The sequence below is a fragment of the Homo sapiens genome, chromosome 21, assembly GCF_000001405.40.
Source record: "Homo sapiens chromosome 21, GRCh38.p14 Primary Assembly".
In the NCBI taxonomy this organism is placed as follows: domain Eukaryota; kingdom Metazoa; phylum Chordata; class Mammalia; order Primates; family Hominidae; genus Homo; species Homo sapiens.
The window spans coordinates 14,272,751-14,344,839 of NC_000021.9; the positions used below are offsets into that span (position 1 = coordinate 14,272,751).

At 36.5% G+C, this 72,089-nt stretch overlaps 1 pseudogene across 2 annotated transcripts, besides 1 other annotated feature; it reads left to right on the forward strand.

Moving 5' to 3' along the window:
* Positions 1–1,048: 1,048 nt before the first annotated feature.
* ABCC13 (ATP binding cassette subfamily C member 13 (pseudogene)) lies at positions 1,049–28,636 on the forward strand (annotated as a pseudogene). 2 transcript variants are annotated; one of them, NR_003087.1, is made up of 6 exons: positions 1,049–1,407; positions 6,846–6,907; positions 14,800–14,947; positions 15,654–15,796; positions 18,820–18,997; positions 26,688–28,636. The product of NR_003087.1 is annotated as an ATP binding cassette subfamily C member 13 (pseudogene), transcript variant A (transcript). The 2 variants fall into 2 exon arrangements; NR_003088.1 differs by lacking the exons at positions 18,820–18,997; positions 26,688–28,636 and adding an exon at positions 18,536–18,649.
* Positions 8,392–9,164: an enhancer, noted in NCBI's record as "OCT4-NANOG-H3K27ac hESC enhancer chr21:15653463-15654235 (GRCh37/hg19 assembly coordinates)". NCBI's record gives its function as "activates a minimal SCP1, AML or CMV promoter by ChIP-STARR-seq in naive H9 embryonic stem cells {active_cell/tissue: H9 hESC(naive)}" and the evidence as "EXISTENCE:reporter gene assay evidence [ECO:0000049][PMID:30033119]".
* Positions 28,637–72,089: the final 43,453 nt, after the last annotated feature.

Below are 72,089 nucleotides of genomic sequence, written 5' to 3' on the forward strand. Positions count from 1 at the left end.
CACATTTGTGGAAATGAGACAAAGTTTCTAAGTCCTGAGCTGCACCCTTAATTCTTCACACACATGTTGATTTTTAAAGTTAAACCTACAACTTCCTCCTTGCATAGGGCCAAACAAGCATGGTATTAAGAGAGGAAGACGAATAGTGTTCTAAACATTTCCCAGGACTTCAGTTCCATAAGGTATCATCTGGTCGAATTCTTATGTAGAAGTTGTCTGGTTCCTCAGTTTCACCCATTCTATGGCCAGCCCAGACTTCCCCAGGTAGGATTTATGCCCCTTCTTCCAGAAAGCAGGACTTCTCCTGTCCTAAATCCTTCATTCTCTCCATCTAGCAGTCAAATAAATCCCAGGAAATACACGGAGTGTTCCTTGTCCTGAAGTATAATACCCATCCTTGTAATATACTACATGGCCTTATCTTTATCCTTACATTTAGGAATTTCTAATATTTCTCCCTCTTTTGTTGCTTCAGGTGCCAAATAAAACAAAATGCTTCATCAAACCAATGACATACATCATGTGTCAAGTATCTGCCTCAAAGCAACTTGTTGCATACTCTTTACTTCTATATACACGCTCGCAGTTTCTTAATATTTACTAGAAATCAGAATGCAATTCTTTAATTTTTATGTTCCCCTTTGTACATCATGTGTCACCTTTAATTCTTTGTTCATCTTAGTTACCATGAAGTTTTTCATTTACTTACTTGCTTCGTAGTTACTTTGAAGAGTAAAACGTAGATGAGATGCAGTATACTGTTAAGGTTTTCTAATACCACGGGGAGCGTTTCATTTGTTTTTAAAGTTTAGGCCATTGCAAGAAATTTGCTCCTTAAAATTCTACTGACACTTATTCTTAATTTTTTTAAGAGACAGCTGTAACATTGTTTACAAACGTATAAATACCATCCCAGCGAGAAACTAGCTTTGTGCTTCTGTCATAAAAGAGACACAGGTTTCTAACAGGAAATGGAAAAGGGAGAACTACTGAGTCAAGTGCAAACTCCCAGCCAGGCAGAGAGCAGCTGACTCTGTAGAACCGTCCCTTCCCGTCTCCCTCCACACCTTGCCTCCTCCAGGCCCAACCCCATTCCACCAGCACCCCGCCCCAGGCGCACTGGCTAGGACTGGAAGGCAAGGACTAAGGTGAAAGCTGACTGCCCGCACCGCCCCAGGCGCACTGGGTAGGACTGAAAGGCAGGGACTAAGGTGACAGCTGACTCTGCCGGGGCGGAGTGCGTGTCCTCCCACCGTGCTGGCGCTGAACTGACTGTCCGCTGCCAAGGGAAGTGACAGCCGCAGCCGGGCTCTCAGCCAGCGGCCAGGCGCCCCGCGGACCATGCTCTCCAGTACGCAGAACGCGGGCGGCTCCTATCAGCGGGTCCGCGGGGCGCTTGATACACAGGTAAAGTTCTCTGGTCCTTAGGGGAGAGGAGAGGCGGGTCGTGGGGACCACTGTGGGTGCAGGAGTGGAAGTGGGGAGAGGTGAGTCCTCGAACCCTGAACGTGGACGGACGAGCCCTTGTTTCAGTAGCCAACACACACGGGACAGACAGACCGGCGTACACACTCAATCCTCAGAGCAGAGATCAGAGATCAGGGTAGGTGCAACTTGAACCAGAGGAGCTCAGTCTTGGTAGGGCTGGAGGAGAGGAAGAGGCATCTTTGTTTGAAGAGATAAGTAACTCCCCCATAAGCAGAAAGCGTGGATGGGCCTGTCATCGCTGAAGGAACACAGGTTGGAGCAGAATTCTACTACCATTGAGTGATCCCATTAAAACCGCAGAGCATTGGGGATTAATAACACTCAGTGTGGATTTTGGGACCCAGGTCTGGGGCAAATCCAGAAACTTCAGACACTTAATTGTGCTCTCCTCTGGCGCACTATAACTCATGCTTCTACAATGGGAGTCACGTGCTAAGGCGGTAGTCAGAGAAATGAGCCCTACAGTTGTTGTGTATTAGCAACAATTCCCCTAACAAAAGTTCCATTTGTTTCACTTATCATCACTATACAAGACATGGACTTAGAAACAGCCCTGTTGTCCTAACAAAGAAAAAATATATAATTCCGATTCAGGGGACTTGTTCTAATCCTGGCTTTTTTAGTAACTCTGAGTGTCAAATATATGTGACATCTATTTTGATCACATACAAAATCAAACTATAAATTTATTTAAAATTAAGTTATATGTAAAGTACTTTTATAAAAATCTATAAGATAGAAGGGCTGAATAAGTTCCTTGAAAATGTGAAAAAGCTCCATCACTATAGCATGCCTCTTTTTACTGTACCGTAGAGATGGCAGGCTCAATTGCGCAAACTGGTTTAATATCATTAGTGTAACAGCCAAGGTGATCAAAGGCAGTAAATTATAAACTTGTAGTTGAAAAATTATAAAACTCAATTTTGTCACCCCAAATTTTAGTCGACTCTTCCTTTAGTATTCAAACACCGTTTGTTTCCTTGATTATTATTCAACTTTGATAGCCTTCATAGATCAGGAATCCACTTAAACAAGGTTGAAAATATTCATTTTAATTTCATTCTCTATTTGTTATTTCTATGATGGCAATTTTTAAAAAAAGTTGGTGGTAGCCAGGCACAGTGGCTCACGCCTGTAATCCCAGCACTCTGGGAGGCCAGGCATGGAGGCGTGCTCATGCAGTCCCAGCTACTTGGTGGGGGGCTGAGGTGGAAGGATTACTTGAGCTTGAGAGATTGAGGCTGCAGTGAGCCATGTTCGCTCCACTTCACTGAAGCCTGAGCAACACAGTGAGACACTATCTCAAAAAAAAATTGATGGCTTCAAAATGTATAAAAAAACCTCTGTTTACTTACATATTGACTTCATATTTTTAATACAACAGATCTCAGGTAAAAATCCCTATGTAACTATAAGCTAAGAACATACCTTTTTAATTGAATTTTTATGGCTAACATGGTGACTGTGAATAGATTCTTCTAAATATTTTTTGTTGGTAGTGATTAGCATCCATCCATTCATTCAGTCAGTCATCCGAAACATGTTTATTATGAGCTGGCCCTGGGCCTTGAGAAACTGGAGATTTCTCCAGAAGCTAGCGATACAGAGATAAACCAACTATAGTTTCTGTCTTCCAGCGACACTAAATCTAGTAAGAGAGAAGCACCTTCCAGGAAATAATGAGAGAGTTGGGTAATATGAGGGTAAATTCTGTGAGTGCCAACCTGAAGGAGCCCTTAAGTCCTCCCTGAGGAGTATGTTAAAGTTGCTCTGGTAATACAGAACGTGTTTCAGAGCCTTGGACTGGAGTGAGAGGACAGAAATTACAAAAGACACTGAAACCTGAATAGGATTGAAGCACAAAAGCCAGGAGAAGGGAGGCAGAAGGATGTGGGCAGTAGGAAAGGTCTAAGTAGTGAAAAACAGTGTTGCATGGGTACAGAGTTGAGAGTGTGGATTTAGAACTGGAGTATAGAATAAACTAAGTGGTTTAGATCTTGTTTCCAATACTTGGTTGCAAGATCTTAGGCGAGTTTCTTAAACTCTGGGTGTTAGTTTCCCTTTCTATAAAATAGGGGTGACAGAAATTATTCCACCATAAAGGTATTTTACATTTAGTGAAATAATATACTTAGTACAGAATTTAGCATCTTTTAAGTGATTAAAAAAATGTAAGTTTTATCTGTCTGGGCACCATGGCTCACACCAGTAATCCTAGCAGTTTGAGAGTCCAAGAGGGGTGGATCACCTGAGGTCAGGAGTAAAAGACCAGCTTGGCCAACATGGTGAAACCCTGTCTCTACTAAAAATACAAAAATTAGCAGAGCCTGGTGGCAGATGCCTGTAATTCCAGCTACTTGGGAGGCTGAGGCAGGAGAGTCGCATGAACCTGGGAGGCAGAGGATGCAGTAAGCCAAGATTGCACCACTGCACTCCAGCCTGGGTGACAGAGCAAGACTCCATGTCAAAAAAAAAAAAAAAGTAAGTTTTTTTTTTTTTTTAATTTCCAGAAGTGTTCCCTTCTCCATGAGCATCTACTTTCATTTTCCAGTAACTTCCTCCACTATTCCCAAAATCCCCCTATAAAATCCACATAGGAAGCTTCTGAAATTAGGCATTATGGGATATCAGTAAACACAGCAATCTGTCACACAAACCGTATTGCCATGAGGTCACATCTCAACATTAAACCCAAGGAAGTTTGAAAACAGTACACTTCAGAACCCCAGCTGTGCTATGATCCAGTGGTCTAAATACTTATTGTTTTCTGCCATAAACCAGAAGTAACAGGACCTCCATTCTAGTGAAAATTGCTCTTAAGTCAGCAATGTCAAGGTATGTTTATGGAATGCCTACTATAAGCTCAATAGTAAATAAATACAATAGATAATAAAACAGCTTAAACAAGGTCTGTAGTGGACATGGGGACACACGAAATGAGAAACTCACTTGGGGTCAATTATGTCAGCAGACCAGAATTGCTGTCAGATTGAGAACAAATGAGTTAGAAAGATGATAAATATTTAATGGAGAAGATGGGAGTAAATTAGAACATTCAAAGATACTCAGAATTGTCATGTTCTATTTTTCTACATAGAAATTACTATGTGCAATATATAATCAACTCAATGAGATCCATGATATGAATTCAATAATTATGAATGTATTGAAAAGTCATTTGCACATTCTTGGTGCTTGGTAAGGATTAACTCCCTTCATCAGACTTTTTTTTTTTTTTTTAAACCTGGCTGCTATTCCTTCTGGGAAGTAAAGTATGGTTGGACTTTACTGTGCTTCAGCATAAGATACCTGGTTCACATCTAAGGAGGCTATGTACCAGAAAATATAAAGGGCGTCACATAAGATGCTTTCACATGAAAAAATGGTCCTAGAGGGAATGTTAAACCAAGTACCGAGTTCTTAGTCTGCTAAAGTAGCCATCTGCAGTAGCTTTGCAAGGCTTAGGTGCCTCAAACAACAACCATGCTATTTAGTTAATTATTCTTTGGGTCAGTTGGATTGTGTCCTGGTTTGGGTCAGTTTGACGGATAACTCCTGCGCTCTTTTATGCATAGGATTGTTGCGAGAACTAAATACAATGACAGTAATTCTACAATGATTGTAGAATCAGCTGGCAGATGGGCTGGTAGGCAGATAATCTAGAACCACGTTATTCCTATATCTGGCAGTTTTCAAGCTATTGGCCTGGTAATAGACCATCAGATGAGTGCCTTAGTTCTCCTCCACATGATCTGTCATCCTTCAGCAGCCTAGCTCCAGCTCAGTCACATGGTGCACTCAGTGTCCTAAGCGCAGCAGGAGCCAAAGCATTAAGGCTTCTTGAGGCTTAGAATTTCAATGTCACTCCTGTTGTATTTCTATGACCAAAACAAGACACAATGTCAGCCCAGATACAAGGAATGGGAAATAGATTCCACCTCTTGATGGGAAAAGCTGCAAAGAATTGGTAGCCATTTACAGTTTTCCACAGAAATATATGTGTTTCGGCTATCAATCCGATCCTTTCATTGGTAGCAAATTATCACATTAGCAACTCCCTGTGAAATTTGAACTTATGACATAAAATATGTCCTCCAGGTTAATTAGAGAATTTTTAGAATATTTTTTCCAATAATTTATGTACTTGTTTTTTAAATAATATGTTGGTAACAATAGTGATGACAATTTTATTGTTCATATATTTGAGTCATTGTTTTGGGCTAATGGTGTGATAAGTATTTTATATTTATCATTATATTAGTTCTTGCAACAATCTTATAATGATAAATGCCATTTTGGTAAATTGTGTATATCTTAAATGATTTATACTATATAATTTGTTATAACACAGAGAACACATTTGGCGTCAAATACATTTTCTCATCTCTACTTTGGGCATTTTGTTGTATACGATGAAATTTGGATTTAGTCATTCCTTCTAGCTTCAGAATTTTTTAAATTGGTAAACACTGATTATGGAATCAGAACTGAGTTAGAGAAGATCACTAGGAAATTTCTTAAATGTTGGACAGTTTCTAAAAATCAAAATTAACTTGGTGACCAGTCTTACTTTTTAAAATGCAAAGAGATTGATGCTGACTATAAAAACATAAAATGGTTATTTTTGAGTCCTCTATTTTTAAACCTCTTTTCTCTTGGTTAAACCAACACAGTAAATGGGAAAACTTTATGGAAATGTTAAAACCCACCCCAAGATATCGTGTAATTGTGACAAATATGTAATTGTGTATATAATTTTTAAAATATGTAAACACACACAGAAGTATACCAAATAACTATGATATTCTCTTTTCTATTTTTCAGAAAAAGAAAACTATCTTTAGCAATTTAGATGCTTACATTTATCTTATATATACATATACATATATAATACATATGGGTATAAATTATTCACTTATACTGTCATATAATTGTGTTAATGTAAATAGACAATATGGGCTAAGTTCAAAGAACTGTCCCACTGTATGTGTACATATATATGTATATGTATGTATATTGTATATGTATATATGTATACAAATACATATAATTGTAAATTTACAGTTCTAAAATCTCTCTATGTATGTATATGTACATATACATACAATTTTCCTTCCCAACATGATTTACTGCTACATGCACCATCGTAATATTGAGAGAAATCTTGAAATTCCTCTAGTCCAACCACCATACAAGAATATCTTCACTTAACTATATTTCTTAAGAATTATGATACCAACATATCCGTAACTCTTAGTAGAATAAATCATGTCAGATTTACCCCTGACAAAAAATATTTCAAATATAAATTTAAAATATTTACTTTATACACTACTCTCTATATTTTTTCTTTTCAGAAATGCAGTCCAGAGAAAAGTGCCTCATTTTTCAGTAAAGTGACATATTCCTGGTTTAGCAGGTAGGAATTTTACTAATATATTTGTAGTGTACCACACTGAAAAAGATCCCAAGGGAAATGACACCTGAATTTCCTTTAATCTCAAAGTGAATAGTTGTACAAAGTTGTCTCATATTACTTATTACACAGAAATCACAGGTAAAAACATACTAAATAGTTCCACAGATAACAGTACTAATATTCCTCCAATATGTCTATATCTTTGTCGGGTTTTCATCTCATTACCACTAGGGAAGAACAGAAAAATGAACTTCTTTTTTAGCATCAAGTATATGCTATCCACTTTGTGTTTATTATTTCATTTAATTCTCCTCCAAGTGCTATGAGAAAGGCATTTGCATGAGAAAAATTTAGGCTCAGGAAACGAAAGCACCTGTCCATTGATACCCATGTAGGAGTAAGTATGTGTCTTAAACCAATTTCTGATGAGTTCATGTTTCAAGCTTTATTTTTGCTATGTCAATCTACTTTTTATTAGAAATGCTCTCTTTTATACTAATATATGCTATTATTAAAAAACACACACACACAGCCCTAAGCATTTTATATGACATATATTATGGTTTTTCTCATAGAATAATTCACCCATAACATATGTTGAGGGCTCAGAATTTCTTCAGGAGATACCATTGTGAACTCTGATTTTTAACACAGAAATTAAATGGTATTGAATGGGAAGAGTTGATGTTTTCTTATTTTATAAATTCAGAAGCTTTCTTTAGAAATGTATTTCTTTTTCCCCCATAACAGAAATTCCATAATAATATGAAGTTAAATTTGTGTTTCTAGCTTTATGCCCCTTGCTCTGCAGTTCACAGAAACAAAACTGCTCAATTTTATCTACAGATATGTTCCCAAGAGTGGATTAATCTTTTAAAAAATGATTAGGTACTAGATACCCCAAACTCAAATAGTCTTTAAAAATGCAGAGATAAATGAGTTAGTTTCTGTCTTCTAGGAATTCATAGTAGAATTAAAAAGATTAAAAAGTATACCACCATTACAAAAAAAGGGAAAAGGCAACATAAGCGTAATTGACAAACACAAATTTTCAGTAATATCATCTAATCAAGTTTGCACAATTAGAGACTATTTCACAGATACCAATGCTTTCACTTAACATTTAAAGATGTGTAGGAGTGAGAAACGTGGTATCCCAAATTGAGCAAATACTATGTGAAAACCATACAATAAAAGGTGGGAAAGAACTGGCTGTGAAGTTCAGATGTGGTGAAAAACTGTGGGTTCAGACTGAGAAATTTTTAATTTTTGAGATACTTATTGAAGGGGTGGGTTGCCCCTCCACACCTGCGGATGTTTCTCGTTAGGTGGAACGAGAGACTAGGAAAAGAAAGAGACACAGAGACAAAGTATAGAGAAAGAAAAAGGGGCTCAGGGGACCGGCATTCAGCATACGGAGGATCCACGCCGGCACCAGCCTCTGAATTCCCTTAGTATTTATTGATCATTATCGGGCGTTTCCCGGAGAGGGGGACGTGGCAGGATAATACGATAATAGTGGAGAGAAGGTCAGAAGGTAAACACGTGAACAAATGTCTCTGCATCATAAACAAGGTAAAGAAAAAACTGCTGTGCTTTTGATATGCATATACATAAACATCTCAATGCCTTAAGGAGCAGTATTGCTGCCATCATGTCCCACCTCCAGCCCTAAGGCAGTTTTCCCCTATCTCAGTAGATGGAATATACAATCGGCTTTACACCGAGACATTCCATTGCCCCGGGACGGGCAGGAGACAGAAGCCTTCCTCTTGTCTCAACTGAAAAGAGGCGTTCCTTCCTCTTTTACTAATACTCCTCAGCGCAGACCCTTTACTGGTGTCAGGCTGGGGGACGGTCAGGTCTTTCCCTTCCCACGAGGCCATATTTCAGACTATCACATGGGGAGAAACCTTGGACAATACCTGGCTTTCCTAGGCAGAGGTCCCTGTGGCCTTCTGCAGTATTTTGTGTCGCTGGGTACTTGAGATTAGGGAGTGGTGATGACTCTTAACGAGCATGCTGCCTTCCAGCATTTGTTTAACAAAGCACACCCTGCACAACCCTTAATCCATTTAACCCTGAGTGGACACAGCACATGTTTCAGGGAGCACAGGGTTAGGGGTAGGGTTACAGATTAACAGCATCTCAAGGCAGAAGAATTTTTCTTAGTACAGAACAAAATGGAGTCTCCTATGTCTACTTCTTTCTACACAGACACAGTAACAATCTGATCTGTCTTTCTTTTCCCCACACTTATGAAGCATCACATGTACAGGAGTTTGGATATGTGGCTTCCAGGCTTAGAATAAACCTTTGACTATAGATATGGATTTGGGAGTCACTGACTAGAGGACAGTAGTTGAAACCATGCGTATGAATGAGATTGCCCAGAGGAAGAACCTATTGAATAGGCTGAACAAATGGAACATTGGTAATCCTCAGTATTTAAATGGCAAGAGAAAGAGGAGTCTACAAAAAAAGCTAAGTAAAGGTGTTCAGAATATATTATAAGAGAAGTATCTGATGAAATAGTATGAGTGACAGGTAAGAAAAGAGAAACTGTCAAGAAAGGAGAAAAATAAAGTGGTCAATAGGGCCAAATACTGCAAAGGGGTGAATTAAAATAATAACTAAATATTCTCCATTAAATTTGGCAACATGAAGATCACTGGGGAGTTTTTCAAAGCAATTGAAGTAGAAAATGTATATACTTGTGAGCAAATACTTGGGCAGAAGGGGTTAAATTGTGATAAAATTTCCAAGTTACACAAATCTAAGAATCTCTTAAAGAGGATGGCAAAACTATGTAACATTAAGCAGCACACTAGAAAAGAGAAAGCATAGCTAGAAATGTAAATGTGAGCTATTTACAGTTAATGATTTTAATGCTTCAAATTTGTATAGGTATAGAAATGTTTTCCAAACCTGAATTTTGTTTATGGGGGAGTTGAGAGGAAGAGTGACACCTACCCCAGCTTTAAAAAATTCCAGTCTCGGGCCCGGCGCGGTGGCGCACACCTGTAATCCCAGCACTTTGGGAGGCCTAGGCGGGCGCATCGTGAGGTCAGGAGATGGAGACCATCCTGGCTAACACAGTGAAACCCCGTCTCCCCAAAAAAATATATAAAAAATGAGCTGGGTGTGGTGGCGGGCGCCTGTAGTCCCAGCTACTTGGGAGGCTGAGGCAGGAGAATGGCGTGAACCTGGGAGGCGGAGCTGGCAGTGAGCTGAGATCGCGCCACTGCACTCCAGCCAGGGCGACAGAGCGAGACTCCATCTCAAAAAAAATAAACAAATAAAAATAAAAAATAAAAAATTCTAGTCTCATTTTAAATCCATAGGTATCACAGAATTTAAGTAATGCAAATAAAATTAATTTTAAATAAATGTAGTTTTAAACTTTGATTATCAAACTATAAAAACTATATGCATATGTATTAAATATTGCAAACATTATTTTAGCATTCCTAAAGACGCTGAAATTAAATTTAATAAGCAAGATAAGACATAGCAAATCTTCAAATATGACAACCTAGTATTTTGAAATCCATATCTTAAGTCAATCAAACAAACCATCAAGCTCTGTGAATATCACATTTATTTTCTGTTTAATTTGAATATCTCATAATTAGATACAAAATATTTTCATAGGATGTTGTTATCCAGAACTGTCATTGGCATGGATCTAATCTGATTTCTTATGTGGTGACTAAACAATTGTATTTGAAACCTAACTATTGTTTAAGAGAATGTCCCTTTGAAGACAAAGATTAATTGTATTCTCCTATCTGTTTTTGGAGTTACAGAATAGTGTCAAATTATTTCCTAGAACAAATTCAAGCATCAATAATTGTATGAATAACTCAATTAAAATGTGCTCAGATGACACAATAATTACAAAATTATATACTTATGAGCCTTAATTCCTAAGACAATAGCTATCTAGATCATTCTGATGATCAAATAATTACCAAGCCTTTATTAGCAAATATAATCTGTCACCAGTGTATAATAATCATGGCCAGAGATATACATGGAAAAATCTAGTAAGAGTTTTCATAGGTCACAATAGTGTCATTATTTTAACCAGATACACTATTCAATATGTCCTTTTTCTCACATACTAAAAAAATTTGTACATTAAACAACTTTCTCCCAACCTATAATTTTTGGCCAGATTGATTTCTTTCCTTTTCCCATAACATAATACCTCTTTCCAGAAATGGTTTTTTGTTTTGTTTTGTTTTTGTTTTGAGATGGAGTCTTGCTCAGTCGCCCAGGCTGGAGTGCAGTGGTGCGATCTCGGCTCACTGCAAGCTCCGCCTTCCGGGTTCACGCCATTCTCCTGCCTCGGCCTCCCGAGTAGCTGGGACTACAGGCATCCGCCACTACACCCGGCTAATTTTTTTTTGTATTTTTAGTAGAGACGGGGTTTCACCATGTTAGCCAGGATAGTCTGGATCTCCTGACCTCGTGATCCACCCGCCTTGGCCTCCCTCCAGAAATGTTTTAAAAGGTTATTTATAGCAATAAAATTGATAATGCTACTATATATTTGTACTTTCTAAGTATTCAAATATTACTCATCTATAAAAGTTATATTTCAGCTCATCTTCCTAATAGAATGCCACTGTTTTTCTATTCTGTTCACATGAGTTGGTTGAGATATTTATGCACATTTAATAATTCTAAATATAGTCAAAATTCTCTCTAAGATAATAAAATTTAAGAGTGGAAATTGTATTAGTCAGTTCTCACGTTGCTATGAAGAAATATCCGAGACTGGGTAATTTATAAGGGAAAGAGGTTTAATTGGCTGACAGTTCCACAGGGCTGGGGAGGTCTCAGGAAACTTACAATCATGGCAGAAGAAGCAAACACGTCCTTCTCCACCTGGCAGCAGGAAGAAGTGTCAAACAAAGAGAGAAAAGCCCCTCATAAGACCATCAGATCTCATAAAAACTCGCTCACTATCATGAGAACGGCAGCATGGGGTAACCACCCCTATGATTCAGTTACCTCCCACCAGGTCCCTCCCATGACATGTGGGGATTATGTGAACTGCAATTCAAGATGAGATTTGGGTGGGAACAAAGCCAAACCATATCAGAAGTAATACATTTCACTGTCTGCTTTTTGCTAAGTTAGCCCTGGTTTATTTTACATACAAAACACCATCACCAGTCTCTGAAGTTCTTAATGTTTAACTGCCTGTAAAAATGAGAAATTAATCCTGCTCTGCCAGCTTTGGGGAGTTGTGAGAATCAAATTCATTGATGTGAATGTCCTTTGAAAAGAAACATCATTCTAAAAATATGAGATACATGTGTAAACTGTATTATCGTTTTAGGAATAAAGCCCACAGGTTGATGGGACCTAGTATGTGTTACACATTTCACTTACTGAGAGGGCCAACTCTGGGTCCTCATTGTTTCCCAAAAAGCTGCCTCAACATTTGATTTAAATAAATACCACTTCGTTATCACTTCCTTGCTTATTCTTTTTCCAAACTCTTGTGTGGGAAGGTAAGGCCAGCCATGTGATCAGAGTCTGTTAGAAGAGAGCAAAAGATAGTGGAGGGGAACACACATCTGGGAAAAAAGTCAAGGTAGTTAAACCACTAAGCCATGAGAGTCACAATCAAGTCAGCTTAAGTGTCACTTTTAGATGCTGCATTATTTGGGGACTCAGCATGAAAGCAAGAGGTCACTTTTCCCTGAACCGAAACCTCTGAGTTTTGCACAGTTCTAACTCAAAATGCTGAGGCAGTAAATGTTATTAAAAATGCTTTTCTAAAAGTCAATGCAGTCTTATTTTGAAAATGAATATTTATTTTCTGGAATGAAATAGAACTTAATATGACAAGAAAGTAGTTTATTGCTTAATATGTTTTTAAAAGTGCACTGCAGGAAAATGTCCAGCATATTTGAGCCAACAGAAACATGATTACGGAAAATCCCTTCTTATTACATTTAAACCTTTTTGTTAGATATGAATTGTGGTAAGATATTATGTATTATACTAAAAGTAAAATAAAATCTAGTGGAATCTTTTGTTACCATAGGGTTTAAATTCATCCCAGAGTCAATCAATTGAGATTATTTAGTAACAAGGCCAATGAAAGCAGTCCCAATTTGGAGTAGTTTAAGGCATTGTTACCGCCTCTTCGGCTAATACACTTTATATGGACAGAACTTAGGCCAGTCAGAAGGCCTGGATTTAAATATGGGTTTAATTTCTTATTGAACAAGTCATGTCACCAAAGTCACAAACTATATCTGATTTAAATCACTTCAGAGTGAGTTTAGCTTCAAGTAACAGAATAGCCAGATAATAATAGTTTAAACAAACAAGTATTTATTTTCTTATGTTATTGGAAAGAGGGTGTTACTGGAAATAAGTTGTTGAACTATTGCAGAAATGTTACGAAAGGCCCAGGCTAGGTCGGTCACAGTGGCTCACACCTGCAATCCCAGCACTTTGGGAGGCCAAGGCAGGCTGATTACTTGAGGCCAGGAGTTCAAGCCCAGCCTGGCCAACAGGGCAAAACCCTGTCTCTACTAAAAGTAGAAAAACTAGCCAGGAATGGTGGTGTGTGCCTGTAATCTCAGCTACTCGGGAGGCTGACGCATGAGAATTGCTTGAACCCAGGAGGCAGAGGTTGCAGTGAGCAGAGATTGCTCCACTGCACTCCAGCCTGGGCAACAGAGCAAGAGTCTGTGGGGAAAAAAAAAAAAAAAAGGCTCAGGCTTTTTTAGTCTTTCTGCTTCCCATCCTTATTATTTGGCTTTTTTATCCGTAGTGGCAAAGATGGCTTTTATATCTCAAAGCATCATGGCTTCAAAGGACAAAAGGGAAAGAGAAGGGAGGCAACATGTTTTCTCCTTTTGAAGTTCTGTGCTTTCATTTGAAAAAGAAAGTTCTTCCTAGCAGATATTGGCTTGGGTATTGTTAGCCATAACTCAGTTATATTATTAATCCCAAGCACAGGGTAATGAGAGTACCAGGACTGGTTTAGATCAATTATAATTCATAACTCTGTGGCTAAAATAAGACCTTACCATGAGTTCAAGAGATTTTCAACTGAAGAAATATCAGATCCCTGTTAGCAGAAAGACGGTAGAGCAGAGCTAGAGCTGTGGGTAAGTACAATTCATTCTCTCCCACAGTAACTTCTGTGGTAAAACTACACTATGCATCTTGTTTGCCTCCCAGTTTAGACCCATTGTTCTTGCATAATTATTTGCAGTGTCACCTGGGATAAGCTCATTGAATGGAGAAGGGTGGAAAAACTAAGAGGCTGGTGGAGACTTGCCTTGCTTCTTAAGGCATCAATTCAGAAACTGCACTCTCACATTGGCTCATATTCTGTTGGTCATAAGGCCAAGGCCAGAGCTTGTGGGATAGGGACAAGTACTCCACATCCAGTTGTACAATCTATAAAGTCAAGTGGCAAATTGTACAGAAAGTCCTAGTAGAACAGAAGAAAATTGCAAATGCAGAGGTTGGATTTGTTTTCCCTCCAATAGAAGCCTAAAAGCCAGTTTGGGTACTTGAGTGGTATGGGTGATATTCTACTGGGAAAATTTGCTATATAAATTTTAATGAGCTGAGTGGTACATTTCCCAAATATAAGATGAATAAATGAAGTCAGTGTTTCACTGAATAATTGGATGTCTAAACAGCATTTATAAAAACTATAAATGATTATTGCACATTATTGACCTCCAGGATAAAACTGTATGATTTGTTTAAACACATAATCTAGTCATTGTATTTTAATCAATAAAATAATGCAAAAATCAAAGAAAGTAATAAATGTATGACAATTTATTTTTAACTAGATTATTTGTTTTGCTGTCTTGTTTACCTTACTTTTTCATCTTTAGAGTAATTACTTTAGGCTATAAGAGACCTTTGGAAAGAGAGGATCTTTTTGAACTAAAGGAAAGTGATTCCTTCTGCACTGCGTGTCCCATCTTTGAAAAACAATGGAGAAAGGAAGTTTTAAGGAATCAAGAGAGGCAAAAAGTAAAGGTAATTAATTATGAAGTTCTATAAACTCCTGAAGTGATTACTGCCTGACAACTAGATAAAGCTTTTTTCAAGTATGAGATACTATTATTAATATCGAAATTTGTAAAATGTGTGAAATGACAATCTATTTTTATAAGCATAATTTGTTGCTATTGCAGCCCATTTCTGTCTTCAAACTACTCAACATTCCTTCTCTTTAATGTTCAGGAGCAAATGTGTTGATATGCATGTATATATCTTTGGCTCCTTACCAGTGGTGACAAAGATAGCTTCTGTATCTCAGAGCATCATGTCTATTGGTCAAAGCAAATTATATGGTGGCCAAAATTGAAGTTTATGGGAGCAGGAGCAGACACTCCACCTCTAGCATCATATGCATATATATTATTTTCAGACTTCTCCAAAAGAAAATATAATTTGGAGATAAAAACTGTATTTATGTTAATTAAATAGTTTCAAAACTCACAAAAATAATAAAATGCAACTATTGCACTTGTCCCTTTATGCCATGTGGTATAAGTAACACCACCTACCATCTCAATGATATGGGTCATAATTTCAAGTTTAACTGATTTATTCCTTTCTTATTACCTTATTGTCTTTAGAGCAATATTGTTAATTGTATAAGTAGTTTAGTTATATTTCATTTTATTAATATTAGTTGTGTCCAATTTTCTCATTGTGTCTATTTTCTTTAGTTATGTAGGTATCTTGTTATAAAGAGGCACATATCAAGAAACCATCTCTACTCTATGCATTGTGGAACACCTTTAAATCCATCCTGATTCAAGTTGCCTTATTCAAAGTGTTTGCTGATATTTTGTCCTTCACTAGCCCACTCATAATGAAGTAAGTTAAAGTCTGGTGGGTTTTTTTTCCCTCCTCACAGATAAATGAAAAGTAAGTATTCTAATATAAAAGTTCTAATACAAAAGAGTAGAGAAGGTTCTTATTGCAAATATTATTAGGATGTGGACATGCTATTAGGGTTATCTACAATATAAATGGGAATTAGGATAATATAGTCAATATCTAATAAAGTCAACCCTGTACTAAGCACTGCTCTAAAATCTTATATTAATTTTATTAAGCAAGGGTTCGCCAGAGAAACAGAACCAATAGGATATATAAGCCCAAATAAGAGGGGATTTATTATGGGAATTGGCTCTCGCAATTATGGAGGCCAAGAAGTCCCACAGTCTTGCATTTGCAAGCTAGAGACTCAGGAAAGACAGTGGCATAATGCAGTCTGAGTCCAAAGGCCAGGTAACCTTGAGTTCTGACGTCCACGGGCAGGAGAAGGTGGATATTTCAGCTCCAGGAAAGAGAGCTAATTCACTCTCTCTTTACCTTCTTGTTCTATCCAGGCCCTCAACAAATTGGATGAGGCACTATGCCCTGGGATCATCCTTACTCAGTCTACTGATTCAAATGCTAATCTCTTCCAGAAACAGCCTCACAGACACACCCAGACATCTGGTAGATGGTAAAACATTATTTAAATGTTATTAAACAGAAATAATGTTTTACCATCTCTTCACCAGTCAAGTTGACACGTAAAATTAACCATCACATTGGTAATCTCATTTAATCTTTACTACACTCCTGCAACATAGACAGTATTATTACATTCAGTATTACAATGGCAGAAACAGACAGAAAGGGTGGAGTAATTTGTCCAAGTCCCCACAGCTAGAAAGTGCCAGAGTCGTAATTGAAATCTAGGAAGTCTCGCTTGAATGTATGCGATACATATTTTCACTACGATACTTAGTTGTGGCCTTTTGAGAGTTGAGCTTTAACAGCCATGGCAATTACACACACACACAAACATACACTCACACACACAATTACTATGTATAACATATATGAACATATATTATTATTACCTAATATATGTATATTTCTGTGCATCTCTATATCTAGATATGGACATAGTAAAATGACTTGAAACATTTCTATAATATCTACCTGCAATGGTTTACAGGCAGACAATGAAATTGATCTTTTGACTGTGCCACCTTTTTCAAGGAAACCTTGACTTATACCTAGCTGTCATATGAAGGAAATGCAAAGAAACATATATTTTATTAACTGGTGATTATATTTTTACTATTGAAAAATTTCCAAGTTGTTAGAGTTTTTAATAACCATTTAATTCATGAAAATATCATTAATCCTGCATTACTTAGATCCCATATGATATTCAGGAATATATTCATTCAATATTTATTGAGCACCTATGCATGCCAAAACTGTTCTAGGTCGACTGCGGGGACAGAACAAAAATCAAAACAAAGAACCTGCTCTGATGACACTTAGAGGGGAGAGATGAAAGCCAAACAAATGAATAAACATAAATGATACCATCAGTGCTTAGGAACAAAGTAAAGTAGGGTAAGGGAATGCCAGTCTGAGGAGTTAGAAGTTACCGTTTTATGTAAGGTAATTATGAAAGACATTGGTGATAAGGTGACATTTGGTCACAGTTCTGAAGGAAGTTAGGGAGGAAGCCAAGAAAATATCTATTGTGATTAAAGGTAGCAGGAAGGGCAAAAGTCATGAAGAAGCTCATGCTTGATATCTCTGAGGGCCTGCAAGGAGGCAAAGTGAGGTTGGAGCAGAGAGCTGGAAAGGTAAGACTGAGGTCAGAAAGGTGCAGAGATGAAAAGATTTTGAAGGACCTTATGAAATATGATGGGAATATTGGCTTTTAGTCCACATTAGCAGGGAAGAATTTGGAAGATTTTGAGCAAAAAAACAATGATCTGCTTAGACTTAAGTCTTATAGGAATGACTCTGGCTGCTATGTGGGGAATAAAATCAAGACGTGCAAGAGTGGAAGAAGAAACACCAGTTAGAAGTTTGTTTGCGATAATCCAAGCAAAAGTTAATGGTGGCTTCAACTAGGTAGTAGCAATAAGGGTGATAAGAAGTGGTCAGACTCTGGTTGTGTTTTAAAGGTAGAGTTAACAGAATATACTGGTGGACTGAATGTAGGTTGAGAGAGGAAGCGAGAAGTTAAGGATGCCTTCAAAATTTTTGTTTAGATCATCAGGTAAATGAGTCAGCATATCCTTGTAGTATGTCACAGTATACGCCCAAATTGTTTTCACCATATTGCATGTGCTATATAGCCTTTTAAATTTAACACTATTTTCAGTCGCATTGATGCAGTTTTAAAAAGGTGAAATCATGCTTAAAATATTATTACCAGTGAACATCAGGCACTCTGAGTTTTAGACAATGTTTATAGTTGAGGGACTATCAGCCGAGATACTTGTAATTAGAACCATCCCCACTGTTTTTCTGCTCCCCAGCATTGGCCCTAATCATCCTGATCATGCTGTCACAAACTTAAGAGGAAATAAGGAAAAGGAGAGAAAAAAGAAATTGGTTATGAATAAAAGTGACAATAAAACATGAGATATAAATCAAGCTTAAAAAAAAAAAGCAGCACCTGTGGGCCATACTAAAAGATCCCCTACTTACGTTCTGGTTGTCATGTTTCCCTGTATTTGATAAAACACATAATTTTGAGAAAAATAAAGTTTTAAATGTATCTATGTCTCGACTTTTCTGATGAAGTTATACCAGAAAAGTTAATTATTTGATGGGCCTGCCATGTGAAAACCAGAAAATAACCTCGTACTCACAAGCCAGTGGAAGGGATTCCTGATTTTACTAAAAAAAAAAAAAAAAAAGAGAGGGCGGGGACAAATATCAAATTAAGCAAGTAAAGAAAAAGAACAGGTAAGAGTGTGTGTGTGTGTGTGTGTGTGTAACACTTTGACAATACTAAACTCTCATAAGCATTTAACACTTCAGATGTTTAACATTTCTGCCCCTTTCTCAATTTTTATGACGTGCAGGCAAATTATCATTTTCTGTGAACACAGCTCAGATTTTGGCTGGAATGGCTATGGCTATGCAGTGGCACTTCTTGTTGTAGTCTTTTTGCAAACTCTGATTCTTCAGCAATATCAACGTTTTAACATGCTCACCTCAGCAAAAGTTAAGACAGCTGTAAATGGACTGATCTACAAAAAGGTAAAAATTCCAAGGAATCCCCATTCCTGGGTGGACTACTCCCTTATGTGCTTTAAAATAAGGGGGCTAGAAAAATAGGGGAGTATATCAAAAAGTCCTTAGGAAATCCTTTGTATATACATTTGTTTTGCTTTAAAAGAACTTTGGCTCATCGATACTGGTTGCATTAATTTCTCTTTAGTACATGTTCTCTCTCTCTCTTTCTCTCTCTCTGGTCTTTACAACTTCTAGTCAGCCCTAATCCATTACATTAAAGATAATCTTTGTTTAATCTTATGCCACCTAACTGCTACTCACAAAGTGAGTGGAATTGAATATTTTCATGGTTTTCTATATGTATGCATCAATAAAAGCTCTCCTTTTCACAATATTATTTTCAGTCTTCATATTACCTTTTCCTTTCTCCTCTGGGAACTTCATTTTTATGCAATAAAGTCACTCATTTTTATACTGTCATTCCCCATTTCTCTCTTATTCTAAGTCCTGCCTCCCAAAGTTGGCTGATCTTTATTCCTGGCATAACCCTAAAGTTTAATTAGTCCTTTTTTTAAACACTACCTCTTTACCATGGAGGGTCTTTTATTTACAACATAATTATAAACAGTTAAAGAGCTTCCTCCCGCCCCTAGTTATCAAGTAATTATCCCAGCAACAAGTGTACTTTGTTCCCGCTTTGCACTCTGATTTAAATTGTAGGTTCATCAGGATTTGGAATAGAAATTTATTTAGCTGTTGTATCCATATCATACAAGACAATGACTTTTATACTTTATTAAAGTTGGATTACTGAATGAATGAATGAATGAATGAACAAGTGAGCCCCTGCTTTCCAAATAAATTGAGGGAAGTGTTAGCATACATAACAAACATGTGGAACTAAATGCAGATTTTATAGGAGATCAGATGAACAGAAAATCTACAAGGGGTTGTACATAGTTAAGGAAGTTTTCACATAGGAAGTCTTGAAAAGGTCTTTGAGAGAGCTATTGACTTTGTGTAAGGGGAAGGAAGTGTTATAATTTGGGCTGAGCTGGACATAAAGCATTACAGGCCATTTTGATCTTTGGGCCACAATGGGGGCATGAAGTGGTTTTATGGATCTTGGAAAGCCAAGTACAAATTGAGCAGTAAATGGTAACTGAACTTGCAGCAGAGTTTAGCTCTGTAGAACTCAGTCCACATACAGGATTAGAGGGGCTGTCCCAGTCCTAATTCTAGAGGCAGTATGTGCTGCCTCCAATATGGAATAAAGATACAGAAGAATCTAGAAACTGGTTTGAATGCTAACACTTGTTTTGTTATATAGTCCATATGGAACAGGATTTTATTCCATGATTAGAGCATTGGAGTTTAGACATGAGATGTAGGTGGATTTACAAACATAAAAGACTAAACTGCCATGAAAGAGTGAATGCAGAAGCATAAAATGTGGAGCACGGATCACTTTCAGAGCAATAAACCACTCTGTGTGATAGTATAATCGTGAATGTATGTCATTATACATTTGTACAAACCCACAGAATGTACAACACCAAGAGTGAACCCTAATGCAAACTATAGACTTCGGGTGATAATGATGTGTCAATGTGGTTTCATCGGCTGTGACAAATGTACCCCTCTGTGGAGGATGTTGATAATGGGGGAGGCTATGAACATGCAGGATAAGGAGTATATGAGATTTCTTTGTACCTTTCTCTCAGTTTTGCTGTGAACCTAAAACTGCTCTAAATAAAAGCAGTCCTTTGTAGGGGCAGAAAGGTGTAATACCTCTTTTCATCCATCATAAGAGTTGCAGTGGACATTCCTATAGCAAAAGACAGGTTGAAAAGAGAAAAATAAAACAAGTTAATTTAATTAAAATTTACTTCTTCAGAAGTAAGACCCAATGATCCAGGGAAAACTGTCTATTCTTATGCTTAGGTTCTATAGAGAATAGACAGCAGTGTAGAAATGTGATCAGACAAAAGGGTGTGATCTAATAGTAAGGGACTGAGAGGAGACACCCAGCATGGCCTTTCCATTCAAATTCTTCCTGGCCTCTCTGTATAGTATTCCTTTCCCTGGATATTGGATAGGACCCTTCTGGAATGATGGTCTTCAAGAGAGACGGGAAAAAGTGTTACCTTTCTAAGTTAAATGAGGCTTGTTTGAGAGGGGTTCTAGTTCTGTGACTCACTTTTGGAAAAAGGAAAGAAAGAGGAGTGGGAGACAAAAGGGCTGGAGAGGGTCAGAGAGACTTTGCTTCTGAGGCCTTCCCAATGTTCTTCAGTTCCAAGTGCTCAGCATGCCAAGGTGCCACATTTTGGGGTATCATGTTCTGAGTCCAAACACCTTAAATGTAAAAACAGAATGGACTGAAGTAGAAATTAGAGCAAGCTGTTAGAAATTAAAAAGAGAAACAAGTGTCATCATTGAGTCTTGCAAAGTGGGAATAGTGACTACAGGGGATAGACCTTGTATAGTTCCTTAAAGATTGTTTAAGATTAAGGGACACTGAAGGATCAAAGGAGTATTGCTATCAAGCCTACTCTGTGGACCCTGTAGTGGATATTACAGTGTAACAGGAGACACAAGTCTCTCTCCATGAGGTGAACAGGGATTGTTAAATTTCCCTTCTTCTTTATAGGTTTTAGAATTCCAGATGACTCATACTTCTCTGAAATTGGCCATACTTCATCAGGGACTTGTGACTAGAATAGGGTAAAGTTGGTCTCAGGTCCTTTTCTTGGTGAGGGGTTGTATTAGTCTATGTTCACACTGCTATATAGATACTATCTGATACTGGGTAATTTACAAAGGAAAGAGGTTTAATTGACTCATAGTTCTGCGTGGCTGGGTAGGCCTCAGGAAGCTTACGATCATGGTGGAAGGTGAAGGGGAAGCAAGGCACTTCTTACTTGGCAGCAAGAGAGAGAGGGAGAGCAAACGGGAAAGTGCCACTTTTAAGCCATCAGATCTCATGAGAACTCACTCACTACCATGAGAACAGCACAGGGGAAACTGCCTCCATGATCCAATCACCTCTCACCAGGTCCCTCCCTCGCCACATAGGGTTTATAATTCCAGATGAGATTTGGGTGGGGACACAGAACAAAACTATATCAGGGGTGCAGGTATCAGGATGTGCTTTGTTCCTTATCCATCCACAATTACTAGTGTAAGTTTGGAATAAAGTTCAGGGAATATCATTTTTAGGTTTGCAAGAAAGAACATGGGCCTCCTTCCACTTGATGACTTTAAGATTCTGTGGATCTCAAAACTCAGATTCTGTTACCCCTTAGTTCACAGGTTCAAGCTCCATGAAAATTCTTGGAGACTAAAAAACAAAACATGACTCCAAAGAAATCATTATATCAAAAAGATAACTTCACTTGTTTGTTGATCACAGCACTATTCACAACAGCAAGGATATGAAATCAACCTAAGTGTCCATCAACAGATGATCAGATAAAGAAAATGTGCTGTATATGTCTGTGTACACACACACACATGCACACACACACGCACACACACACACATACACATATATATACACACACACACACCATGGAATACTACTCAGTCATACAAAAGGAATGGAATCATGTCACATTTGCTAGATCATGGATAGAATTGGAGGCCATTATCTTAAGTGAAATAACTCAGAAACAGAAAGTCAGATACCACATGTTCTCATTTATAAGTGGAAGCTAAATAACGTGTACACATGGACGTACAGAGTGAAATAATAGATATTGGAGACTAGGATGGCTGGGAGGGTGGGTAATGGTAAGGGATGAGAAACACCATGACCCAATATAGCCATGTAACAAAACTGCATTTGTACCCCCAAATCTATAAATTAAAAATAAAAAAAAAAGAACTTTTTTTAAAAAGAAGCATCAATTAAACCTGGGTTTAATGTGGGCAGTCTGGGGGAATTCCTCCATTAAGCGTTGTCCAATAGAGTTTTTGTGATTTTTTTTAAAAATGTTCTGTATTTGCACTGTACAGTATGGTAGGCACTAATCACATATGGCTGCTGAGCCCTTGAAATGTAACTAGTACAACTAAAGAAGTCCATTTTTAATTTTAATTAATTTAAATTTTAATATAATAACCACATCTGGCTAGTGGCTACCATATTGGCTAGTATGGTGTCTACACTGTCTCCATTTGTAGTTTAAAGGTGTTATCTTACTTTAATTATGGTAATTATAAAACGCAAAAAAAATGGTAAAAATTTAGTTACATTCTTAAAGTAGAGATACTTAAGTATAGTCAGGAGAAGGAGAGACAGAATCCAAATCCTGCCCTTAGAGTCAGAAAGAGAATCTTGGCATATTTATTGGCACACAAGGGATTGAAGAATGCATTCTTATAAGTGTTATGTGCTGCCACCTTCAGCTTTACCATTTCTCATACTTCTGGTTGAAGATCATTGGGATGTGAATTTTTGGAGCCCTTGCGGCTCTACATTAAATGATGTGTATTACTTGCAGCTAGGATGGTCAGGAAAAGTGTCATGGTTAATATTGCATGATGTGGGTCATGGAATAATGGAAGGATACATTGCATGGGGTAAAGGCTCTGATGTTAGAATAACTTGGGAGAAAAAAAGTACAGAAATGCGTACAAGGCCTGCTCAGAAAATGGTGAGTAGATTAAATCGGCTTGAGACAATGTTTTATGTCCAGAATGGTGGGGAGAGATAGTAAAGGCAGAAGGGATTGCTTAAAAAAAAAAAAAAACTTGAAAGCTATATTTTTAAAATGTACCTGAATTCTATAGGAAATTGGGACCCAGCTGAGCCATAAGATGGATGATCAGGACAAAAGGATTAAAAACAGATGAGATGGGAAAGAAGGAGACCCTTAGAGCTAGTGCAATAATTGAAGAAATAAAGAAATGAAGAACTAGGGTCATGGCATGGAGTCTAGAAAGTAACAAATATATAAGAAGGAGAATGTGAAATTGCAAAACAAATTTCATCGTCAGTTCATAAAATGAAATATTAAGGACTGAACTAGTGATAATCAAGATTGTGGGGCTTGGAACTATATCTGGTTCATGTTGATTTTCTTAGAGCATAATTCAATTAGGGAAATGAATGAAGTTTTAAAAACAGATGAGTCACACAGCTTTATGTGTGTGTGTGAGTGTGTGGGTGTATTAAGATGTGTATGATATGAAAATACTGTAGAAAACAAATCTAAAACTTGGATAGAATTTTAAAGTAACAGCTTCTTAGAAAAGTGATTAGGTAACAAATGACCTGGCTAATTTTCATTTTGATTGAAGAGTACTTAGAAGCTTCCAAACTTTTAACATTGTTTTAAATTTCCTTTCTTTTATTTGTTTATTTACTTATTTTTATTTTTTATTTATTTATTATTTATTTATTTATTTATTCATTCATTTATTTATTTATTTATTTTGAGACGGAGTCTCGCTCTGTCACCCAGGCTGGAGTGCAGCGGCGCGATCTCGGCTCACTGCAAGCTCCGCCTGGGATTACAGGCGTGAGTCACCGCGCCCGGCAGATTTCCTTTCTTTTCACCTGAATCACATTTTTCCTCCTGTAACAGACTAAAGTACTTCCTACCAGACAATTCTAGAAATGTTACACCATCCGCTGTAATTGGCACATATTACAGTATTCTTTCAAGTTGTTTCGTATAACAAAAAGGCAGCTTAGATTGTATAATTTAGCAATAAATGGTAACTAAATTGTCCTTCGTGGCTTGTGAATTTTGTCTCTTTCAGAAATGTAAAGGCTTATTTGGCAGAAAAAAATATTGAAGAAAAAAAACCCAAAAATTTGAAAAAATTCCCCTAGTGTTAGAAATGCCATACAAACAACCTTCAATTATATAATACCTTTCAGTATTTTCTCTAATAGTCTAAAAGCAATTGATTTTTTCTTTTATTATTGTAAAAAAAGTAACATGAAATCTATCATTTTAATACATTTTAAGCTTAAAAAGGATTTATTGCTAACTATAGGTGCAATATATTACAGCAGATCTCTAGAACTTACTCGTCTTGGTTATCTAAAACTTTGTACCTGTTGAGCACTAACTTCCCGGTTTTCCCTTCCCCCCACCACCCTTGGAATCACCATTGCAGTGTCTGATTTTATGAAATTGACCGTTTGAGATACCTCATGTAAGAGAATTCATCCAGTATTTATTTTTCTGTGTCTAGCTTATTTCACTTAGCATAACGGCTTAAGGTCCATCCATGTTGTCTCATATTTCAGAGTTGTCTTCTTTTTTAAGCCTGAATAGTCATTTATCCAAAGAAGACATATAAACGACTAATGACATATACGTGGCTATATGTTCCTGGCTATATGTTCCACTGTGGGCCCAAACTACTATATTCCAGATGGACTTTTCCATTTTTTTTTTTAATTTATTGAATAGATAGATTTAGAGGGACTCCTGTATGTCATTTTCTCTTGCTATCCCCAACTCTCAGTCCTGTCCCTCTTTAAATCAATGCAGTGAAGATTCCATACATTTTTTGATATATAAATGAACCTTTGTCCAGTTTCCAGTAGAAATACAAATCTCCCACTACTTTTACGGTTGTTTATGTATTTCACTGGGAATTTTAAATGGAGGAATAATTAAATAAATAAATTTCTATCCGCATCTTTTGTAAAAAGTTACCAATAATTATGCTTGGGGATATTGGATTCAGTATACATATATTAAGTAGCATGCACTTGTGGAAAGTGAGAAATGGGACTTGGAAGAAAAGATGTATTTGCATCTGCTCTATGACACCTTTTCAGTACTTTCATCTCTAAGTTCCCATGGCCCTTATTAGCTGTTTTTACACTTACAGCAAAACAGAGTATGTGTGTAGATTTACAGATAGATAGTAATCACCTTGAGAAATAAAACTGTGTCCTTTTTTAATTGTCCTGATTCATTTGTGTACTTTGTATTGATAACATTTAGATGGTGTAGCATTATGGGGACAACACCAAATTGAGGAGAGCCTTAATATATCTAGAAGATATATATATATATATATTTTTTTTTGGTAATCAACAAGTTATTGAGGGTTCTTTTTTTTTCTTCAACTTTTATTTTAAGTCCCAGGGTGCATGTGCAGGATATGCAGGTTTGTTACATAGGTAAACATGTACCATGATGGTTTGCTGCACAGATCAACCCATTACCTAGGTATTAAGCCCAGTGTCCTTTAGCTGTTCTTCCTGAGGCTCTCCCTCCCTCTGCCCCCACTCCCCTGACAGGTCCCAGTGTGTGTTGTTCCCCCATGTGTCCATGTGTTCTCATTGTTCAGCTCCCACTTACAAGTGAAAACGTGGTGTTTGGTTTTCTGTTCCTGTGTTAGTTTGCTAAGAATAATGGCTTCCAGTTCCATCCATGTCCCTGCAAAGGACATGATCTCTTTCCTTTTTATGGCTGCATAGTATGCCATAAATTCTTATTGTTTGGAAACCCAAATGTTACTCTCTACCAATAAACATTATTCCAAAAGTATATACTTTAATCACTAATTATATTTCCTCACCTAAAAATCATGTCTCTTCATTTTATAATACCCCAATACATAAATAACCTTGTACACTTTCCTAATTATATTAAACATTGATATTAAAAGTTACCATTGCTTAACTATAAAGATGCCCCATAATCACAGAACTCTAAAATATTTGCTTCTCTCTTTATAGGCCTTACTTTTATCAAATGTTTCTCGACAAAAGTTTTCCACTGGGGAAATTATTAACTTGATGTCAGCAACTCATGGACTTGACAGCAAACCTCAATCTCCTCTGGTCTGCCCCTTTTCAAATCCTAATGGCCGTATATCTCCTTTGGCAAGAGCTGGGTCCAGCAGTGTTAGCAGGGGTGGCAGTCCTTGTGTTTGTTATACCAATAAATGCTTTAGCTGCAACTAAAATAAAAAAGTTAAAGGTAAGAAAATGACTGCCTCATGTTACATGTGTCAAACAGGAGCTGAGTTTTCTGACTTGAGTTAACAATCACCATCTCGCTAATTATATAGAGAGAGTTACAAATGGAAGTCATCGAATTTTATCATTTACTTATTCACTCAACCAGTATTGAACAAGCATGTATCTTATGTCAGCCAGTGTTTCAGGCACAGGAAGTACAGCAGTGAGGGGAAATGACAAGTCCAGCTCTCATGAGGGGTAGTGGAGGAGACAGGCATTAAGCAAGTACATAAATAGAGAGAAAACATTTGTATATGAAAAAGATTTAGTAAAATACAGTGATGAAGAGACAAAGGATGCCATTTTACATTTAGGATCAGGAAAGTCCTCAGAAAGGGAATGGTATATCAACAGGGTGAAGGAGTAATTCAAGTGGACATCTGAGGGAAAGACACACCAAGCAAAGGGAAGAGTATGCATGCAGCCTGGAGGTAGGGGTATGCTTGGTTGTTTGAAAAGTGAAGTACTGCAGCAAGCAGACAGGAAATGCTTCACTAAATTAATGTTGATATTCTTCCTTTATATTCAGTCATTCATCTTACCATCAATATATGTTTTGACATCCCGCCATGTGTTAGACAGTGTGCACTATGCTATACTCTAAGAAATGGAGAAACCACAGAGTTCACTGCATTGAAGGAAATCACACTGCAATGAGATAGATGCTTTCATATGTTAAATTAACAGAGGTGGATGTATTGCTTATGAAAACATTTTATAATTTTAAATGGATCAAAGATTAACAATATATATTGACATGGAAACATGTCAATCATATTTTAAAGCAAAAAGGAGATTAAATATATGCATGTATATCATACATATGTGTAGCTATATCATTGATCCATTATTAAAATGTGAATATACCTATACACATGTGTGTAATGGAGAGGTAAATAGATGAAGATACATAGCTATAAATATATTTGCATAAGCATAGAAGTAATCTAGAGATAAAGCATCAGTCTTTAAAGAATAGTTACCTGTAAAGTAGAATTAGACAGAAGGAGGATAGATTTTTACTTCTGACTTTAATACCCCAAGTGACTAAAAATTGTATAGTATTTTATATTTTTCTTAATTTTTCAAATAAAAGATGACTGGTTTTTAAACATAAAAACTAGAAAATAGCATATATTTATGAAGTAAAGGTACTTAGCATGCTAGTGTTTAGAATAACAGATTTGTTTATAACAAATATTTTTAACTAGTTTTAAAAAATATATTCTGGATTTTAAAAACTGCTATTTAAAGGCACATTATTAAGAATGGAAAAATATTTTTTGAACCTTAATCTAGAGTCCTATAACCTTCAAAGATATTTCAATATTATATCCAAATATACTAAATAAAAAATATGACTTTAGGCCCGGCGCAGTGGCTCATGCCTGTAATCCCAGCACTTTGGGAGGCCGAGGCGGGCAGATGACCTAAGGTCGGGAGTTCGAGACTAAACTGACCAACATGGAGAAACCCCGTCTCTACTAAAATATAAGATTAGCCGGGCATGGTGGCACGTGCCTGTAATCTCAGCTACTCAGGAGGATGAGGCAGGAGAATCACTTGAACCTGTAAGGCGGAGGTTGCAGTGAGCCGAGTTCATGCAATTGCACTCCAGCCTGGGCAACAAGAACAAAACTCCGTCTCAAAAAAAAAAAAAAAAAGAAAAAGAAAAAGAAAAGAAAATATGCCTTTAAATCACACACATAATACTAGTGGTATTAAATTGCACACAGAATATGACGGATTAGCTTGTAATGCATTCTTCATAAGATATACAAATACTTATGACATATAAAGTGCCAATTTAGTGGAGAAAACACTTAAGAAATGATACCCAAACAAGTATAAAATATTATGATAATTGTTAAATATTTGAATAAAAATACAATTGCATAACATTTATAAAAAGAAGAGGAAGGGTATTTGAAAATATACATTTTAATTATTCTAATTCCCAAAGAACAAATAAAATTTATAGAGAGCCTTATTTTTATTCTTGTGACACTTCTAAGTATGTACATAAACAGTTAATGGAGTTTTTAGAAATGTGTTCTATTTTAGTAGGATGTGGGTGTTATTTTATTATTCATTTTAAACAAATTAGGTTTAAATAAATATATTTTCTACTATTCTACTGTTCGCCTGTTGGCTATGCTCAAGTTACCTATTTATAACTATCTTCCAACATTGTCAGTAGAATAATGTATAAATATTGTAAGATGCTTTTCTCCATTAAATCTTAAGTAAAAATAGAGAAAATAGACCATATTTTTAAAATAGCTGTGGACATATCAGTAAAAGTATTACCGATTTTGTCAAATATTCTTTTATCTCCTTTCCATTAAATAGAAAAGCCAAAGAAAGAACAAAGATAAACAGATAAAACTACTCAAAGAAATCCTACATGGAATTAAGGTAGTATGAAAGGGATATGCCTTGGATCTATTTTGAGTATAGTAATACAAATGAAGTTTGTAGTGTTCTCAATATCTCAGAGTGATGATAGATAATAATTGTTGGCAGAAAATTTCAGATTTCAGATATTGTAGGAATTCTTATCACTAAAATAACATTTAAATGCAAAGCCAAATAAAATGCAGCCATTTCTTTTTGTTTCTCACACAAGTAAACACAAATATCCTAAAAGTCACAACATATTACTTATTTTAAGGTATTATGTTGAAAAGATGCGATGAAGCAGGCAAGAGTGGTAATAATACATCCATCAGTGTAAAGGCAGATTTATATAGTGGAAGTGATGAGGTGTCATTTAGGTTATTTTATGTGGGATACAAATGATCACATAAATGCTATTCTATAAATAGTATGTTGCAAATTATTTTTCTCTAGAAAAGCTGGGATAGTTTAAAAGTGAGAGCAGTCAGTATCCTTGGGGTCTGATAACAGGTGTTATAAAGCCTCTCTCTGACAATACTGATAATTGCTACCATTTATTAAATATTTTCTATGCATCAAATGCTGTGCTTATTACTTTATATGTGTTTCCTCATGGAATTCTTATAAACCTCAAGAAGAAGATTTCGCATTTCCATTTTATTAACTAGGAAACAAAGACACTGAGCAGTTAAGGGTCAGGTCTGAATTTACAGAACCAGTGAGAGTGTATTAGAGTTCTCCACAGAAAGAGAATCAATAGATTTCATATAGAGAGATATAGATATAGAGAAATATGAAGAGAGATTTAAGAAACTGGCTCATCTGATTGTGGGGGCAGGCAAGTGTAATATCTGTAGAACAGGTGGGTAAACAGAAAACTCTAGCAGAAGTTGATGCTGCAATCTTGAATCTGAAGGCAATCTGGAAGCAGAATTCCTTCCCCACTGAGGAACCTCAGCCTTTTCTCTTAAGGCTGTCAACTGATTTGATAAGGCCCACTCATATAACAGAGGGCAATCTGTCTAACTCAGAGTTTAACTGATTGAAAAGCTAACAGCATCTAAGAAATACCTTCACAGAAACATCTAGACTCCTGTTTGAACAAATAACTGGGCCCCATAGCCAGTCAAGCAGTCACATAAAATTAAGCATTGTGGCCAGGCGCAGTGGCTCATGCCTGTAATCCCAGCACTTGGGGAGACCAAGGCATGTAGATCACCTGAGATCAGGAGTTCGAGACCAGCCTGGGCAACATGGAGAAACCCCGTCTCTACTAAAAATACAAAAATAGCTGGGCCTGGTGGCTCATGCCTGTAATCCCAGCTACTTGGGAGGCTGAGGTAGGAGAATCGCTTGAACCAGGGAGGTGGAGGTTGCAGTGAGCTGAGATCACGCCATTGCACTCCAGCCTGGGCAACAAGAGCAAAACTCCACCTCAAAAAAAAAAAAAATAAAATAAAATAAAATAAAATAAAATAAAATAAAATAAGCATCGCATAGCGCTGGAATTTGAATGTAAGTCAATTCACTCTAAAGTGTTTGCAATAAGCCAGTGTAAGATCCTATTTCCCCAAATTTTCTGTCTCAGAAAATAGTTTACAATCTTAAAACACTAATCAGCTTCAGAGAATGGCTTGAAGTACCAAAACATCTGTCGTAAAGAAACTAGAAAGGCAGGGAGAAGAGTTTAGCTATAAAGAAAAAGGTAATAGGTAGAAGTGAGAGTTGGTCAGCAGGAAGAGTGACAGAACTGAGCTAGACGGAAACTGTCTATGGAGTTCTATGGAGTTCGTGCCTTACAGCTGGGATGTTGCCAGAGTCTGGCTCAGAAATAAGCTATTGGAGGTGGTGGAGACATAAGACTGGGGAATGGTCATTCCCTCCTTCTGCTCCGCTCCCACCCCCAAAATACCGCAATTTAAGAAAATATTCTGATTCAGTCAAAGTGGAAGCAATTTAGTTTTCTTTATGGTTGTACCATCATTTTTTATCTTCACGATTGTGTGTGTGTGTGTGTGTGTGTGTTGTTTGTTTGTATGTGTGAGTTTTTTTCTTCTATGATATAGATTGGCAGATCATTATCGTGTGACTCATTTACAGATCCTCAAACTTTATGCATGGGAACCCTCCTATAAAAATAAGATTATCAAAATTCGAGATCAGGAATTGGAATTTCAAAAATCAGCTAGGTATCTTACTGTATTTTCCATGTTGACATTAACCTGCATTCCATTCTTGGTGAGTGTATGTCATATTTCCTGTTTTGATTTTCAAATCTGATTTACAGATTTACCTCCAAATTACTTGGAATTAAGATGTATAAAGTTAAATATTATGTATCTGAATTAAAATTGTAAAGAAATACATTCATTAACTTATGTGGATTAGAGAACAAAAGTTACAAAGAAAGGGAAAATACTGTATGTGTTTTCATTGGTCTGTATTTTTTAAACACAATAAGATTTACTTCTCTGTAAATTTCTCAGAGATTTTTCATATATGCCTATATCTCTTAAAAATATAATCTACATTTCAGAGTTTCATTCCAGTTTTAAAGCTTGATATGTATGACTGATTCCTTTTAAGCAGACTCAAAGGGCCTATTATATGGAGATGAGAAGAGAAGCAACATTTATTGAGTTGTTACTGAATGTCAGGGAAGTTACATACATTGCCTTATTTCAATCTCACAATAATAAGGCATTATTTTTCTCATTTCACAAGATGAAATGGAAGTCCAGAGTAGTTGGAAACATCCTCAAAGTTATAAAATTGGTATTTAGAGGCAAATTGACATGAAGTGACATTATTCTCTTTCTATTACACCATAAACATTGGGAATCCCATGCTATTTTAACTAGAATATAAATTGCCTTGGGATATGAAGCCATGGGCAAAAGCCAAAGGAAAAGCAAGCCACATATAACCGGAGCATCAGTTTTAATCAAAGTTGCCACTCTATGTTGATAATTAATTTTTTTGTATTTCAACAAACGTGAGTATTATGGAAGTGAATGCAATATTTACATTTGGAATACATTGGTAAGACCATCCAAGATGTATTTGCTTAAGCCAGTACTATATACATGATAGTAAGTCCATTCTCATGCATGAATGAATTTTTCCTGCCTTTTCTAGATGAAACTTATAAGAACGAATATAAATCTTAGCCATGATTTATTCATATCTTCCTCAGTTAATCTTATGACACAAAGAAAGAATAATTATTATATATAAGTCAGAATGTATGCAACTGGAATATAAGTTTACATAAAACTTCTGAATTTAAAGAAATGATGAACTGGTTTACAATGTAAATGGGAATAATAACTGTGGTAAGAATATAACATGTCTTACAAGAAAAGCGCTGGACCACATGGTCTCAAGGATGTCATTGTCCGAGATACATGAGTTTATGACCCTTACTAAAATATATTTTATGTTCTTCAGCAAGAGTACTAAATTTCAGGAAACAAACACAATTATTTAGATTTTATTTTCTAATTTTGGGGACTGTAACTAATAATGTTATCAGTAGAAATTTGAAGAAAATAACACATCTCTATTTTTTAGGTGTCCCTGGCAACCTTGTGTGTCTATTTCTTACTGGATGAAGGAAACATTTTAACAGCCACTAAAGTGTTCACATCGATGTCTTTGTTTAATATTTTAAGGATTCCTCTGTTTGAGTTACCAACCGTGATCTCAGCTGTGGTCCAGGTACATACAGAATACCTTAAACTAGGAATTATTCCTTTACTGGAGTCTATGGTTTGTGACATTTTATTTCTTTGTCTTTTTAATTTTATTTTATTTCACTTTATGTAGTTGTTTAACACTGCATTCAAAATTAGTTTTCCTGAATTAAGGAATAATAGAGAACATTATAGAATAAAAAGAATCATGTCTTCCTTGCTTGTGCTTTTTTTCCATCAAAGTGACTTTTAAATATTTCAATATGTTATTTTGTTTTCTTGTTAAGTGTTAGATTCTCTACTTAGCATTTTTAAAGCTGGTGTTAGCCACTGTGCCATTACAGGATTCATTTCCTGTTTCCAACGGAAAAGTTATAATTAGGTGCTTTGTATGAAACTAGATCGAATGTTTTCCCAGGGTTCAGCAGCATTTCATCTATACTGAATGAATAAGCAGGGAGACAAGCACATTGATAATATCAGTCAGCCAACAAGCCAAGTGTGAGATGTCTGGGTCAGCCTGCTTTTAGTTGTAATCTCCAGTTCCTGGAGGCTGTTTAGATGCTAGATACAATGAGTAGATGGTTGCTAAAGCCACAGGAAACCCAGAAAAGTTCCTTGATCCTTTTGCCCTGAGATTTATGGTTACATTTTTTGGATGTCAGGTTTGGCCATCCTCCATTCAATTATTTTCCTCAAGTCTGGATTCATAAACAAAGTGAATATTTGCTTATTGGAATCATCCTTTAATCTAAGAACTTTACTCTTTAAAAAAATATTATTTGAATAAGGAGTAACATAATTGAATAGTAAAAACCAATTAAGCTATTTTTGTTACATCTTTTTCATGTTATTTTTCTTAAAATAACCAACAGAGGGCATAGAAGAACCGCTGATGTGATGCTTTTAGCATTTGATTTCATAGCACGCTTCTCATAAAGAAAATGTCAGTTCTTAGAGTAACAGTTTGGTTCTAGTTTTGAAATTAGAATCTAGCTAAAGGTCCGATATCAAAGCCTTTTCCAATTGCTAGCAGTACTCTGCTACCTTCATTTAAGGAGACCATTTTTCCAAAATGGAAAAAAAAGAAAAAGCTAACTGTATGTTCTGATTTGACACACTTGGTAAACAAAACTACAGCCCAATTACATCTTATGTGTTAACGATACAAGTCCCCTAGCACAAAGTAAATAAAAATGTACTAGAAATTGTATGTAAGTCAGTTTTCAGAAAACAATGTAATTTTATTTATCCTAATGTAGCCAAACATTTTATAGCTATTTTACTATATTACTATTTCCTATTTCACTATAATTGAATGTTATTATTATCAACATTATAGTTTTGTTTATCATCAGTAGCAGAATTCACTCACCGATCTTAAAGTTGCTTTTAAAGCCTTATTTTTCTGTATTACAAGAAAATATCACCCTACACCTGTTAGGATGGCTATTATCAAAAAGTCAAAGAATAACAAATGTTGGCAAGGATGTCAAGAGAAGGGAACCCTTGTGTACTGTTGGTGGGAACATAAATTGGTACATCCGTTATGGAAAACAGTATGGAAGTTCCTCAAAAAATTCAAAATAGAACTACCATACGAGATAGAAATCCCACTTATGGGAAAATATCCAAGGGAAATAAAATTACTATGTTGAAAAGATATATGCACTCCCATGTTCATTACAGCATTATCAGGAGCCAAGATATAGAAACAACCTAAGTGGCTATTGGCAGAAAAATTGATAAAGAAAATATACAAACAATATAATATTATTCAACATGGCAGAATATTATACTAAGTGAAATAAACTAGGCACAAAGAGACAAATACTCTGTTATCTCACTTATATGTGAAATCTAAAAAAGTCTAACTTACGGAAGCAGAGTGAAGAAAAGTGCTTATTAAGGCTCAAGGGTGACATTGGGGTGGGGTGAGGTGAATGAGATGTTGATCAAAGATTACAAACTTCCAGTTATAAGATGAATATGTTCTGGAGACCTAATGTACAGCGTGGTGACTATGGCTAATGATAGTGTATTGTATACTTGAAAATTGCTAAGAGAGTAGATGTTAGGTATTCATATACACAGGAAAATAAAGGTGCCTACGGGAGGTGATACATAATCTAATTAGCTTGATTGTGGTAATCATTTCAAAATGTGCATGTATATAAAAAAAGTTGTATACCTTAAATATGTATAATTTTTCTCAATTATACCTCAAAGAAGTTGGGAAAAAATCAATCTTTCTATAATAATTAAGAGTTATTATGGCTTTTCTAGAATAATAAATAAGATTTTCATTTCTTTTTCTTATAACTTTCTGCATAGATGACATTAGCTTTGATCTTTGATTCTTGAAACTGCCCTTTGTCTTTAGAAATGAATGTATTTATAACATTAAATCAATTCAAACTATGCTTGCTATATTTATCTCAATATCTTTAATTTGCGTAAAAATTCTACTTAGCCTGTAAAACGTAGTAAACATTTTTTAGTTTAAATTCTACTTGAACCCCAGATAAATTCCATCTGTGCTTATTTTGATAGACAAAGATATCCCTGGGCCGTTTGGAAGACTTTCTCAACACTGAGGAGCTTCTTCCTCAAAGTATTGAAACGAACTATACAGGAGGTCAGCACTTCCTCTTTTCATTCATTACTTATTTGACTTCTGGGTTGAAGGTAATTGGTTCTAAAATGCATCATTGTATATTTTTTTTCTTCCTTAGATCATGCTATTGGGTTTACAGATGCTTCTTTCTCCTGGGATAAAACAGGAATGCCAGTTCTAAAAGAGTAAGTCGTGGTTTGGTGAATTTTTTTTAATGTTAATATTGGGTTCTAAAATGCTCCATATTTTTATTTCTTAGAGGTTTTTAATAAGATTAATATACTGAAATTAACCTCTCATTTTACCTTTCATTTTCGTGGTGATTTTGCTGTCCTTTTTTCTATTGTTTCTTCTGTCTGCAGCACTTTATTGTTCATTCGTTTGCATTTTGGAAGGGTAGGTGTTTGTAGAAAAAGGTGAAAAGCAACAATTTCAGCGATGACACCAAGTGCTGCATACAGTGACTTATCTAGGAATATATTTTAAAAACAACCACAAAAAGAATTTCCTATGTTGTCTCCCTTTCTTCTCATGCAGCTTGAACGTAAAGATTCCAGAAGGAGCTTTAGTGGCTGTTGTAGGGCAAGTTGGGTCTGGAAAATCATCCATGCTTTCTGCCATTCTAGGGGAAATGGAGAAACTTACCGGAGTAGTTCAAAGAAAGCTAAAATAAAAAATACATTCTTTCAACATCTTCTAATGTAACAAGCTATAGCCAACTTGTCATTAGTGTCAATAAGAATTTATCAAGTTGAATTGAAGATGCAAGCATTTAATGGGCATTTCTAGTTTATAAGAAACATTTCAATTTCCATAGAAATTGATGAATGATGGGTAGATTAATGACAGAATTCTGTTCTCCAAATACTTCAGCAAATCATTTATAAATGCTTATGGTAATTGTTTGATGATATTAACTGAATTGCAACCAATTATAGAGAAAAGAATGTGATTTATATTGTAATTTGATTAGGTTTCTATGTATTATTCAGCAAGGTTCCCTAAGTAATTACAGCCATTTCATTTCTAAGAAGTCTTGCAGCCAGTCTCGGGTAGGATCTTTGACCAAAAAGAAACTTCAGAAAAATAAAGTTATTAATAACTTACATTTAAGATTCAGCATTAGGACCACGAAGAGGTCTACACTTGACTAATTGTTCTATTCTTAAAGGTCAATAAGAATAAGAATTGAACAAGTTCTTAATCAGCTTTCTCTTTTTGAAACAGTAGACTACCCGGTGAGTTTTTCCTTACGTGTAATCAACTCTTAGGTAAAATACTAAGTAGCCCATCTTTTCTTCTTACCTGTGACAAGATGAATAAGCTCTGTGTATCCTGAGATCAGTATCTCTTCACTCTGTTATTTTTTCTTTCCTCTCTGGGAAAAATCAACTCTAACTCCTTTTATTTTTCCTCATATATTTCTTTATACTCTTACATCTTTCCTGATTCCAGTCCTTTAGTGACTAAATTTTTGTTATTCTCTTTTATCTCGGCATGACCGTTACCTAGTCTAGGGCCAAATATGATTCCTATGACTTTTTCTAATAAAATTGCACTTAATGAACACCACTATTTTTAAGCCTTAAATATACTATCTTTGTAGCACTATGCTGTTTGTAGCAATTGCAATTAGCCATTTCTCTGCAGTTCAAGATAGCTGTACCTTTTACTTGGGTGTACATTACAAACATAATGAGTGTCATATTAATTTTATTTTTATTTAGTTTTTTCAGCTATTTTCACTAAGCAGTTACTGAGCCCATGCTATGTACCTAGCACTTTCTGCCAGAGAAGTAAACGTGAATAAGATATGCCCCTCTTCTTTCAAAAGTCATAGTCTAGTGAGGGAAATGCAATAATCAATTATAAAAAGGTCTAAATCAGATATAAAAAATGAATTAAAGCAAAAAAACAACAAATTCTGCTTCGAAGAGTTCGAAAAAGAATCTGAGAGGAGGTCGCTCTTTATCTGATCTTGAAAAATAATTAGAAATTGATAAAGATAAAAATAATGTCAATTCTAGATTTCACCTAATTCATTAATAATAGTAATAAGCTGAAAAGGCTGGGGTTAGAATTGCATAGGATAATGTGCAAAGACCTAGCCTAGCTCCTCTCTATGAATATGTATGATGATCATCATCTTTATTACGATTGTTGAGGCTCTCATAATAAGATTTAAAGATTATTTCTGATATCTTTGAATGTTTTTAATTAAGAAGGTGTTCCTAGTGATGAAAGAAACTGTAATAATGCCATTATTAGTGATAAAACAGAGAGGATATTCTTTGTTTATATTAAATTACAGATGCCCAAGTAAAAAGATATTATCTGTTTTTATAACTGGTCATTGGCCTTCAGGAAGATTTTGACCTGGATAAATGGCAGGATTTGAAGTATCACACTCTGAATTATTTCCCCAAATATTTTTTATTCAGAATTTGTATCATCTTGATTATCTCTATTTAAGTAAAATTAACATTATAGCAGCATTTTCAAAGTGCTTTTGTGTGCACTTTCTATTTTTCGGTTTTTCAGATGATTACTTTTTTGAGGCATATTTTAATCCACAATGTTCAAACTCTAAGACTGCCTATTATCGCTAAACTTTCTCTGTAGATTCCCTACTCTTCTCAGTATCAAAAGCTCACACCAGGCACCGTTCATGAAAAGTATTCAGTATTCAGTGTTCTGTGGTAGAAACATCAGAGATATGGAGACCATTTTTGAATTCACAAAACTTCTATTATAGGTTCATTATTAAGAATGAAACAAAATGTTTTCATTTGTATGTGAAAGGAAATAATAAAAAAGAACATTTACATCTCTGTGAAAATTGATCAACTCTTTTTCAACTGTTTTAATACCAATGAAAGGCCATACCTCTTAATGTAGTACTTAGTTTCTGTTTTCTCATGTTCTTCAATCTCTTCTCCTTTGTTTTTTATCCTCTGCACTGCTCAACTTGCTTAATACATAGCAAATATTGAAAATATCTATCAGTCACGTGCTGACTTAATATGCAATTCAAAGCAAAGTTTAGATTATTCACTTCACAAGGCAATTTGATAACAATTCCTTTTGTGTTCAAGATCAGGTCAGATCAGAATTATATTGTTTTTGATCAAAAGCCATTCTGTGTCTTACATACTCAACAAAGAAGAATTATAAGTTAATCTTTCACCTTTAAAGTAGTAGGTAGAAATCAAAAGGCTAATAATGGCTGCACATGTGTGTATATCAGAAAGTACTTTAAGTGTCTGGTATTGTTACAGAGTGTGGAGTACTTAAAATACTAAATCAATGTTTGGATTGAGTCCATGGGGCAGATTGAAAGGTAGGCCACTAGTGCAAATACTGTGGGTTCTTTTTCTAGAAAAGAAGGGTTAGTTGAGAAGATATTTTATGCAGCAGACTGTCATATATTTAAAAATCATTTCAAGGTATAAAATCATAAAAAATAAATTTGGGATCAGTGGTTAATGTGTAACACACGGAGATTTGCCACCCAGATCCTCCTATTAGTTAAGACTTCTACAAGTCCCAGCTGTGGGAGTATGAACAGGAAGTCATCTCCTTCAAGGTTGGCCTGGACTTCAGATAGTGACCTGTCCCAGGGTCCCACTTTTGCTCAGCCTGACTTGGGACAGCTCTGATGACCAGTTCTCTTCCATGGCACTCTGGAGGATTGGCCAAAGCTTTCTTGGTTCTGTATCACATCTGCATCTGTGGCTTCTCCCTCTGCCTAATCTTCCCTCTTCCTTTCCTTCCACAGGGGTTGATCCCAAATAAACAACTTGAGCCCCAAAATCTGATTCAGTGTTATAGACTGAATTGTGTTCCCCCAAAATTCATATGTTGAAGTTCTAATTCCCAGTACCTCAGAATGTGACTGTATTTGGACACAAGGTCTCTAAAGAGCTAGTTAAGTTAAAATAACCTCATTAAGGTGGGTTCTAATTCAATATCACTGGTGTCCTTATAAGAGGAATTAGCATACACACACACACACACACAAAGAGGGAGAGAGAGAGAGACCATGTGAAACACAAGAAAATTACAATCATCAACAAGCTGAAGAGAGTAGCCTCAGTAGAAATCAACCTTGCTAACACCTGATTTCGGACTTCTAGCCTCCAGAATTGTGAGAATAAATTTCCATTGTTTAAGCCACCCAGTCCATGGTATGTTGTTATTGCAGCTCTAGCAAACTACCACACTCTGCATCTGCTTCCAGAGAATACCACTAGAGACAGATAACTTAGATAGAAGCTACAGTGAAAGTAAATAAGAAGCACAAAGTAACTCATTTGGAGGAAATTCCAATAAAACATAAAATATGGTGCCATGATCTATATAATTATATTTATCTATATTAAATTTTTTATTTCTATTTTAAAGCTAAAGAAGGCAAAACCATGAGTTAAATATGTTCCTTTACTATGGAGCATGCAACTTCTCCTTTTCTCTAGTTAAGAATTTTTTTTTAACCTCTTTCTTTTTTAGGGCTCTGTGGCTTATGTTTCTCAGCAGGCCTGGATTCAGAATTGCATTTTGCAAGAAAACATTCTCTTTGGCTCCATCATGAAGAAAGAGTTTTATGAGCAAGTATTGGAAGCCTGTGCTCTCCTTCCAGATTTGGAGCAGTTGCCAAAGGGAGATCAAACTGAGATTGGAGAAAGAGTAAGGAAACTGTAATTTATCATGTAAAGAAATATAATCCCATTCAGCTGTGCTAATAAAATGTTTATGGCCTTTTTCTTGAAGTCTCGAAGAGCTATACAACTATAATTTTAAAAAATTATTATGTGATTCCTATGTAAGAGATGGCAGTATTAAGGACAAGTAATTATTTATAATTGACTGTTTGGAAAACAGATTAAAAATCAGTCGGAAATTCTGTTGTTAGTATCCACGTGGGGGAATAAAAGCCCATTAATTAGATCATCATACTTTTGTTTTGGTGGCTGGCACAATGCAGTTCACTTTCTAAAGAGTGACTAATAGTTTTGTTTATTCCTGTATCTCTGGTACGCAAAGTCAGGGCTAAAACAGGAGCGAAAGAGCATCAGTCTCCAGCAGTGGCACCCGAGTCCAGATTCTAAAGAAGCTCTGATAACAACACTGTTATGAACGTGCCTTCTCCACGTTTGCTCATTCCTGCTTAAGTGGAACTTGTTTCCCAGTCGTCTCTCTTTGTTCTATTTCATTTTCATTGTGTTAGTTAATAGTCATTACTCTGCTCAGTGTTTTGGATTTAAAAAATATATATATCACGAGCCGAAGTATGAACCACGAGAGATTATCTCCACCCCCTGACTAAAATCTCCATTAATTAAACATGAATGCAAAAGTAGCCTCTGCCTACAATTCATGTGTGCCATAAAGATGAATAAATAATCCTTACTGAGTGCTTTGAATCTCTGAAAAGAGAGCGAGCATACAATTGTTAGACATCTTTACACCTGCCCTCATGTTATCTAATAAGCCCATTATGGAGTTTAATACAAGAAATATATAACAAAATTGTAGAACGTAGAAATATATAAAATCCGGGATGAGCCAGAATTTACCTTGTAACTAGAATTACTTCATTTATAATCTATAATGCTACAGATGTATATTCTCAATAGTATCAAATAGGTTTATTTTTTCCAACCCTTGGATTTCTTCTTGCATCTTCACCATCTCTAAGCAAAGTGATTCCATAGCTAAAAGGCAGAAATGTGAATTCTTCTTCAAACTTGTTAATACATGTTGAACAAGATGCTGATAAACCCAATCTCTAAAAATATGAAATATCTGATATTTTGTAACTATAAAAAATCTTAAAAAGGGAAACAAATCCAAACTAAGAAGTATAGATTTAATATAGGCATTGAATGCTATTGCCATTCATAACGTCTTATTTTTATGATTAAATTTATCCCGATCTGCATTTGAACTTTACACATGTAATTGAATATTTCAAAATGAAATCTGTTTACAGGTACTTAAGAGACAATAAAGGCAATGACTGTAGACTTTTCCCCTACTTGTATTCATCTTTTCTTTTGGTATTCTTCATTTGACCACATTTATTAATTTTTTATATGCCCTTATTCTGCTATGGGGTACACAATGGTGAGTGAGAGCTCTACCACTCTTCCTTCAAGGGATTTGCAGTCTGGTGGACCTCTGCCAATAATACTAATCAGTTGTCTTTATCAATATTTATGAATCATCTAGCGTTAGATGCTGGGTGTCGGGAACACAAGGATTAACTAGGTAGGAGCTCATAGGCTAGTGAGAGAGACTGAGATAAATATTGCCAATTCTAGCAATGGAATGAATACACAAAGTGCAGCAAGACAGGAAGGAGGGGAATGAATCACTTCACTTGGGACACCTGATGGAAAGTTGCCTTCAGAAGACATTTCAGTGTGAGTAGCCCTTAAGTTAAAACAGAAGGATGTGGTCTCCCAAGCAGAGTGAATAGCCTCTTCCCAGTATGAAAGACCAGGTTAGTCTGCTTGGCAAACCACAGTCACTTGTAGGCAACATTGGGAGAGTGGGTGAAGAGATGAGTTAATGCCAGAATATAAGCATCTTAGATTTATACTAAATAATTTGTTGTTTTTGCTGTTGCTCATGAGTGATGAAAAGAGGGAGCTGCGGATATCCAAGGTTTTCATGCAAGATGATGACATAATTACAGAAAAGTGATGACAAGGTAGAGGGTGAATTAGAAAGAAAAGTAACTGGATAATAGCTAATGTTGATTGTATCCATACTGAGTGTTGGATTTTTCCTAAAATTTTTACTCTAATCTTATTGAATGCTCCCAACAAACATATGACTTAGGTGCTATTATAAGCATATGCACACACACATATTACATTCCTTCATGTGTGTGTATATAAGTGTGTGAGAGGAGGGTGTATAATGCCTATGCCCCTTGCTAAAATGTGACCTCCTCATGACAGACTCTGTTTCACTTATCTTTAAATCCCAAGCACTAGCATAGTACTCAAAATATAGTCATACCCAGAAGATGTTTGCTGAGTAGGAGAAGGATGAAAAATGCAAAGAGGCAATGGCATTTTATAATTACAGGTCATTGGCTAAGTTCTGTGCTGCACTGAGAGATTTTAAACCAGATCTGTAAACACTAAATATAAAATAAATCAAGTAAATTGGGCCTGGCTCCATAATTCTTCATACATGGTTGTACGTGTCAACTTTAATTCTCACATGGAGTGATGAATATTCCCTATTCTTGCTTCTTAGAGTTGTACTTTTGCCAACAAGACTTGTACTAATCTTTCTACAGGAGAAAATAGGACATGTTGATTACTTCTTTGGTAATTTAGCTATTATTTTCAATTTCCTATGTGTCAATTTAAAAATAATCACTAGGGCCAGTATATGGTTGGCAGCCAAAAGTCTTGTTTAATATTCTACAGGCACGACTTTTCAGAGTTAGAGATTCGGAAATTCTTTTCTCCTTAATCGTTAGCTTCTCCTTAATCGTTAGCATCTCCTTAATCGTTACGAGTAAGCACTTCAGAGAAAGTAGATATATCTTCTAATTTGTGCAAGTTAGTAATGCTAGGAAACGAGATGGGGCTAGGACTGGAAAGTCGTAGATAAAGAAAGGTTGGAGCGTTCATCTTGGGTTGCTGTCTATCCATGCCATAGAAGAGCATTTGGATGTAACTGCACGTGCTTTGAGATCTATACACATTTCCTCTGGTCTTGTTTTTCTTCTGCTCCATTTTCAGGCTGTGAATATAAGTGGGGGCCAGCAGCATCGAGTAAGCCTGGCCAGAGCTGTCTACAGTGGGGCCGACGTCTACCTCCTGGATGATCCCTTGTCTGCTATTGATGTTCATGTTGGAAAGCAGCTTTTTGAAAAAGTGATAGGGTCCTTGGGCCTTTTGAAAAACCGGGTAGCCATAGTTTCATTTATGCTTTCTTGTGGGGCAGGGGATATATCTAGCACTGTGCCTAAAATTCCATTTATTTTGTTTATTTGTTGAAGCAAAGTAGTCACATTTCACATGAAAAAAATGGGATGCTCAGATTGCAATTTCACAGGCAAATGTCAATGGGTAATTTTTGAAGTTTTACTTACAAGTTTACTCTGGTGACAATTTATGTGATTGTTATCTCTTCATCTAATACCATATCCTAAGGGGATGTATGTGCCATAATGAATTGTTGTTGACTCAAGTGATTTTTACAATGGTATTTTGGTGCACACCAAAATATTAATAAAATTTTATATTATTAACATAGCAATTTGACATTATTATCACAGCAATCATAGTGATTCAGCTGTTTTGTTAAAGGGCCAAGAAGATGAAAATTAGTGTTTACCAGTACATGCCATATTTCACAGGGTAAATTAGTTCAATCCCTATTTCACACATAAAGGAGCTCAGGGCTCACAATGACTTGATATAGGTTGCTCAACTTAAGAACAATAGAGATTTTTAAAAGTATGTCTGACTCCAAAGCCACATTCTTCATAATATGTGTTTATGGAATTATTAATATAGAGAACTTTGAAAATATATGTATAAAATTATAAAATATATGTCTCAGTAAAAATAAACAAACATCTTTATATATTGACATAAACCCAAGATTAAAAATGTCACACTTAATTGTATGTATATGTATAAAATAATATGAATGATTTAAAAATAAGGACTATGAATTATGACTTGGATTAAACACTTTTTTGTAATGGTACTGTATATTTAAAAATAAGCAAGAATGACATATATGAAATTGTTTTAAATTTGCAATTAAATTGATTCATTTCTAATGAACGAAAAAATACCCGAACTAAAGTGTTAAAAATCACATTTAGAAACTATTTTCTCATCTAGCAGCATGTCATTATTCCTTGTAAAATACATAGATGCTGCCTTAAACTGGCACCTACCAAAAATCATACTCTGAAATAGTAAAGGAAAAAAGTCATTGTAGCTTTTTTTAAAAAGCCATTTTTCGTAATCTCTGAGATAAAACACTTTGTTTTTCAGACTCATATTTTAGTGACACACAATCTCACACTTCTGCCACAAATGAATCTTATTGTTGTAATGAAAAGTGGCAGAATAGCTCAAATGGGAATATACCAGGAGCTGCTGTGTAAAACCAAAAATCTCACTAATTTGCACCAAGTCATCAGTGAACAAGAAAAAGGTAAGGACACAATAAAAAATAAGATACAGTATACGTACCCATTTTGAAAGTTCATTAATTGCGTAATTTCATGCTATAAATTTTCATTCATCCTGCTTAAGTCAGGGGCGGGGCACCTTCCTTTCCTTGGGAAAGAAGCAAATACAATGAGACACATCAGTTAAATCAAACTCATTTGTGATTTTTAAGGAAAGTTTTAAGTTCCCTGGGGCCTGTTTATTCATTTATGAAATAAGAAATTAGATTACTTATAAACTCTAGTCCAAGTCGAGAACATAATCACTCTAAACATTATATCTACTTTTCAGTTAAGAACAGGGAACATACATGTGAAATAAATAATAAATATTTTAAACATCTAGATATAATATAGCACATTGAGGAAGAGAAAACAAAAGAAAGAAATTGGGAAAGGCAAAAGGGATCGATGTTTGCTCAACTTTTAAGAATTAACTATTTATTTAGTTTTATTTATCAATTTTTGTTACTCTAGCCCTAGAATATTAAATTAAGATGTATGGACATTTTAAAATAAAATAAGTGGTTTGATCCTTATCCAATGTGTAAGATGCAAGAATGTCTGATATCCAGCATTATCCTAAAGTTGGGTAATGTACCATCATCTCTTTTTACAGCTGTAGATGGTTTGTCATGTAGAGACCATCATATTTTTTCCTGTACTTTTCTAGATCCTTTTCCTATACCTTTCCAGAGCAGCGCAGCAAACTAACTGTAAAACCAGTTAACTATTTCATAATTTCAAGATAAAAGAAGAAATATAGAACTATGTCTCATTATTTTCTACATGAACTAGTATCCATTAGCTCACCTGACACTTGTCCTGGATATAAAGTCCTAAAAATATGAAGTTGGTTTATAACAAGATCAGTACAATTTATTATTTTAATGCCATGAAATTCAACAACAAAGTCATTTTGTTGATGTTTCTCTTTTGGACCTAAGCTAACGCACATTAGTTTTGTAGTACTATTTTTAAAATTCCTTGTTTTTCCACCTTTCTCATATTACAAATATTCTATTTGCAAAATTATTTGGTGCATTGTCAGATGACTGTTGGCATCCTTAACAAAAGAACTTCCTCTTTTCTTAACGTCTAGCACTTTGGAAATGATTCCTTGCCTTCTCAGAAAGGTTAAGTAGTAATTTATGCTTCTTGTGTAGAAAACAGATGTCTAGGAGTGCCTCCTAGACTAGGAGAAGCATGGAGTCTGTCATTTCTCTATCCCTGTCACTTAGGTAGCCTCATGCTAGGCAAATTACAGGCACTCAGTAGCTGTTTGTTAAACAGATGAATCTGAAATGTATCTATCCCCTCAGGAGTTAACAAGGTGCTATGGAATGCTATGAGCCAGTGTCTTTCTTGTGTGTGTGGCCATTTATTTTAAAGGTCACATGAAATATAGATTGAATGACTTTAGAAAATATAGTTCCAAAAGTAGGCAGAGTGTAAGCTTTAAGTTAAATATGTAATTTGCCATAAAATATAAACAGTATGTCTTTTGAAACCTGTGGAATTTGCTGTTGTTTAAATATCCAATTTTGGAAACAGAAATCCCACCTTTTCTGCATTTGTATAATTTTTTTAGGTACAAGTGCCCTCTACTGTAGCAGAATAAAAGCAGTAATATTCTTAAAGTTGGACTGATAGATGTTAATAGATCTCTATTAATAGATGTTACCAACTCACAATCAGAAATTTGCCAGAGTTAGAAAAATGTAACTTTAACTTCTTTCTAATTACCTCAATATTTCTGTCTTTTCCATGACAATCAGAAAGGTGGAAAGTAGAGAAAATTTTTATGCCAGAAATAGAATGTGTTATTAAAAGTGAATATTCTGGAATTTTGATTTTTTGAATGCTGGATAAAAAATACATAAAGACTTATACTCACAATAAAAACTAGATAACTAGATCAAGAGATAATCTGTAAAAGATTAGCTCTATAGAGTATGATTTCCTTAGCCACTGTAGGGAGCAAGACAAAAATGGATTTTGATATCAAACACTACATTAAATAATAGCTTACATTCAGCATGATGTCCTGCAATGCTGCCCCCTAAACCTGGGCCAAATGAACCTGGCCCTGTACTTCATGCTTTAGTCAGTTCCCACTCTAGCCTTCCCTGCATGGCTCTCTGCCTAGGAGTGTCCTCCCCATTTCCTGCTTCTTGACCATCTAGGTACTCAGGTCCCAGAATTCTCTGCTCAAATGATGGAAGCTTGTTCCTGGGACCTGGGTTCTCATTCCTCAGGTTTGTTCTCTCATGGACAGACTGCCCTGTGGCATGCATCATTCTTTGGCCTGAGGATGTTTCTCTTGCAGGTGGGAGAGTGGGAAGAGTCTGGACGTGGCAGCTGAGGTATCTGCAGATGTACAGAGCTTCTGAGAGTGCAAAGTGGAGCTTGGGAGGGGGAGAAGAGCAGCAAAAGCCTTGGCTGAGACTGACTCATCAAGGACTGCCATGTCCCCCAGAGGAAGTCTCAGGAATCCAGACATTCTCATCAGATCCTTGCCTTCCAGGTGGCTTGGAAGGTGTATTGGTCAGAGAAAGCAATATAATTTGAGTCTTTTAGTTCCATCAATGACTTTTAAATAATTGGAAATGCAACATGTGAGCCTTTATTTGCATTCTTGCTCTGGTTCCACAGATTTTAGGTGCAAGTCTGTCCCTGTGGGGAATTTCTTTCTGTTATTTGCATAAATATCAAGGGAAATTAGATTCTGTTTGAGCACACTTTTGCTGAGATTTAGGGGAAAGAAATTACCTGGCAGAGAGTAGGATGTAAGAGGTGTAATCACTCTGTGATCTTTCATTTATTTATTATAATTCACTCTTTTTGGTCTTGAGTCTGTTCAAAAATTCTTTTAAAAGGTACACAATTCTTCAGTTTCAAAATTCTAGTTGTTTATGTGTCACTACAATGGGAGTGCAGTAGGCACACCTCATCCACAAAGGATGCGTTCCAAGACCCCCAGTGGTTGAATGAAACTTTGGATAGTACCTAACTCTCTATATACTATGCTTTTTGAAATGATGTATATGCCTATGATAAAGTTCAAGCTATAAACTGGGCACAGTAAGAGATTAACAACAATAACTAATAATAAAATAGACCCAGATGCCAGCATTTCTACTCATGTGCTTTGGGGCCATTATGAAGAAAAATAAGAGTTCCTTGAACACAAGCACTTTAATACAATGACAGTTGATTGGATAACCCAGGCTCTTAAGTGAGCAATGTGTGGGGAGCATCCACACAGCATGGATGTGCTTGCTACACAAAGAGATGGCTCACTTCCCAGACAGGACAGAGCAGAACAGTGAAATATTTCAACAGGCCACTCAGAATAGCAAGTAATTTAAAACTTATGAATTGTTTATTTCTGGAGTTTTTCATTTAATATTTTTGGACCACGGTTGACCGTGGGTAGCTGAAACCGCAGGAAGCAAAATTGCAGGTAAGGGGGAACTAGTGTATAAATCAGCAGAACATTGTGGAATAAACAGTGGACCACTTGTTAGGAATCCTGGAATCTAGTTCTCTCACTGAATAACCATATCGGTCTTCATCAAATGACTCATTCTTGTGGTTCTTCCCGTTTGTGAAATATAGTGCTTCAGCTTGCTCTGTTTTTCCTAGTGGCAGACATGGAGCTGAACAATGTACATTATTATCTCTCTCCTGTCCCCCAAACTACTTATTAGCTATTTCTTTTTCTTTCCTATCATTCTTACTCTCATTGCTGAAGTCAATAACAGGTAGCTTAGAAAGTAAATGGTAAAAAGTACACTTTGCAGTGTAATGTGGGTTTGGATATATCTAATCCCTAAGATTCCACCTAGCTCTAAAAAATCTAAGAGTTTTGCCTTACGGAAATGTTATATAAGATAATCAAATCAGAGGTGAGAAATGGGTTTATGAAGAAAAATATAACAAAGCTAAAGATAAATTTTACATATTTACAGATTTAGGTTAGGCTAATTTTTTTTTTTTTGAGACGGAGTCTTGCTCTGTCGCCCAGGCTGGAGTGCAGTGGCGCGATCTCGGCTCACTGCAAGCTCCGCCTCCAGGGTTCACGCCATTCTCCTGCCTCAGCCTCCCGAGTAGCTGGGACTACAGGCACCCGCCACTGCACCCAGCTAATTCTTTGTATTTTTTAGTAGAGACGGGGTTTCACCGTGTTAGCCAGGATGGTCTCGATCTCCTGACCTCGTGATCCGCCCGCCTCGGCCTCCCAAAGTGCTGGGATTACAGGCGTGAGCCACCACGCCCAGCCTAGGCTAATTCTTACACAAGCTAATTATACTGATGATAGCTTGTATGTCGTGGATAGTAACGATCTCAATATATTCATGAGTTTTACATTTACTTAATCCTCCCCCAACCCCCAAAACTCCAGAGGCTACCATGGTCCTCATTTTACAGAGATTAGGTGTCTTGCTCAAATTAAGACAGAAGGCAAGTGACAGAATTTGAATTCCATGCTACCTCTGTTTCATGTCAGAGAACAACCAAGCTCTTAAACATTGTATCAAATGTGTAGGAACAAGTACATTGACTCAGTACTGACTTAGTGTGAAAAGCAGGAGAGGCTCACTCTCCTTTACTGATGCTTGCTTCTTCCCCAAAAGTTGGTCTCCTCCCTTGCTCTGTCTTAAACAATTCTGGGTTTCAGGCAAGCCACTTACCCTCTCTGAGTTTTATTTTTTCTCCTGCAAAATATAGGTAAATTTACCTATTCTCATATCTTATCAGGTCATTTGTGAGCTCAATTTATATAATGCATGTAAAAGTATCTTATAAATTGAAAATAAATAAATTTAAATATTATTATTAAAGGCTATAAAGATGAGACTGTGCCTTAGAGGGAGAGGCTGAAACATCTTCTAACTGAATTTTCATTCTTTGAGCCACGGAATCCCCATGTTTCACAGAGATGTTTGAGATCGATCAATTTCTTCCATTAGGGGCTAGATGGTTCCTTCTAGAAAAAAGCAAGCATAGAATTCATAGAAGAGAACTTAGAAATCTCCAAATCCAATTCCTTCTGCTTAGAGATAAGAAATCTAAAATTCAAAGAGTTCAAGTATCATACTGTGAATAAAGACAAAAATCTGTCTAGCGCTGAGGTATTTACCATCAAATCCACCAGCCCATTTACCATCAGATTCACTAAGGTTACTTGAACCTCAGTAGCTGATAGGTCTAGGTGTATGACCTTGGTTTGTGTTTCCTGTGTAAGAGCTCAGTGCCTCAGTCTTTTTATCCCTAAAATAAGGACAATAACTGTAGTACGTTTCTCATTAGGGGTAGTTTTGAAAATTAAAAGAGATACAAAGCCCTTAGGGCAACACGTGTCACGTAGGATGCTATTATCACTGTTAGTGACACTTGCAAGACAGTGACAGCTTTGGGGAATTTACCATTGTGTTTTCTTACTAATCTTCACAAGAATCACATTGGTATAAAGGCTGCATGAAATTATGCTTCTTTTAAAGGCTAGAGTGGTTTTCCTCTTGGGAAATATTTAGCCCTTCTGTGGAAGATCTGAAATAAGTTAGCAGCCCTCTCAGAGGGACACTGAGAGAGTTAGCATCCCTTTCTCAGAGAAAAAAAAAATAATTTCTCTGTAGGTTTTCTCATTAAGAAATCTCACTTTTACTATGAGATTACAGAACATTTTAGGACAAGCTGAAATAATGGAGAAAATACAAGGGTTCCCAATAAACCTATAGATCTAGAACTTAAAAACCTCTCCAATTTGTGTAATCCTCCATTATACTTCTCTCTATTTTGTTTATTGTTGGCTTATAATTTTGGATATAAAAGCACTCACTGTCTTTCTCTCCAGCTCATGCTCTAAAGCAAGTCAGTGCAATCAACTCCAGAACTAGACCAAAAGACAAAATCCTGGAGCAAAAACATAGGTGAGTATCAGGTAATGCCAGGCTCACTGGGATTATGGACTGATTAATTACTTTTTTATAGCATTTGAACACATCCTATAAAAAAGATCCATACATTATAATGGATATAAAATGTACTTAGTGGATTCCAATTCTAAACTAGAAGTTAGATGGATGTGTCTAAATTTTTAAGTGAGATGGATGAGACTTAGTTTTGGAAACATATGTTCATTAGATTCCTCACTATTTCTAGCCAAATTCTAGTGGTAGAAATTTAATCTGATTGCCAAAAACATCCCCATCCCATAGCATTCACAGACTCTACAGATGAGAATGTGAAAAATAGGCTTTGGACATAAACATTTCATGATGGATTGGGATGATTATCAAGACAGGATATGTGACCTAGACATACAGACCAGTATAGGAGCTGAAGAACCTGCCTAGAAAAATAAGAGAAAGAAAGAGAGAAAGAGAGAGAGAGAAGAAAGCAAGAAGAAGAAAGAAAAAGGAAAGAAAAAGAAAGAAAGAAAGAAAGAAAGAAAGAAAGAAAGAAAGAAAGAAAGAAAGAAAGAAAAGAAAAGAAAAGAAAAGAGTAGAAAGGAGGGCAGGAAGGAAGAGGGGAGGAGACAGGAAAAAAAAGGGCAAAACTTTGGTCCTGATTGGATTTTGTTATATTATGTCTTTTTTTTTGTAACTGACTAAAATGAACAGTGATTGAAGTAAATTAATCTAATCAGTTTTTTTCCCCAATGTTTCTTCCCATCAGTTGCCTAAACAGGAAGCCAAAAGATAATAGGAAATAATAGGAATAAAGAGATTATAGGCTGGGCGTGGTGACTCATGACTGTAATTCCAGCACTTTGGGAAGCTGAGGCAGGTGGATCACCTGAGGTCAGGAATTCGAGACCAACCTGACCAACATGGTGAAATCCCATCTGTACTAAAATACAAAAATTAGCCAGGCATGTAGGCACCCACCTGTAATCCCAGCTATTTGGGAGGCTGAGGCAGGAAAATCGCTTGAACCTGGGAGGTGGAGGTTGCAGTGAGCCGAGATCATGCCACTGCAATCCATCCTGGGCGACTGAGTGAGACTCTGTCTCAAAGAAAAAAAAAAAGAGAGAGGGAGATTATAAAATAAGTGCCTAGAGCTTATAATTGCTAAAATTGAGCATTGGGACAGATGATAGGGAATCAAGCACTTTAGGATCCAAAAGCTCAGATAGTGGCAGTTTTGATCTTGAATGAAAGAATGAGTCTTGAAATAATTATTTTTTAAGAATTGGATATGCCTAAGGATGTGTGGATGATGTGGACGTTGCAGGTTGGAGATTTGTGTGCATATCAGATTTAGCTGACTCCGTAGGTAAACTAATAATAAGTCATTCCTCCTTGATCATAAAGATCTTGGACTGCTTCTCCTTGTCTATTATCTTAGTATTTTTATACTGTCTCATGGCTTTACTTTCCGTACACTAATATGTCCAAGTTAATCTCTCTAGTCTGGATCTCTCCTCTGAACTCCAGGGTTGAACCGGCAGCTGACCCTCTCAGCATCTCCCCTCTAACATCTAAATGACATCTCCAATTTACATGTCGCACACAGGATTCTTGATTTTCCTTCAGCACACACAAACCTGTCCCACATGTGATTTTTTCCACCTTAGCTAATGGCAATGTCATTCTTCCAGTTGCTCAGGTAAAAAATATCTTGCAGTCATCTAGACCCTTCTTATTCTACATCAAATCTATAATCAAATCCCATTGGCTCGATCTTCAAAATATATCCAAGAATCCAGAATTCACCCACTACTCATCACCTTCACAGCTGCCCCCTCTGTCCAATCAGGATTATTTCTCACTTGCCATTATTGTAACTGCCTGCTTATAGGCCTTCCTGCTGCCATCTTACCCCATACAGGCTATTTGCAACATAGTATACAGAGAGTTTCTTTTATAAATGTAAGTCAGAGCATATCGCTCTTCTGCCCAAAACTTCCAAAAGATTCACCTCTCAGAGAAAAATCTCATGTCCTTACACTGACTTGTAAAATCCTACAGGACCTGGACCTGTTTACCTTTCTGATCTCAGAACCCTAGGAAGTTCACCCTTCATAACTCTTTCCAGCAACACTGACCATTTTCTGTTCCTGGAATAGCCAGGCATGCCCCTACTTCAAGGCCTTTGCATTTCTGATTCACTGCATAAAGTAGACTTTGTTCAGATAAACATATGGCTTGCATATCCGCCTTCTGTTGGTGTTTGCTTAAATGTCATCTCATCAATGAAGACTTGCTTATCCACCCTATTTCATATCTCAACACTTCCTACTCCTTTCCCAGCTTTACTTTGTCATAAGTCTTATTAATTTCCATAAGATTGGGAAATTTACTTGTTCGTTTTTTATTTTGTCTTCCTCCTAACTCTATATTATAAGGTTTTATAAGGGCAGGATTTTTTGTTATTTGTTCCATTGCCATCAGCTAGAACACCAAATGGCACATACATAAGTATTTGTTGAAAGGGTGGATAAATAACTAGAGACTGAAAGAACACTGAAAAGTCTTCTGATCCATCATTTCTTTTATTTTTTGGCCATTGAGACTTAATATATTTCATTTAAATGAGTATAATTTTTTAAGTCTCCAAGAAAAGCTAATCCAGAAGCACTGAAACATACTTTGAAATCCATTTGCTATGGGGTATACATATCTCTGAATCCTAAAGAGCATATTTGCCTGTGTATAGTATCACTATGCACTCAGTAAATAGCTTAAGAAAAGCTTAAAATGTAAAAATTAATAAATATTGTTGTAAACTTAATCATTCCCTTTCCCCTACAGTAAATCAATTTTCCTTATTTATAAGATCACTGTTAATATAATATCTAAATTGAACCTCTTGAAATTTCTGTAAGCCAATTTTGGGAAACCATTCCTTCTTTTTCTCCCTAAAAAAAGAATTCCAGTCCCTATAAATATTTGTTTACAAAATTGTTTTTTTAAAAAATTATAAGTTGCAGCAGCTCAAATAAAGAATACAGCAGAGCATGGTGCTGCACGCCTATAGTTCCAGCTACTAGGAGGTCAAACTGGGAGGATCCATTGAGCTCAGGAGTCTGAAACCAGCCTGGGCAACATAGCAAGACTCTTGTCTCAAAACAAATGAAAGGGAGGAAGAAAGGAAAGGAGGAAGAAAGAAACAGAGAGAAAGAAAGAAAGAAAGACGAGAGAAGAGAGAAGAGGAGGGGAGGGGAGGGGAGGGGAGGGGAGGGGAGGGTCCAGGGCAAGATGACCAGATGACCCAATAGGAAAAGCTCTGGTCTGCAGCTCCCAATGAGACCAATGCAGAAGGCAGGTGATTTCTGCATTTCTCACTGAGGTACCTGGCTCATCTCACTGGGACTGCTTAGACAGTGAGTCCAGCCCACAGAGGGCACGCAGAAGCAGGGTGGGGCATTGCCTCACCTGGGAAGTGCAAGGGGTTGGGGAACTCCCTCCCCTAGCCAAGGGAAGCCAGGAGGGACTGTGCCATGAGGAACGGTGCACTCCAGCCCAGATATTATGCTTTTCCCATGGTTTTCACAGCCCACAGACCAGAAGATTCCCTCAGGTGTCTATACCACCAGGGCCCTGGGTTTTAAGTACAAACCTGGGCAGCTGTTTGGGCAGACACCCAGTTAGCTGCAGGAGTTGTTTTTTTTTTTTCCGTACACCAGTGGCGCCTGGAACACCAACGAGACAGAACTGTTCCCTCCCCTGGAAAGGGGGCTGAAGCCAGGGAGCCAAGTGGTCTTGCTCAGCAGATCCCTCTTCCACGGAGCCCAGCAAGCTAAGATCCACTGGCTTGAAATTCTCACTGCCAGCACAGCAGTCAGAAGTTGACCTGGGATGCTTAAGCTTGGTGGGAGGAGGAGCTTCTGCCATTACTGAGGCTTGAGTAGGTGGTTTTCCCCTCACAGTGTAAACAAAGCTGTGGGGAAGTTCAAATGGGAGGAACCCACCTCAGGGCTACAAAGTCACTGTAGCCTGATTGCCTCTCTAGATTCCTCCTGTCTGAGCAGGGCATCTCTGAAAGAAAGGCAGCAGCCCCAGTCAGGGGCTTATAGATAAAATTCCCATCTCCCTTGGACAGAGCACCTGGGGGAAGGGGCAGCTGTGGGCGCAGCTTCAGCAGACTAAAACTTTCCTGCTTGTCAGCTCTGAAGATCTCCCAGAACAGTTCTCGAGCTCTACTAAGGGACAGACTGCCTCCTCAAGTGGGTCTCTGGCCTCCATGCCTCCTGACTGGAGACACCTTCCAGCAGGAGTCAACAGACACCTCATATAGGACAGTTCTGGCTGACATCTGGCAGGTCCCCCTCTGGGACAAAGCTTCCAGAGAAAGGAGCAGGCAGCAGTCTTTGCTGTTCTGCAGCCTCTGCTGGTGATACCCAGGAAAATAGGGTCTGGAATGGACCTCCAGCAAACTCCAGCAGACCTGCAGAAGAGGGGCCTGACTGTTAGAAGGAAAGCTAACAAACAGAAAGCAATAACATCAACATCAACAAAAAGGACAACCACAACAAAACCCCATCCACAGGTCATCAGCATCAAAGATCAAAAGTAGATAAATCCATGAAGATGAGGAAAAACCAGCGTTGAAAATTCCAAAAACCAGAATTCCTCTTCCCCTCCAAAGGATCACAACTCCTCGCCAGTAAGGGAACAAAACTGGATGGAGAATTAGTTTGATGAATTGACTGAAGTAGGCTTCAGAAGGTGGGTAATAACAAACTGCTCTGAGCTAAAGGAGCATGTTCTAACCCAGTGCAAGGAAGCTAAGAACCTTGATAAAAGGTTACAGGAACTGCTAACTTGAATAAACAGTTTAGAGAAAAACATAAATGACCTGATGGAGCTGAAAAACACAGCACAGGAACTTCATGAAGCATACACAAGTATCAATAGCTGAATCCATCAAGCGGAAGAAAGGATATCAGAGATTGAAGATCAACTTAATGAAATAAAGCATGAAGACAAGATTAGAGAAAAAAGAAGGAAAATGAATGAACAAAGCCTCCAAGAAATATGAGACTATGTGAAAAGACCAAACCTATGTTTGTTTGGTGTACCTAAAAGTGATGGGGAGAATGGAACCAAGTTGGAAAACACACTTCAGGCTGTTATCCAAGAGAACTTCCCCAACCTAGCAGGACAGGCCAACATTCAAATTCAGGAAATACAGAGAACACCACAAAGATACTCCTCAAGAAAAGCAATACCAAGACACATAATCTTCAGATTCACCAAGGTTAAAAGAAAGAAAAAATGTTAAGGGCAGTCAGAGAAAAAGTTCAGGTTACCTACAAAGGGAAGGCCATCAGACTGTCAGTGGGTCTCTCTGCAGAAACCCTACAAGCCAGAAGAGAGTGGGGAATCAATATTAAACATTCTAAAAGAAAAGAATTTTCAACCCAGAATTTTATATCCAGCCAAACTAAGCTTCATAAGTGAAGGAGAAATAAAATCCTTTACAGACAAGCAAATGCTCAGGGATTTTGTCACCACCAGGCCTGCCTTACCAGAGTTCCTGAAGGAAGTGCTAAATATTCAAAGGAAAAACTGGTACCAGCCACTGCAAAAACATACCAAAATGTAAAGACCATCAACACTATGAAGAAATTGCATCAACTAATGTGTAAAATAATCAACTAGCATCATAATGACAGGATCAAATTCACACATAACAATATTAACCTTAAATATAAATGAGCTAAATGGCCCAATTAAAAGACACAGACTGGCAAACTGAATAAAGAGTCAAGACCCATTGGGGTGCTGTATTCAGGAGACCCATCTCATGTGCAAAGACACACATGGGCTCAAAATAAAGGGATGGAGGAATATTTACCAAGCAAATGGAAAGCAAAAAAAAAAAACAAAAAAAAAAGGGTTTGCCATTCCTAGTCCCTGATAAAACAGACTTTAAACCAACAAATATCAAGATCAAAAAGACAAAGAAGGACATTAAATAATGGTAAAGGGATCAATGCAACAAGAAGAGCTAACTATCCTAAATATATATGCATCTAATACAGGAGCACCCAGATTCATAAAGCAAGTTCTTAGAGACCTACAAAGAGACTTAGACTCCCACACAGTAATAGTGGGAGACTTTAACACCCCATGTCAATATTAGACAGATCAATGAGACAGAAAATTAACAAGGATATTCAGGACTTGAACTCAGCCCTGGACCAAGCGGACCTAATAGACATCTACATAACTCTCCACCTCAGATCAATAGAATATACATTCTTCTCAGCACCACATCACACTTATTCTAAAACTGACCACATAATTGGAAGTAAAACACTCCTCAGCAAATGCAAAAGAACGGAAGTCATAACAGTTTCTCAGACCACAGTGCAATCAAATTAGAACTCAGGATTAAGAAACTCACTCTAAACAGTAGAACTACATGAAAACTGAACAACCTGCTCCTGAATGACTACTGGGTAAATAGTGAAATTAAGGCAGAAACAAATAAGTTCTCTGAAATCAATGAGAACAAAGACAAAACATACCAGAATACCTGGGACACAGCTAAAGCAGTGTTTACAGGGAAATTTACAGTGCTAAATGCCAACAGGAGAAAGCGGGAAAGATCTAAAATCGACACCCTGACATTGCAATTAAAAGAACTGGAGAAGAAAGAACAAACAAATTCAAAAGGTAGCAGAAGACAAGAAATAACTAAGATCAGAGCAGAACTAAAGGAGATAGAGACACGAAACACCCTTCAAAAAAATCAGTGAATCCAGGAGCTGGTTTTTTGAAAAGATTAACAAAATTGATAGACCACTAGACAGACGAATAAAGAAGAAAAGAGAGAAGAATCAAATAGATGCAATAAAAAGTGTTAAAGGTAATGTCACGACTGATCCCACAGAAATACAAATTACCATCATAGAATACTATAAACACCTCTATGCAAATAAACTAGAAAATCTAGAAGAAATGGATAAATTCCTGGACACATACACCCTCCCAAGACAAAACCAGGAAGACGTAAAATCCCTGAATAGACCAATAACAAGTTCTGAAATTGAGGCAGTGATTAATAGCCTACCAACCAAAAAAAGCCCAGGACCAGACGGATTCACAGCCGAGTTCTACCAGAAGTACAAAGAGGAGTTGGCACCATTCCTTGTGAAACTATTCCAAACAATGGAAAAAGAGGGAATCCTCCCTAACTCATTTTATGAGGCCAGCATCATCCAGATACCAAAGTCTGGCAGAGACACAACAAAAAAAGAAAATTTCAGGCCAATATCCCTGATGAACATAACGTGAAAACCCTCAATAAAATACTGGCAAAACAAATACAGCAGCACGTCAAAAAGCTTATCCACCATGATCAAGTCAGCTCCATCCCTGAGATGCAAGGCTGGTTCAACACACAAAAATTAATAAACATAATCCATCACATAAAGAGAACCAATGACAAAAACCACATGATTATCTCAATAGATGCAGAAAAGGCCTTTGATACAATTCAACAGCCATTCATGCTAAAAACACTCAATAAACTAGGTATTGATGGAACATATCTCAAAATAATAAGAGCTATTTTTTACAAACTCACAGCCAATATACTGAATGGGCAAAAGCTGGAAGCATTTCCTTTGAAAACTGGCACAAGACAAGGATGCCCTCTCTCACCACTCCTATTCAAAATAGTATTGGAAGTTCTGGCCAGGTCAGTCAAGAGAAAGAAATAAAGGGTATCAAATAGGAAGAGAAGAAGTCAGATTGTCTCTGTTTGCAGAATATGTGATTCTATATTTAGAAAACCCCATCATCTCAGCCCAAAAACTCCTTAAGCTGATAAGCAACTTCAACAAAGTCTCGGGATACAAAATCAATGTGCACAAATCACAAACATTCCTATACACCAATAATAGACAAAAAGAGAGCCAAATCATGAGCAAACTCCCATTCACAATTGCTACAGAGTGAATAAAATACCTAGGAATACAACTTACAAGGCATGTGAAGGACCTCTTCAAGGACAACTATAAACCATTGCTCAAGAAAATAAGAGAAGATACAAACAAACGGAAAAATATTCCATGCTCACGGATAGGAAGAATCAATATTGTGAAAATGGCCATACTGCCCAAGGAATTTATAGATTCAGTGCTATCCCCATCAAGCTACCATTGACTTTCTTCATAGAATTAGGAAAAACTACTTTAAATTTCACATGGAACCAAAAAAGAGCCCATATAGCCAAGACAATCCTAAGCAAAAAGAACAAAGCTGGAGGCAGCACACTACCTGACTTCAAACTATACTACAAGGCCACACTAACCCAAACAGCATATAAAAACCATGGAACAGAACTGAGTCCTCAGAAATAACACCACATATCTACAACCATCTGATCTTTGACAAACCTGACAAAAACAAGCAATGGGGAAAGGATTCCCTATTTAAGAAATGGTTTTGGGAAAACTGGCTAGCCATATGCAGAAAGCTGAAACTGGACCCCTTCCTTACACCTTATACAAAAATTAACTCAAGTTGGATTAAAGACTTAAACATAAGACCTAAAACCATAAAAACCCTAGAAGAAAACCTCGGCAATACAATTCAGGACATAGGCATGGGCGAGGACTTTATGAGTAAAACACCAAAAGCAATGTCAACAAAAGCCAAAATTGACAAATGGAATCTAATAAGAAGAAAGAAAGAGAGAAATAAATAAATAAATAAATAAATAAGGGAAGGAGGGAGGGAGGGAGGGAGGAAGGAAGGAAGAAAGAAAGAAAAAAGAAGGAAGGAAGGAAGCAAAGAAAAAGGAAGGAAGAGAAAGAGAGAAAGAGGAAGGAAGGAAGAAGGGAAGGAAGGAAGGAAAGAGGGAAGGAAGGGAGGGAAGGATGGAGGGAGGGAGGGAAGGAGGAGGGAGAAAAGAATACTTTGGTAAGATCACCTCAGGTCCAATATGTCATATTTTTATCAACACAACCCAGAGTCAAACCGACTTTTTAAAGAATAAACTAAATTTTTCAAATAAGAGATTTCAAACAACTAAACAAATCACATTTTATCTTATGTTTGAGAAGCCTATTATAATTTTTCCAATTACTTGGCTATACTGGTTTATTATTTTCTATTCTCTCTCTCATTTTTTATCTGCTTTATTGTTTGGTAAGATAATATTACATAAAGAGAGTTTTCCTGACTTTTCAATCTAAATTTCTATTTTTTTCAAATTCTCCAATCATTTCCAATTAGTGCAGAATTAAGATAGATTAAGGATTGTGGCTGGGCATGGGGGCTTATGCCTGTAATCCCAACGCTTTGGGAGTCCAAGGCAGTCAGATCACTTGAGGTCAGGAGCTCGAGACCAGCCTGGCCTACATGGGGAAACCCCATCTCTACTAAAAATACGAAAATTAGCCAGGTGCGGTGGTGTTTGCCTGTAGTCCCAGCTACTCCAGAGGCTGAAGCAGGAGAATTGCTTGAATCTGGGAAGCAGAGGTTGCAGTGAGCCGAGATTGTGCCACTGCATTCCAGTCTGGGTGACAGAGTGGGACTCTGACCCCCCTCCACCGCCCCCCGCTCCACACAACAAAAGAGTAAGGATTGGAAGATACAAGCCGGCAGGAACTTCTCAACAAATACAGGATCTCTGTAATGGGATCTACTAAAATAGAATACAGTAAGTCTTCCTCATGAAAAGGCTCATGGGAAAACTGTCTAGCTGCCTATCAGGAGTATGTTCAAAAGAAGGAGTAGGGGGGTTGAACCAAATAATTTCTGAAAAATTTTCCCCTCAAAGTTTAAGAATTAGAGTTAGTTTAATGACATTATTTTTCTAGCAGAACTAAAATATTTATTTCAAGCTGTTTCCACATTTTTTTCTAAATTTATATTATGCCTATTAATTACTTTCTTAAATCTCTGTCACTGTCTTCCCTGAATAAAATAAACTGGAAATTTTACTTTACTACCTAGGCTGCCCCCTTTTGTCTTTCATGCGCAACACTGAATCACTTTTGTCTTCCCATATGTACTCCACACTTTGTTTTTGGGCTTAGCTCAGAGACAATGGTTTCAATATGATGATTTTACATATTTTATACAAAATATGTAAATGGACATTGTGCCAATTTTCCTGAGAATTTCTCAAGGACAGAACAAGACTCATGTTTAAAATTTCTCTACCAAGATTAAATAATTTCTCTCTTAAAAGACTCAAATAAAGCCTGTTATTCAAAACAAAGTGCCTAGAACCAAATGCAAGGTATTTTTTTTGTGAAAAAATGATGAATAACATTTTTGTTTGAAAAAGCAATACCTTTCTATATAGTATCCAATAAATTATTGGTTTTCGTTAGTTATATCTAATTAGGAAGGCTTAATTCCCTTTTAACAGTTGGATTTCATAGCATTTTATGTCCAGCTACATTAAGAATTAATTTTTTGGCTTGGCACCAATGCTAAATTTGCTTATCCAAAGAGAAGCCATGCCAGCAGCTTGAAGGATGATGACAGTAATTAACCCAAATCATATACCAGTAGCTATTCCAATGAAAGTGTCTGTTAAATAGTGTATCTTTCTCTGATGCTGAGGCTGATCCTACAAAGGACATGCACTGCAACCTCCCACAGAATGTTTCTGGATACTCGTTCCAGAGATAGGAAGGGAAGAACTACCAGGCTGTCCAAATAAGGCGTTTCTTATTCTGAAAAATACAATGGAAACCATGAAGAAATGGGGGTTTCTCATAATCTGCTGAGAGGTGTGTACATCAGTTCAGCATTTCTAGAGGTCAGTTTAATAGTGGATACATCAAATGACTTGTAATTGATCATGTCGCATGTTATCGTGTATGGGAATTTAGTACAAGAGGCAATAAAAGATGTATGAAAAGAATGGTCACTATAGCAATAAAGTAGGAAAAAAAAATACAACCACTATAAGCATTGACTTTGTTAAATAAATCATATCACGGTAAAATGATAAAATATTATGTTATAAAATATAGTGGTGTTATAGAAGAATATGTTTTTTATAAATTGGGTTATAACTGTGTAATTTTCTTAAAAAAGTATGAACTGGTTATAGAACAACATTATCAATATTATTAATATTGACAATCATATTAATAATTACAATATTGACCTATATCAATATAAGAGCAATAGTAATATAAGTTATATCTTATACACATTATATAATATAACATAATATAAGAGCAACATTAACAATATTATCATATCACACACAAAGAGAGGCAAGACTACTGAAATATTCACAAGCGTGTTACCACAGATTGTCTCTGAAATGTAGGATTGTAAATCTTTTCTTCTCCTTCTTTTCCTCTTCTCCATCTTTTATCCTTTTCCTCCTCCTTCTCCTCCTCCTTTCTTCTCACTTTTCTTCTTGCTGTTTGTTATTTTCTAAATATTTATCCAATGATATGATTTCAGAAATATTTAGAAGACGAAATTGACAAATACTTGGTGAATAGATGGAAATGTCCCATGATCAAGACAGAGGAAGTGTTGTGGCTCCTTGCAAAGCCAGAGAAAACACTAGGGGAGAGAGGAAAGTAACTGGCTCAGTTAAGGTTGTCTATGATAGAAACAAGCAAAGAAATAAAGTAGATGTCAAGAAAGCATTTGACACATGGATCTGGAGCTCAGGGAAAAGCTATGGACTGGAGATACCAATTTGAAAATCATCCACAAAGAATCAGGTTATTGAAACTATGGGAGTGGATGAGATTGCTCAGGATAGTGTGAAGCATACAAAGGAAATAATTCCTAGAACTGAGCCCGAGGAAACATAAACATTGGAGGGAAGACAGAGAAAGGAACCTAAAGAGAAACTAACGGAGGGCCAGAAAGGTGGAAAGAATATGAAAGTACAGTGGTGAAAAGAAGTGAAGAAGGAGCCCTTTAAACAAGTGAGTGGTCAACAATATTAAATGTGATGAAGAGTTTAAGTGAAATAACTTTCAAAGTGTCTAATAGACACAGCAATAAGTAGTTTACTAGCACTCTTGATGGAAACAATTTCAACCAGGTGCCAAAAACTTTAAGGAGGAAAATGTGGTTTGACAGAAAAATATTTGGTTACAAAAGGGCAGCAAAAAGTAGGATGGTAACTGAATAAGGAGAATAACTGTTGTTGTTGTTATTGTTGTCGTTGTTTTGTGATGGTTTTAAAATGAGAAGAATGAGTTGTTTTCTGTCAGCTGATGAGAAGGAGTCAGTAGAAAGGAAGAAGGTGAAGATAAGAGAACAACTCAGTGTTTTTCAGACTTGCCTTAAGATATGATCCCTTTCTATCATTTGTTTAAAAGATAGATTTCTAGAGGAGAAGTCTTATAACCTGTATTTTTAACTGTCTGTGTTTGTTACAGGAGAGAATTGGGAAAGACTGGGTGGAATGCAATAAATGTAAAGGTTTGGTGACTGACTTCCTTGTCTTCTGTTTCCTCCATGAAGTGGGATATGAGTCCCCTTCTGAGAGTCATGCAAGGATTTCTAGGCACTGTTAAGAACCCACGTAGAAAGAAGATGTTAAGTGACGGTAGAACCAGTTTTCAGGGTTGCCTGATTTTTTGAAGCAGCACTTCACAGAAGTCGAGGTGACCAGGATTGACATGCAAGTTCTAAGAGACAGGTTAGAACTCACCTTTTCTTCATGGAAGAAAAGCAGGGAATGGGGGTTCAAAAATATTACCAAAGATTGCATGAAATGATAATCATGGAGAATGCAGGGAAAAGAGAGCGAATATAGGTTTGCCTGGGACTCAGGAATTCTCTAGAAGTTGGATAGTCAATGCTAAAACCAGGTAAATCTCAGGTAAAGCAGGATCATTGATTATCCAAGACAGCAAAGATGATAGAAGGCTAGATTTGGGAATCTAAGTAAAATAAAAACCAAATGTAGTGAGAATAACTGAATTTAAAACTTATAAATAGAAGAGATTGTGATCAGAGATTGAAATACTTAGAGTTGGGTTTTCAGAGATGGGTTAGTTCTAAGTAATAAGATTCATGGTTTAAGGTCATGAAAGTTGATGGCCAAAGTGTGGTGCACATGCAGGACATGGAGCTATGAAGATCATGAAGCTGGAAAAGAGATTAAGTTTAATACAGTTTTTCATGTAATCTATGACATTACCCAGGGTGGTGGCAGAACAAAATGAGAAGAGTAACCGTGATGTTAGTTCATCTTCTGACATAGCAAGAAGTGAGTAGATGCCAGTCTAGGCCAGGATGAGAAGGGACAGAGTATGGTACAGCCAGATGGCATCAGTTTAAATGCTCTAAAGACTTGATTCGAGTTTAAGGGATAATTATTTAGAAGAAGCAGTTAAAAATAGACCACAAGCCCTGGCCCTAAATTATGTGGGATATGGTAGAATGAAGAGTATACCTCTGATAAGACCAAAAAGATGCAAAGTTATTATCGGGGAAAACCAAGTTGCTGTTAGAGTAAGGGAGTAGAGAACGATGCAACAAAATGGTTAAGGATGTATAATTTTTTTATGTTAGTTTCATGTAAAACCTAAAAAGCAAACATCGTCTTGCTTTATCAGGCCCTCATTGGATCAAGGAAAACAGCTCTCAATGAAAAAAGAAAAGATCCCTGTTGGTGGGGTAAGCACCAGAAGAACTAATGTTATTTGCTATTAACCACCTAAACATAAAATCTTACCTTGCATTATTGATAAATACTATAGATTTCTCATTTAATTTGAGGAGAATTGCTATATAATAGTTTGAGGAAGTTGAATGAAATGGAATTGTTGGTGGTTAGTTAGGATTACACGTTATTTAGTTATGTATATTCTTTTTCACTAATGAGAGCAACTAACATTAATTGAGATTTTAAGGGTTCAGTACTGTGCTTGACACTCTACATATACTTATGTGGTGACTACTGTTCTTCTAATTAACAGGTGATTCATCTGAGGATTACAGGTGTTAGTGACTTGACCAAGATCACAAAGCTTAGGAAACGTCAGAATAGGGTTTAAATTGAGGTGTTACTTTAAAGTACATCTTTGAAATGCTGTATCTTACTACGTATTTAATTGATGCTAATCAGAAACTATCAATAAGGGAACTTATTCAGAAATGGCATGTCATGTTCCGGTATCTCTTGGTAATCTAATTTTATATCAATTTTGCCTTTAGTTGAAGTTCTCCATCATTCTGCAGTACCTCCAAGCCTTTGGCTGGCTCTGGGTGTGGCTGACTGTGGTCACTTACTTAGGGCAGAATTTGGTGAGCATTGGACAGAATCTATGGCTTAGTGCATGGGCAAAAGAAGCAAAAAACATGAATGAGTTCACAGAATGGAAGCAAATAAGAAGCAATAAACTTAACATCTATGGATTATTGGGATTAATAAAAGGTAAAAGAAAATGTAAAGCTGTTTCTCTTTTCTTTTTCTGACCTAATTGATTCAAACACAAACTAGTGGCATCGTGTTATTTCAAATAAAATCTGGGCCATAATTTTCAAATATTTGGGGATAACTCAAATGCATATGTTTCCACTTTACCATATTTGAGAGAATAATCCAAAACTTATGGTGTCATCTACATGGCTCACATTAAATATTACACATAGTTACTTAATCTTGAAAATAATTATTTAAAAAGGTGCTGTTGTCCTCATTTTACAGCTGAGGAAACTGAGGCTTTTATGTAAAGTCATGAAAGATTCAAAAATGGCCACTGTGTATATGTGAAGGTTGTGGGTGATGTGAAGATAAATAGGTGTCTATTAAGGGGTTTAAAGCCTAGTGAGCCTAGGTCACGTATACAATCAAACTACATGATCAGCATTAAACACTATAAAGATAGTGAAAGAAAACACTGTGAGAATTCAGAGCAAGGGGAGGCTGTATTGGGTTGCCATATTAATGTGATTTCTAAGGAGTACTTGACAATTGAGGGGAGACTAAAAGGATGAATAGAAGTTTATCAGCTTGAGATCACAGAGAAGGAGAGAAAGTCATAGAGGCAGATAGACAGGTGTGAGTAAAGACAGGGATGGGGAGGTAAGAAGGTATTTGGCAAGAGTGAGGGTGCCAGTTTGAGTGGTCTTCAGGTTATTGGTAGGGAAAAGTAGGGGAGCTAAAGGTGAGAAGGAAGATTGGAGATATGTCAGAGATGATCATTGGGAAGGCAAGTGGAGGATTTTGGAAAATTGATGAAGGAAGTGACATAGTTGGATTTGTATTTCAAATAATAAATTAGCAGTGATAATAAAAAGATGGGTTTTTATTGGAGGGACTAAAGTCAGAGAGACTAAAGTCAGAGAGACTAGAATGAAGCAGGGGTTGGTAGGAAAAGAATAATCAAGTGTATTTGGGAGTCCAGAAGAAAGGTAGTCTAGTATAGAAAGATCTCCTATCTGATCCATGGCTGTGTCACCCAAAATAACCAATAGGTAAGAAGCAGAAGAGAATTGAATAAATACCGAATGAAAGAGTGAATGAATGGCCAGAGAGCTACAATGGAATTGGATAATAGGGATGAATAGGAAAGACATTACAGTGAAAAACCTAAGAATTGTCCATTTGAGGGTGAGTCAGGAAAGGGCATTCATTAGTCAATCATGCTTTTGAGGTTTAGGTTGGGTAACTGGGATATCAATGATGACAAAAATAAGGAAAACAGGAAACCAGGAAAAAAATAGGAAACCACTAATCAAACCAGAGCCTTAATTAGTGAAGGACAGAAATGGTGAGTTCATTGTTGGACACATTTAATGGGAAGTTTTGATGAATTTTTCCATTTTTTTTTCTCCAGTTGGCAGACTAAAAATGCACATCTGTAAGTCTGGAAATTAGGCTTCTTTATCTGTAAAATGAGGGGCTTAAACTGGATGATTTCTACATTTCTGTCAAATTCTAACATTCTAGAGCTCTTAGTTCTACTTACTCTTGGAATTATTCTGTAGAGATAATCAGTGAACCCATAGGAGTAGATAGGATCACCATGAATGAGGAATAAGAGCCATGAGAGTGAATGACAGATTCTTGAGGGGTGTCCACATAGAGCTGATTAGTGGACTAACTTCACAGAAATTGAACAGAGATAAGTTCCTCGTCAGATGATCAGAGGGAGAGAAGGAGACAGAACAACAGCCACAATGATGTGAATGCCTGCTCCATGTCTGGAAACCCAGGCATGTTTTCATTGTTGAAGTTGAAACAAATGAAAATGCCTGTATTTGACTTGTTCTGACCCACAAAAATGGCAATTTCATACGGCTTAAGCTAACACAGTAGTTTATTTAGCATGTACCCTAATGAGGGAGCTCTGACACTCTTTACTTAAACTTTGTTACTTATGGTTTCAGTTTTATCACTTGTAAAGGATAGATATTGTTTCCTTGATTACATCAAATATGTGTAGTGCATACTCAAGAGTGCAATAAATGTTAGCTATTATTTAACAATAGAAAATATAAATAATTATGACAAAGCCCTGTGACTGGTAAGTTTTGGAGCCGGATTTGCATCCATGTCCAGCTTACTCCCAAGCCAATGTTCTTAAAAACTAAATTGGCATTTACATGGACAGTAATGAGACATTCTACAAACACCAGGTTCTATTTCAATAGGTTTGGGAAACTGAGTTCCTCCATGAATCTGAAATCTTTTTTCTTTCCTTCATTAAAGGTTTTGAGATATTCTACAATAAAATGACCTGTTTAATTCTGTTTAGCACAATGCTCCTCAAATTTATTTGACCATGATTTTTTTCCTTGTGTTGCTCATTAATATCTTGGAGCAACTTGTGTTCCACAGAATATACTTTGAGAAATTCCAAACTGTGAGCATTGCCTTCCAAGAAACAGAAAAGTATGATGTAACAAAGGCAAAAAAAAAAAAATACTGTTTGAAGTAAATTCTCAGTAGTTCTGAAATGTTACATATCTATTAAAAACAAAGAAAATTAAGAAATGATTCTTGATTATAGTAAAGGAAACATGATCAAGAGAGAAATGGAAAAAGAATATAGATTGTAGTTAATTGAATAATTGTTTGGAAAATTCAAAAGTATAGTATAACTAAAGGGAAGTTTTTTTTAGAGATAATTTCTTGTGTTTGTATCAAGTGAAACAGGTGCACCTAGAGTGAGACTGGTAGTAACGCAAATAAGAAAATAATAGAGCCATCTATGTGGAAGTTGTTATATCTTCATATTCATATCCATATGGGAAAACAGAGAGAGATGCATGATTTTGGTAATGGAAAAGTCAGATAAAACAAAAACTATGAAACTTAGAACCTTGCTTCTCTTTTCTCCTCTCTTATTTTTACTGTCTGGCCATAGTACTGCTTGTAACTGTCTCCATTTAAAAATAGGCAGATATTATGAGACAGATTTATGTTTGTTCTGTCATTTTGTTAACATTCACTGGGAAAAGAGATGTTCATAACGAAAATGAGATATAAGAATTATCTGGAGTATGGAAGAACAGGACTTTACAACTTCTTTGCTTTTGAGTCAGTGAGAGTCAGATTTATTGACTTGCAGTTTGCAACTCAGTGAGGAAGATACAGATGTAGAGGTCTCAAATTATAGCAAGAGAAACATCCATATATACATGAATCTCCGTATCTCTGCATGTCACATGTACATATGAAGGCTAAATTCACACCAATTCAGTGAAATTATGTTACAGCTTTAGAGTAGATGCAATAACCTTTGAAGAACATTTTAAGTGAGTAAATAGCATTTCTATAACATATAAAGTATGCAATTTTAGTGTCCATAATATTACTTATGTAAAGCCTTAATTTTAATTAACTGTCAGTAAATATAGAAAGAGTTTATAACCAAAGAAACAGATTATGAACAGTTTTATCATAAAGATTTTTTTCCTGATTGGCTTTTGTTTAGAGTGGTCTGCAGTTGTTAGAATATTAATCTTCCCTGATATATTGCTGCTTCACATTTTTTACATTTAAAAAATTTTTAATTTTTAAGGCTTATTAAGTGCAATTGCAAATTATGTTTCCATAAGTAAGGTGAGCCTAGAAATAAAAATCTATAATTTCTGGGTTTTTTTGTTTTTTTCTTGGTAGAACTCAGCTCTCTTATGGAACCTGATTTAATTGAGAGCAGGCTATATTCACTGACATCATCATAGCTCATTTATATTTTTTATTTTTTGGAACTTTAAAGCATAAACAGCACTTTCACATGTTAATACTAGAGGCCCACTACAAAAAATATAGAAGGCTAGCATTCAAACAAAACTGGAGAACTGAAGCTGAAAATGCTACATCCATATTTTATGACACTAATAAAGATCTTACCTCATTTTTTAAAAAAGAAATTGCCCTGAATAGTTTTTTTCCCTGAGTCTCAGCTATTCGCTTCAAATTTCTAGGATACTTGGCACATTTCTAATGTATCGTGTTTTATGTCTCACTGTTGGGAACTTCCTTTCTCCGATCCAATGTGTAAAATATAGGCACCTTATTTTCAAAGTGTGATGATTAAGGAGCACACTGCTGCTTCCAGTTTAAGAGGGCTAAGTGGTTCATTTACTTTACTTACCTCACTAAATTCCACTGAAAGGACAGTGAATAAATATAAAAGGAAAGGTGTAAGGAGACTTCAGAGTAATACATTTCTATATACGGGAATATATATGGGACAGAAAATGAAGGGTAGAAGAAAACCTGTAGCCAGGAACAGATACTGGAGAAGCTGGAGCAGAAGAGGGAGATGTTCAGTTGAGCCATGGAAAAACACTAAACTTATGTTCACAGGTACAGAGGGAAGAATTGAGTTTCATGGAAGTAATCAAAGTAATTCATTAGAACGTTGTTCTGATGGCCCATCAGCCTCTTTTAGAACAACGCTGCTACCACCACCAATGTATACAGCCACTGTGATAGTAACAGTATGATGAAAACTAGAAAGCTGATGTTTAAAGAGGAAATTAGGGTTTCTAGCATGTGTGACACAGATAGAAGGAAGCCTCCTTATTGTGGCTTTTGGAGAAGGCTCAGCCAACTTGACTTGCATCCCAGTATGAAGCCTTTCAGGGTCATACCTTCCCACTTAAGCAGAACTTGAAGCAAACTCTTCCATTCAGGGGAGAGAAATGTTGGGGGAAATTAACATATGCAACGGCAGAAGAAAGTCACATCAGGTACCTATATTAATTAACCATGTCTTTGTCTCATATTTTTAAACTGATAATGCCCATCCAGGGAATACATTTCACTCAAACCAACAGCATAAATAAAAGTCAACAAATACAGCAGTCAGGCCCAGAAGTAAAACAACAATATGTGGAATACAATTAGACCTTCAAAATGTCTAATTACTGCTTTCAGAGATTCAAAATATTGCATCCATGAAGTCAATGTGGAATGTGCTAAAATAAGTTCAGCCTGAGAACAAGAAAGCTCTTGAAAACATTTTAAAAGGTTGTACAAATGTAACATAAGTTAGAAGAAATTATCCCAAATGTACAACATTATAAACAGAGATGGAAAATGAAAGATAAGAAAAAATTACAGGTACAGTTCAAGAAGTTTAACATGTATATAAAAAGTTTCAGTAAATGGGGAAAAAATACTAAGTACATAATATTTTTAAAAAATACTTCCTGGCTGGGCGTGGTGGCTCATGCCTGTAATCCCAGCACTTTGGGAGGCCAAGGCAGGTGGATCCCGAGGTCAGGAGATCGAGACCAGCCTAGCCAACATGGTGAAACCCCGTCTCTACTAAATATACAAAAAATTAGCTGGGTGTGGTGACGGGCGCCTGTAGTCCCAGGTACTCGGAAGGCTGAGGCAGGAGAATGGCATGAACCCGGGAGGCAGAGCTTGCAGTGAGCTGAGATCGCACCACTGCACTCCAGCCTGGGCGACAGAGCGAGTCTCCGTCTCAAAAAAACAATAATAATAATAAAATAAAATAAAAAATAAAAAACGAAAAACTTCCCACACTGAAGAATAGAAATGCCTGTTCCAGCAGCAATTCTAGTTTAGAGCAGGAAGACCGAGAGTCCCAAGGCAGTAGTTTATGTTGCAGAGTGCTGGTGCTAAATAAGATTAAATAAACAGTAGGATATTTGATGAGTTTGAGTGTATTCAGAAGAGACTTTTGGCTATTGAAGTGTTTGGGAATAAATTAGCCCTAGTTACACAGAAAATTAAGCATACAGAAAAATAGTGACACAAGCTACATATTTGGTGACCTTCATGAGCAATATGTGTTTATTGAATATTTGAGAAAAAATGGGTAATCTATTGGAAGGGAAATAGGGAAGTATGGGAGGAATGGAGGAAAATAATAGAACACACTTAAGACTGAGAAAGCTAATAGCCGTATGATATATTATTCAAAAATATAAGGAAATTAGCTAAAAGAACGTAAGATGGTGAGAAGCAACTAGTTTGTTTTGTTTTGTTTTGTTTTAAACATGATACCTGCAAAGGAACAAGGATCATATTGGCAACACACTTTTATTAGCACTTTTGTATGCTAGAGTCCAATGGAACAGTTGTGTATCTTTTAAGACTCAAGAGCAAACTGGCTTAAGTAACATGGAAGTGTATTGACACCCAAAGGTAAAATGCCCAGGCATCGATTTTTAAACACACTTGATCCAGAGGTTCAAATAAAGTGTTCACAACTCTCTTAATTTTGCAGATCTACTTATTTTGTGCTGGTTGGTTTTGTTCCCAGGCTTCACATATTGATGGAAATGTATCTTTCAAAGAACTTTCTTCTGTTTCTATGTGTGCTAATAACTGTTTTTCAGCTTCTTCCACTAAAGCTGCAAGTTTACCTGCTAAGTAGCTAATGCAAGAACAACCCTCCCATCAACCACTTCTCAGGAGCTTAGGACACCAAAAGAATTGTAGCCCTCACTCATTTTATGTGTCCACTGTGGGTCAGGAAAGGGACTCTGCTTATCCTACGGACTCCAGCTGAGGAAACGAGCCAAGCACCATTTTAAATGCTGGCAGGCACTGTGCAAAGGGAGTAGGACTGACACCAGCAATTAAATGTTCTAACTCGGAAGTGTCATATATCATTTCTCTTATAATTCATGGTTCAAAACTATTCATTTGGGTCTATCAACCAAAAGGGGGCCAGAAAGTTCAACTCTACTATGTACCAAGAACCTGGGAGAATGGAAATATTTGGCTAAAAGCACTGGTAACTAACATATTGTCCCACAGAACATCATAAAGGTAATACG